The sequence below is a fragment of the Ruditapes philippinarum genome, unplaced genomic scaffold (genome assembly GCF_026571515.1).
Source record: "Ruditapes philippinarum isolate M1 unplaced genomic scaffold, ASM2657151v2 ctg3183_1_1_1_1, whole genome shotgun sequence".
In the NCBI taxonomy this organism is placed as follows: domain Eukaryota; kingdom Metazoa; phylum Mollusca; class Bivalvia; order Venerida; family Veneridae; genus Ruditapes; species Ruditapes philippinarum.
In genome coordinates, this window is record NW_026856612.1 from 20,979 (window position 1) to 93,067 (window position 72,089).

The 72,089-nt window shown below is 33.9% G+C and overlaps 4 protein-coding genes across 4 annotated transcripts; all 4 read right to left on the bottom strand.

The window, feature by feature from the left end:
• Nucleotides 1-14,433: 14,433 nt before the first annotated feature.
• LOC132747123 (uncharacterized) lies at nucleotides 14,434-19,297 on the bottom strand. The gene has a single exon (XM_060736437.1). The coding sequence runs from the start codon at nucleotides 18,681-18,683 to the stop codon at nucleotides 14,646-14,648; it is 4,038 nt and encodes a 1,345-aa protein (XP_060592420.1). The 5' UTR covers nucleotides 18,684-19,297; the 3' UTR covers nucleotides 14,434-14,645.
• A 2,469-nt stretch (nucleotides 19,298-21,766) lies between these two features.
• On the bottom strand, nucleotides 21,767-28,111 carry LOC132747134 (betaine--homocysteine S-methyltransferase 1-like). Its single transcript, XM_060736454.1, has 8 exons — nucleotides 28,105-28,111; nucleotides 27,037-27,150; nucleotides 25,036-25,226; nucleotides 24,233-24,427; nucleotides 23,430-23,502; nucleotides 22,954-23,132; nucleotides 22,535-22,616; nucleotides 21,767-22,083 (listed from the first exon to the last, which is right to left on the bottom strand). The coding sequence occupies exons 1-8, from the start codon at nucleotides 28,109-28,111 to the stop codon at nucleotides 21,767-21,769; spliced, it is 1,158 nt and encodes a 385-aa protein (XP_060592437.1).
• A 5,732-nt stretch (nucleotides 28,112-33,843) lies between these two features.
• LOC132747125 (betaine--homocysteine S-methyltransferase 1-like) lies at nucleotides 33,844-41,666 on the bottom strand. The gene is made up of 7 exons (XM_060736439.1): nucleotides 41,412-41,666; nucleotides 40,062-40,252; nucleotides 36,970-37,164; nucleotides 36,611-36,716; nucleotides 36,223-36,401; nucleotides 35,570-35,651; nucleotides 33,844-34,767 (listed from the first exon to the last, which is right to left on the bottom strand). The coding sequence occupies exons 1-7, from the start codon at nucleotides 41,422-41,424 to the stop codon at nucleotides 34,412-34,414; spliced, it is 1,122 nt and encodes a 373-aa protein (XP_060592422.1). The 5' UTR covers nucleotides 41,425-41,666; the 3' UTR covers nucleotides 33,844-34,411.
• A 4,335-nt stretch (nucleotides 41,667-46,001) lies between these two features.
• Nucleotides 46,002-55,904, bottom strand: LOC132747124 (betaine--homocysteine S-methyltransferase 1-like). Its single transcript, XM_060736438.1, has 7 exons — nucleotides 55,794-55,904; nucleotides 53,819-54,009; nucleotides 49,967-50,161; nucleotides 49,576-49,687; nucleotides 48,383-48,561; nucleotides 47,364-47,445; nucleotides 46,002-47,157 (listed from the first exon to the last, which is right to left on the bottom strand). Exons 1-7 carry the CDS (start codon nucleotides 55,816-55,818, stop codon nucleotides 46,811-46,813), a joined length of 1,131 nt encoding a protein of 376 aa, XP_060592421.1. The 5' UTR covers nucleotides 55,819-55,904; the 3' UTR covers nucleotides 46,002-46,810.
• Nucleotides 55,905-72,089: the final 16,185 nt, after the last annotated feature.

Sequence of the window (72,089 nt, forward strand, 5' to 3'; positions counted from 1 at the left end):
GACATTGTCCCTTCACAAGAGGTAAACATTTTATTAATTATTGTTGCAAGGGATTTTAATATTTACGTATAATTTATGCCTACTTTTTACACAGTAATTTTAATAATTGAAAACTATTTCCTGTAACACACAAAAATTTACTATGGGAATGAACCAAAGAAATTAACAGAACAAAAGGGGTTAACATATAAGGGCAACCCGGTGAAACGCTCCGAGAGTCTTCTCATTTTTTTTAATTTTCTAATTTTATATTTAAAAAAAACTTTATAACAAATTACACCCACAATTTTTTCATTTTCTGTTTAAATGTTAATATTGTATACAATACCAAAAACTAAACATGAAATTTGAATTTTCAAGGTCAGTCGCAAACGTTATGGGCCGTTTTCCCTGTCGTTCGACGCCCCAAGAGGAGGCTTTGTTCTCAGGCAAGCGTTTGGCAAGAGGACGCAGACGATTCTCCCCAACCGGAAAGAGACTGCGCGAGGCGGAAGCCGGGATCAAAATGACGTTTCTTTACAGGTAAATATGGCTCATTTTTTGAAAATATCAAACTTTTTTATAACACAAAATATTAATTTAAAAGTTTAGTTTAAAAGAGCTATTTTTATCGGGTATGGTTCTCATTATTTCCTCAGAAAACAATGATAATTGCCCAACGACAAGACGAAAGGCGGGTTTTTTTTCATTTTTGAAATAGGGAAGGCTACATGTTAATAAAAGACAAAAAAAAAAGAATTGGCTGATAAGCTTTGCACCTATTTTTACTTTTTTTTTATTTGAACACATGTTGATTTTGAGCAAGAATAAAATAATGATATTTTTAGCTAAACTTCTACACTTATTTTTGACATGTCAATTCATATTCATCAAATTTCAGACACTTTCTCCGCGGTCAGAGAATGTCGACGTTAAAGATGTAGTTTCAACACGGTGGGTTGTGTCTACCCGAACGAAAGACGTTATTTGCCGACGGTTCACGTCCCTATCAATCCTGACACCGAGACACCATCGCCGGTAACATCAGTGACTTGCAGTACCAATCTCGTCCGAGAACAGTAAGTGAAAAAATTATTTGGAAGAGATGGATAACTCTTCCGGGGGAACTCCAAAAGGGATTATTGTCACTACATTAAATATATAATTCTAAATTACAAACATTTGCAATAGCGATAACAAATATACGGGGTTCATTATGAAAGAAGCACCCGAGCAAAATTAAAAAATACAGGAATTGACAGGTGCTTTTTAATGAACCGTACGCCTTTGCGTGTTACTGAATTTATATTTGACTTGCAATAAATGACAGTGTTTTGCGACATTGAATTTTTATTTAATGAAATAATGAAAAATTAGTAGGCAAAATTCATTTAGATTTAAAACGTGATAGTTCAATAGATGTTTTATAAAATTTCCCAAAAAGTCTGTTTTATTTAATAAATGTTGGGAAATTTTTATTTTTAATAAATTAAAAGAAATTTTTTCCTTTTCCTTCTTATTTTTTAATTTTTTTTAGTTTTTAGAATTTCCCGGTTTAAATTCCCTTTTACTTTTTTTAGACTAAATTTTAGACTTTTTTTTTAAAAATTTTCTGATTTAATGTTAAAGGGCTTTTTTATTAAAGTGTGAATAAGAAAAATTTTTAACCCCATTTTAGAAAGAATGACGTATTTCGGGGTTTCTAAAAGCCAAAAATTTTGATCACGTGACTGTCCCTCCGGGCTGCAGATACCCGTATGAAATTTGAAGGGGTCAACAAAGGGGTTTTTTTAACTTTTTAAAAACAATTTCATTTCAGTAACAGATTTAAAAAAATTTATTTCCGGGGGAATTTGCCGGGGAAAAAAACGGGGACCCCCGAAATTCCTTTTACGCCAAAACACAGTTGTGGGCACACTCTTTTCCCTTTCCCAAAAAAAAAATAACTGGAAAACAAGTTCTTTATTGTCAACTTCATTTTCGGCCACTAAAGATAACAAAAGAAATTATATATAAAGTTTGACTTTTGATGTAAATAAGACGTCTATTATATACATGTACAATAATAATTTTTATTGTTGTAATTTTTGATTAAAATAAATTTAAGTAATTTATATGTTAAAAATTTTTATGGTACCCTTTTTTTATTTCAATAAAACTAGTTTCCAAATTTTTGAATAAAACCCCAAAAAAATTTTAAATTTTTTTATTTGTTTTTTTAGGGTGCCCTCAACTTGTAAAACACAAGTGCCTAAGAAAAGTAAATTTTAGTCAAGTGGGCTCCCTTTTACTTTCCCCTAAAAGGGGCACGGGGCTCGTCTTCCATTGTAATTCTCATCGGAAAAAAGGCCCTAAAATGTAAGTGTTTTTTAAAAAAAATTTTAAAATAAAGTACTGGGGGTTTGGGATTCTTTTACTGGGAAAAAATACCCAAAAATTTAAAACAAATAGCTATTGGTTTTTCAATTTCTTAAACTTTTTTCCAAAACAAAAAGGGAAAATATATATTTTATTTTTTATGATATAAAGAATTTTCCCAAAATTTAAAAATGAACATCTTAAAAACGTAAAGGGGAAAACAACCCGTTCAAAAACAAGATATATCGTAATGAAAAAAATCTGAAAAAGGATGATTTTAAAAATTTTTGCTGTGGGCTTTTTTAAAAATTTGGCAAAATTAACTAAGTTTTGAAAAAAAAAAAGGGTCCTTTTATCAATTTCCTTTTTTTTCTATTTAATATTTAACCAAAAAAAATTTAAAAACCATACTTTCTGTTTTTTTTTTATTTTCAAAATCCCCGTTTCCGGGGAAAAAATATTTCAACATTTTTTTTTTACATTTTTTTAGGTACCGGGGTTTTTAACCCGTGAGGACCGCGCCATGAAAAAAAGACCAAATTTCCCACTTCCCCAATTTTTTCCCAAAATTTACCCTTCTTTGAGGGAGGTTACAAAAGGCCCTTCTTCTAAAAAGTTCATTGTAAGTTATGTTATTGCCTTTTTATAAATTTTTTTCGCATTTAGAACAAAGAAACCCCAAATGAAACCTAAGAAAAAGGAATATTCTTTTGGCATAGTAGGCCTTTCTTAGGGGGCTCCCAGGAAGAAAAACCCCAGTGTGGATAAAGGCCCAAAATTTTTTTTCAGTGTTCATTTTGGCCATCAGTATTTAAAAGGTAAACCCAAAATTTTTTATCATTTAAAATATCTCATTAAATAGATGAGACCTCAACCTTTAATAATATTACAAAAATTTAACATAAACTCAAGCTAAATATTTTTTTTCCTGAAAATTACTTTTATTAACAATTCCGTTACACCAAAGTAAAAAGAATAGTACTTTTTGTATCTTTAAATTTTTAGTCGTATTAAAAAAAAGAAAAGCTATAGTTAATATTTTCCTTAACTGAAAACTTGTTAAAAATTATAAATATAAAAACATAGTTAAAACATTTAAATTTTAATTTACAGGCCAGGTTTTGCCGCAGACGTACAAAGACCCAAATGTTGCCAAACTAAGGACCATGCTTCTGATCTACGTCACTTCCCGGGGGAAATCGAAATCATGGAACAGCCGGTGAAGAAGACCACAACTTATGCTAACTAACACTCCGTTTTTAGGTGGCTTTCATAACCCTTGATTCCGGTGAATAAAACAGTCTTCCGAATTCAAGACCTGGAAATAAAGGCTGTGATAAAACTGGTGCAATATTTGTGTTTTTGTGTTATTGATTTTGATGTTTTTATAAGAAAGTGTACATGTATTATATAAATTCCAGACCCGACTGACCTTTTGGGGTTTGTGTAAAATTCGATGGCGTGGATAATCTGTGTCAACCCTTTAGTTTCTGTCTTTTTCCGATAAATTATCTTCTCCTATTCCTCTTATTCCATTTTTTTGAAATAAATTTATGTGAATATGTTGTAAAATAGTTTTCTTTTTTTTCTTGTTTCCATGATGTGGTATAACCGTTTAAACAAATATTTGGTACATAGCTTGTGTTGGTATTGTGTCACTTTTTCATAGCAAGTAAATAATGGTTCTTATAACTTAAACAAGAGGGCCATGATGGCCCTGAAGTCGCTCACCTGTATATAGGCCCACAGAGCGAGGCCAGTTTAAACCCCAGGGCTATTATTTGAACAAAATTGGTAGACACCCATTAGAAGATGTTTCATGCTAAACAACTAAGGTCTAGCTCGTTGAGTTTTTTAAAAAAAGATTTTTTAAGTTTTTACTATACTCATATAGTTAAAAGCAATGACATCCCTAGGGCGGGGCCAGTTTTGATCCCAGGGCTTTTATTTGAACAAACTTTGAAGACACTCACTAGAAGGTGTTTCATGCTTAATATCTTAACTCTAGCTGTTTGTTTTTATTCAAAGAAGATTTTAAGTTTTTGCTATACACATATAAGGAAAACTAGAGGATGCTTTTGTAAAAAAGCGCATGTCTCCCCCACTGCACTGTGACCTTGACCTTTGACCTACTGACCCCAAAAACAATAGGGATCATCTGCTCTATAAGACCAATCATCCTATGAAGTTTGAGGGCTGTAGGTCAAAAGGAACTCTAGTTATCATCCGGAAACGAGAAATTGACCAACGGTCACTGTGACCTTGACCTTTTGAACTACTGACCCCAGAAAACAATAGGGATCATCTGCTCAATAAGACCAATCATTCTATGAAGTTTGATGATCCCAGCTCTATAAGACCAATCATCCTATGAAGTTTGAGGTCTGTAGGTCAAAAGGAACTCTAGTTATCATCCGGAAACGAGAAATTGACCAATGGTCACTGTGACCTTGACCTTTGAACTACTGACCCCAAAAACAATAGGGATCATCTGCTCAATAAGACCAATCATCCTATGAAGTTTGAGGTCTGTAGGTCTAAAGGAACTCTAGTTATCATCCGGAAACGAGAAATTGACCAACTGTCAGTGTGACCTTGACCTTTGACCTACTGACCCCAAAAACAATAGGGATCATCAGCTCTATAAGACCAATCATCCTATGAAGTTTGAGGGCTGTAGGTCAAAAGGAACTCTAGTTATCGTCCGGAAACGAAGAATGGACGGACGGACGGACTGACGGACGGACGGACTGACGGACGGACGGACGGACAGGGCAAAAACAATATGTCTCCCCCCGAGGTGGGGGAGACATAATTAATGTCCCCGGGGCAGGGCCAATTTTGACCCTAGGGCTTTTATTTGAACAAACTTTTAAGACACTAACTGGAAGATCACTAACTGGAAGATGTTTCATGCTTAATATCTAAACTCTAGCTATTTTTTTTTTTCAAAGAAGATTTTTTTTAAAAGCTTTTGCAATACACATATAAGGAAAATCAATGACCCCCGGGACAGGTCCAATTTTAACCCCAGGGCTCTTATTTGAACAAATTTGGTAGACACCCATTAGAACATCTTTCATGCTAAGTATCTTAGCTCTAGCTCTTTGGGTTCTCTAAAAGAATTTTTTTAAGTTTTTACTATATGCATATAGGGAAAATCAATGACCCCCTGGGGCGGGGCCAATTTTGACCCCAGGGCTTTTAACTTGATAGACACTCATTAGAAGATGTTTCATGCTTAATATCTAAACTCTAGCTATTTGGGTTTTTTCAAAGAAGATTTTTTTAAAAAGCTTTTGCAATACACATATAAGGAAAATCAATGACCCCCGGGACAGGGCCAATTTTGACCCCAGAGCTTTTATTTGAACAAACTTGATAGACACTCATTAGAAAATGTTTCATGCTAAATATCTTAGCTCTAGCTCTTTGGGTTCTTTAAAAGAAGATTTTATAAGTTTTTACTATATGCATATAGGGAAAATCAATGACCCCCTGGGGCGGGGCCAATTTTGACCCCATGGCTTTTATTTGAACAAACTTGGTAGACACCCATAAGAAGATGTTTCATGCTAAATATCTTAGCTCTAGCTCTTTGGGTTCTTTAAAAGAAGATTTTTAAGTTTTTACTATATGCATATAGGGAAAATCAATGACCCCCTGGGGCGGGGCCAATTTTGACCCCAGGCCCCGTGTTCACTAAGAAAAGATCAGGATCAGGATCAAGTGATCCTGATATTTTATTTTCATTGTTTAATGTTTACTAAAATTATTTGTGTTTTTGTTGAATTAATATTGTAAATATTCAAAAATGTAAAAATATGCTGATTTGCAAAGAAAACAAACTTTTTTGGGATATTGAAATCAACAAATAATAAAACAAATACAAAATATATTTGGATCAAAATAAGGATCAATTTTAGGATCAGGATCAATATTTGGATCAACTGTAAAATGCCCAATCTTTGCAAAATTAACAATTAATTTATTCTAGAAAAATTTCATATACATGCTTATTTTAAGTTCAGTTTTTTATCAAATTAATATTTAGATATTTAATCTATGAGGATAAAACAATGAAGAATATTTAGGGTTTTTAAATTTGATCCTGATCTTTGATCCTGCTCTTTAAAATCTTTGTGAACACGGGGGCCAGGGCTTTTATTTGAACAAACTTGCATAGACACTCACTAGAAGATGATTTCATGCCAAATATCTTAAGCTCTACCTCTTTGGGTTTTTTTAAAAGAAGATACTTTTAAGTTTTTCTTATCGGTTGTCATTGGCAACCAGAGTTCTGCATGGAATTAAATTCCTTTGAACAATTTTTAAGGTGAACCACATCAAGGAACATTCCTGTGAAGTTTGGATGAAATTGGCTCACGGTTTAATGAGGAGATGTCATTTAAAGTAAAAGTTTACGGACGACGGACGGACGCCGGACGGACGGACGCCGGACGAAAAGCGATCACAAAAGCTCACCCTGTCACTTTGTGACAGGTGAGCTAAAAATTGAATTATATGAAAGAATAAAACAAATTATGTTACTTTCTAATGAAAGCATCGCGCATTTGATTCAGGATCATGTGTTCCTATCAGTTTTTTTTGTTTTTTAAGCGAACAGCTGGTTTCAAATAATTTCACATTCAGTGCTACTTCCTTCAGGCGTTAAGCGCCTGACATATTCTAAAATCACAGTTTTAATGTAAACAAACTCTTGTTTTTGACCTTTTTTCTGTTTCTAAGAAAGAAAATACAGTTTTCATTTCTGGGGCATAATGTGTCTAACTCTTTAAAGATATCAGACATGAAGCAAAAATGAATTGGTGTTATGTAACAATAATATAAATATCTCACTGGTCACACTACAATAGTCTATAAATCTCCACCTCTCCTGACAACCGACACACCCACAAAATGTCCTCATACATTTCAATTGCAGTGATTAAAATTTTGTCTTTACATTCTCGACATTTCGGCGGGGTGTTTAATTTCTTACAACTGTCACAAATGTTTGTACCTTCTTTTATTTCCGGGAAGAGAGTCTGAATCAAATGCCCATCAGGAGATAGCCTGACTATGGAACCGTTAGTTTTATTAAAGACCAGAATGCACCCAGTATGATCAAAAATAACTTCTTGGTTAATGAATTCCTCCGAAACTTCACCAACATATTCGGAAACCTTTTGTCCTTTCCGGTTAAAAACAATGATTTTATTGCGAAATGTACTTATGCATATCAAATCAGATTTCTTGTCGACGGAAATGCTAAAAATATCTTTGTTCTCAGCATAAAACGTATCTACGACCGGAGACATAAACAAACTGGCCATCCAATTTCTCGGCCATTTCACTGAACATATTCCTTCGGAAAAATCTCCAAACAAAACCATCCTCCTTCCTGAAGACTCGATTAAATAAGCAAGTTTAGGTCAGACACTCATATTGATATTTCCATAGACTTACATTATAAGAAATGGTCCCTGATCCTACCTTAAAATTGAGTTTTCATGCTAAAGAGGTAATTTTTCTAGCAGAATGAAATGCCTGACACATAAAAATGTTCCTGTTATATAGGGGTAGCCAACCAAATTTTTTGCAAAATGACTTCAAAGAGGATTACCCCCCATTTCATTGAAATTTTCTGCTGATCACAGGACTGACATACACTTTTTATAAATGCAAATATCCAAGTCAAAATTATCACAGAGACTCATGAAATATTTCATTTTCTTCAGAAAACAATGTAGTGTTACTTTTTTAAATTAGTTTTTATACTTAAAAATAACCCCACATTCATCCAATCACCTCATGTATAAATTGACTCATACGGTTTTCCCTGCACTTTTTTTCAGCCAATCGCTGCCGTGTTACAATGCGTTACCCTGACCTAAAGGGAATATTAAATGTTTAGTATTCTAATATCTAATAATAAATGAAGTTGCATGTACAATTACCAATTATATGGATGCATTTTCACCACTCTTAAGTCATTTAAAACTTTGAAGGTCCCTTTTTCCTAACAGGCGCCACTATGTCGCATTCCGGATATTCTGAAAAAGAATGTTAGCATGTGATTTTCATAAATAATTCATTATTCTGAAAGTCAATTTTGTAACAACTTCCATAAAATCACTCAGAGATAGCAAAACTTACACTTGTTTTTCATTACAGAAGTGGCTTCCAAAATACTAATTTTCTAACCAACAAAAGGATGTAGCAAGGGAGCAATTTTATCACCCCACCCATAACAAAAATAAGTGATTTTTCACCCAAATTTCAACATTTTTATTACCAATAGACTTCCTGAATGAAAGATTTAGCTTAGCAAACATACTTAATAACTACTGTATAGTGACCTGACTATGGATGACATATTATTTGTACCACACATTAGCAAACATTTTGGGTTTAACTCTAGGTATTTTATTAAACTGCCCCTGCTGTATTTTTTTTACTCCAAATATTTTGCTTATATAGTCTTAAATACAAGCCAAAATGTCAATAAAATGCCAAAAATCTTTATATATATTTTGTCTCTCTCTCCACATGGATATTAAAAAATGCAATATATGGAAAAACCAAGTTCAAACTGGACTTAACAGCACAGTAATAGCCTAAAATCTGACTTTTACACCCATTTTTTTGGCCATTTTTTGCATTCATTTGGAGCCAAATATTGACAATTGAAACCTTCTTTCAGGTGTTTTTACCATGTAAATCACCTCTTCAGACCAAAATGTACTTGGAATGGATAGTATTGTGTATTTTCTTCTCAATTAGGTAGCCAGAAACTAGAATTTATGCACTTATCTAAGTTTCTCAATTAAATAAAGGGAGGTAATTCACTGAAGTTGTGCATAATAACACCCTTTGTTGTACATTTATCTACCAGAATTAGTGCTTTTTCTGTTTATAGACACATCAGAGACACTAAAGCTGTGTTATAATTGTGCCTAATATGATTTTGTGAAAAGTAGATCAAACTTTTACTTATCAATAAAACATTTCTACAAAATAATTCTACCTTGGCCATTATTGATGCTCATTCAATTATGCATTTAAATAGTTCAATAAAGTCTAAAAAACTATGGCATTATTACATTGTGAGTGTGTAAATATGTATTACCAAATAAGAAAACAATAAATTCTAATCACTATTTTGCATCTTAACCACATAATAAGAAGGCTATTCAGAGGCTACCTAATTTTTTTAATTATGCTACAGTTTTTCAATTGGATTTCAATTTCTTAAGTATGTATTGATATTCATTTGCCCTGAAACCAAGTAAATTTTAAGACAGAATCCTTAAAATGCTATTTATTTGAAGCTTTTATGCTAAAATCTATGCCTGTAAATGAAACACAAAACATTCTTATATGGGAAAAAGACATAGAAGCAATTTTTTTTGTACATTCTTACTTTTATTATATGAGCAAAATGGAAAATATTTAAGTGCCGAGCGAAGAAATGTCCGCCCCTAAAATTAGTCGAAAAGTTTAACCGAACCAGCACCCCTAGACTATTTCTAGTATTAATCTATTAGTTTTTGAACTTGACAATATGCATTTGTATTGATTTATACCTGCAACACCCATCAAAAGTGGCCAATGTGCTTACATCAGGTCCTGTCAAGTTATACATAAGTCTTCAAACCTGGCATGTGTATATCCAATGTACAGCATTTCTTTGAAATCTGAAAAATATTTTTAATGACCAAGGTCAACATTATTCATCATCAACATATCACCAATTAATTATCACTCAAATTCACTGTTTAAAGAAAACACAAACCATTATTAACTTTTAAGTAACAATAATACTCTTCTTCATATGTAAACAATGCTTGTAGATTGACCCCTTGACACATTATCTGCTGTAAACACAAACAGTTGCATTGAAATAATGAAATTTTATACCTAGACAGGCTGTATACATCCATTCTTCCAAAATATCAGCTTTTCGTGGCGTATCAATGAAGACAAAGTAAAACAAATGAATTATGACAGTTCCAATTTCCCTCTCTTTAGGTCAGACACTCATATTGATATTTCCATAGACTTACATTATAAGAAATGGTCCCTGATCCTACCTTAAAATTGAGTTTTCATGCTAAAGAGGTAATTTTTCTAGCAGAATGAAATGCCTGACACATAAAAATGTTCCTGTTATATAGGGGTAGCCAACCAAATTTTTTTGCAAAATGACTTCAAAGAGGATTACCCCCCATTTCATTGAAATTTTCTGCTGATCACAGGACTGACATACACTTTTTATAAATGCAAATATCCAAGTCAAAATTATCACAGAGACTCATGAAATATTTCATTTTCTTCAGAAAACAATGTAGTGTTACTTTTTAAATTAGTTTTTATACTTAAAAATACCCCACATTCATCCAATCACCTCATGTATAAATTGACTCATACGGTTTTCCCTGCACTTTTTTTCAGCCAATCGCTGGCCGTGTTACAATGCGTTACCCTGACCTCCAATAATATCATAAGACTTAGTACTACTTGGCGGAAATTGTAAAACCGTCGACACAGTCCCAGTTTTGTCGATGTGTTGTATACTTCTTTTCTCTCGTTCAGATGTTAAAATAAAGCAATTTCCGGAATCGTCGGCAGTAATCGTATGTCCCTCTAAACATCTTGCCTGCTTTGCTTCAACCATACTGATAAGTCCACTCTTTTCTCTAATTTTCTTCAGTTCCTTATAAGCATAGCCCGTTTGGTGGATATGACCGTCTGTATCTATGAGAACAACCACCGGCCAAGTTATTTCCATAGCCCATGCTCGGTTTTCACTTACTGGAGCGATTCCGAATGCTCGGACATTATCTGGCATAACAAACGATTTAAGTAAATTTGGTGTCACTGGTGCAAATACTCTACCAGTTGCCATTTCACTGCAGTGATTTTGTTTCCTTGGGTCGATAAAATTCTGTTGAAGCAACTTGTACGCTCATTCAGCAGTAACTATTTCAATACAATGATTTATATGTCTGATTATCCAATATTCATTAAGTCCACCAAATATTATAATAAGCTACATCCGTGTCATCGGTAAAAACCGATTTCTGATTCATAACACTGATTTTTCATAATCCGACGTACACATTTTTAACTGCATTATTATCTCTCAATTTCAACTTCGTATTATCCGTATCTCTCCCGGTTATATTCCCATTGATTTATAGATGCGTATCGATTACACGTGAACTAAATTGTATTTTACATAAGCAGCGTCTACACATATGCATATCAATAGTTTATGCATAATACACACTCATTGTCACATATTGCATATTAGAAAAGCACATTTAAACAAAATAGGTTAAGTAAATTGTTTTTTTTTTACACTTAGCAAAGGTTAAAACATACAGTTTGTAAAATATGTTATACCTGAGTGATCGGCATAAATGCGTAATAAAACGCAGCTGTACTAGTAGCTTTCATAAATGAAAAAAGTCAGGCACGTAGCGTTCCGGGTATTATACCGGCCTTGTTGCGGATCGTAAAATGCATGTAGATCTGTTTTAATTTGAAAATTTATTAATAATCCGCGTGTTGTCTTTATAGGCTCACGCAGATGATCTACATCTTTAATTATCAGAAATTCATAGACTAAATGACACTCTTCATGCAATGATACATATAAAGGGGGAGCACTCTGATGAACAAGTTATTTTCATTAGAATTGAGTATTTGACAATTCAATTATAGTTTATAATATGTTTATTTGATTGAGTATTATTTGTTACAAATAATAAGTTATTTTCATCATCTTTAAAAGGGCAAAACAAAAATTATACATTCATTTCGATTTAACTGCCGTTCAGTCGGGCAATTCTTACAACAACTTAGCGCGGAAACTTCGTCCATGAAATGACAGCTTTATTTCATTTTTTAGTAGATCTACATATGTAATCAATTCTCCAACATGTTGTACGAAGGTTTTGAAATTTGGTGAAAAAAAAACCAAAACAAAAACAACTAAAACGTCGGAGTTATGAAAAAAACAACAAGAATAGAGATCAACCACAGGCAATCGGTGCGTGGCTTGGATAGTATACATGTACATGACCACGCCCACTTACTTTTTTATAAATTTTTTTTTTTTTCACTAATAAAATATTTTTTTATTCAAAATATTTTTAAAAATATCTTATTTTCAATAAATCAACAAAGAAAATTTGTTTTTAAAAAATTTCATCCATATATACTATTAATATAGTAAAGGTAGAAAGGTTCGCCAGCGGACCTACCACCAGGCCTTATGTTACCTCCCAGATCTTTGTTAATTGTCAACCAATTTTCACCAAATAAAGTGCAATCTACGCAGAAATGATTTTTCTTTCGAAAAATGTACAATATTAGAACAGTTGGTACGACAAAAGATGGAATTTTAAAGCAAAAATGCACTTTTTGTCTAGGTCGGCCATCGCATGACCGAGCCGAAAGTAGACGATTTTGAACATAAATCGATCTTTTTCTTAATAACAAACTAATGTCAGTGCATGCAAACAGTTGAAATAGAAAAGGCAGCTATAAAACTATCGCTTACCGGTCCAAAGTTAATCCAAAACGTCTGCAGGTACGCACTTTCAGTAGTTATTTGCACTAACTTTTTAAATTTCCCGACATTGTACATGTATACAAATTCTGATCCGGATATTCAAGGTACGCATGCTCGGTTCCCGCTGGTACCCAGCTTCGCCCAATTTTTATTATGCGAAAAGGGTACGCATCAGATACATCCGGGTCAGCATTTGTATACATGTAATGTCAGGGAATTTAAAAAGTTAGTGCAAATAACTACCGAAAGTGCGTACCTACAGACGTTTTGGATTAACTTTGGACCGGTAAGCGATAGTATTATAGCTGCCCTTTCTGTTTCAACTGTTTGCATGCACTGACATTAGTTTGTTATTAAGAAAAAGATCGATTTATGTTCAAAATCGTCTACTTTCGGCTCGGTCATGCGATGGCCGACCTAGACAAAAAGTGCATTTTTGCTTTAAAATTCCATCTTTTGTCGTACCAACTGTTCTAATATTGTACATTTTTCGAAAGAAAAATCATTTCTGCGTAGATTGCACTTTATTTGGTGAAAATTGGTTGACAATTAACAAAGATCTGGGAGGTAACATAAGGCCTGGTGGTAGGTCCGCTGGCGAACCTTTCTACCTTTACTATATTAATAGTATATATGGATGAAATTTTTTAAAAACAAATTTTCTTTGTTGATTTATTGAAAATAAGATATTTTAAAAATATTTTGAATAAAAAAATATTTTATTAGTGAAAAAAAAAAAATTTATAAAAAAGTAAGTGGGCGTGGTCATGTACATGTATACTATCCAAGCCACGCACCGATTGCCTGTGAGATCAACAAGGTAAAGGCAACGTTCACAGGACGCGGCCCCCGACACACTCTACCTCGGATACAAGGGCGAAAGGAGTGGGACATGCAATGGGAAATAATATCAACTAAAACAGGCCCATAAGGCAATTAAAGGGATAAGGGCTGTAAGGGTGAAAAGGTGGGGGGGGGGGTTAAAATTGGGCGAGGGGGGGGGGTGAGAAAATACTTACCGTCAACGACAATCCAACAAGACAGACATCACAAAACATGTAAACATGAAGTTCATATTTTCATATTTTGATGAGTGGTGAAAAATGTGCGGCGAGTAGTGGTGGTGGTGTGTGTGGGCGGGGTGGGGGGGTGGGGTCGGGTCGACCAACAAATTACCACTGGACCAAGGGTATGATCCAAGAACGGACTACATTTTCATTCGATATGAAATAATGGCTATATGCAATGGCGTTGAACGAGCCTATTTATAGATGGTATTTGAACAAACATGTATTATATTCAGCTAAAATTTGCTAATAACTGGCCGATTGGAGTTGTACTTTCAGAAACCCACGGTAGATTCTTTCCAAACTGAATGATAATATCTAAATTGAAAAAACAAATACGATGGGAAATATGTCGTGTAGAAACTTATTCTCTTGTTTTTGAAAAGTAGTTGACGTTGGACCAAACACAGACCCTTAAAACAATGGAAACACAACCATAATTAAATAACTTTATTACAAAAGAAATAACGCAAATAAAATAACATATAAAATAATTTAAATGACATAAATAGATAAATTAGCAATGAAAGAATGTAAAATAAAATAACAGCATATCTTAACATGACAGCGCATCATTCATATTTAAATTCACAAAATAAATATTATGCATCATATACATGTAGCAAAGCAATAAGTATACATGTAGTAGCAACATCTTACTCGGACGATTTGTAACTTGGTCGTGTCGTTATCTGCGTCTCTGATGACCTTGAAAAATTCGTCTCATATTTTTCTCTAAATAAGTTCAACACTTTTCTAGTACACAGGAAACTTATCGCAATAAATAATCCTTGAAGAGTATTACAAATGATAAATAAATACCACAATATGGTATTGTTCGTGAAGTTGGCAAGAAAAGCAAAGGCCCACGTCAGACCCATCACAATCGACAATCTTAAGTTAATAATAAAAGTACTAGCCGATGTACCTTTGCGCGCAAACGTTCCTTGCGTTCTTGCTCGTGTAATGTGATAGGCCGTAAAACCAAATGAAATAAAATCAAACACTTTGAATATTGCTAAAGGCCCCGCGAAAAACAGTAGTAATGCGTTTCTTGAAGTTATCCAACATATCCCATTTCCATAATTAGGAACAAACGAATTTGTCGATTTTCCATCAAAATCCACGAAATTAAGAATATCCGCAACTGCTACTATTATTAAAGGCAAACACCAGGCGTAAAGACTGTAATAAATGAACCTTCTCGTTTTGGATGACTGATGCCGGACCGAGACAAACTTATGGGAAAATGTCACCCAAAGATCGAATGCAATGACGTTCATCCAGCAAAATGAGCTTAGGAAGAAATAGTGCATTAGAATTGCGAATGTCACACACAAATAGTGCAATGACACGACCTCTGACGCGACGAGGAATAACACTTGCGACACCGCTAATGTAATGGTTAGGCACATGACATTTTTCCCCGGCGTGTTGAGTAGTTGCTGCGGAAACATGATGTAAACAGCAAGTGTGACCAAAGACGCTGTTATTGACAATACTAATCCAATAAATGAAACATAGCTTTCTACTGGACTATACGGATACAAATTTCTAACTTTAGAAGCGTTATTTCTCGCGCTTATATTAAGTCTTTCCAAGCATACGAAAACATCTGTGCCATTTTTCCAGTATTCGGTGTCATTAAATGTGATATCGCGAAAAGTGATTACTTTTGTGTCGTTTGAAAATTTTAATTCACTGTCCTCTATAATAGTAAGTGTGCAATTTTCTGTAGTATTAAACATTGTCCTGTTGTTCATAATTCCAACAAGTTCCTGGGCAACTGGATCACATTTCCCATTAAGAGGTACAGTATAAGGCGGGCAAAATATTTCTCTGCACGACTTTGAAAATGGGTCATAAATTTCATTATCGTTGCATTCGTTAAACGGCGTTCTTTCTTCATTTTTTATTTCCCATTTTGAGTTAAAGTCAACAATCATCCGAAAGCTATAGACCAAGGTTGGTTGCATTCTTTCAATAGCAAAGAAACGTTGCGGTTGACAATACATGTTCAAAGTAATCTCGCCATTACACATGGCGCAGTATTTATTTTTATAAACATCTCCTTTGTCTGTGTATGTAGTTGAATAAAAACCATTCACACACTTTTCGTGAATCTTCTTATCATTAAATGATGGTTTACATGTTGATACTATATTCGTATTTGTTTCACAAGTCCGAATTGTTGCAGACGTGTTTGGCAATTGAAAAGATATTTCACAGTCCTTTAGGTCAGATATATCAACCAAACTACTATCTTCCACACATTTCACGTCCGCTTTGAGAAATTCATATTTAAAGACATTATTGCAATGTGCGCAGTGCCTGTTTTTGTACAAAATTCCCGCCATAGTTTGGTCAGAAACTGGAATTTGTGAATATATATCATCACTGTCAGGCTCGCTTTCACAAAGCCTTCTAGTAACGTCATCATTCCAAATTGGCAGACATTTTGAAACAATCACCAAACCGTCTCCGTAGCTAGAAATTCCTTTTACGTGCGTGCATGTTAATTGATCAGAATCTAATTTAAGATCTTGCAAAGCTTCCGCATCTTCACAACAATCTTTCAGGACACTGCATAACGAATCACAGTAGCATGATTTGGACGGTATAGTTGAGTTACATCTGCTTTTTATTTTACAAAATTCAGTACCGATACTATTGTATCTTTTTCTAAGATCAACTGTAGGTATACCGCTTATAGGTGGCACTTTTTCGTCATTAATTATCAATGGTGGTTGTACAGTAATATTAAAAGTCTTGTTATCTTGACCGACATCTTTACCATTATCTTCTAATACTTTCACATGAGTTATGTTACTTTCCACAGGTTTCAAAACGTTATTATCATTAGCTTGATTAATTGGCACGTTGTTATTTCCATTAATGATATTTTCTACATCGTTTATATGTGTAGCATTAGTTACGACAGGTGAGACGCCATCTATGTCTTTACTTTGATTGATCGGTTTTGTAGTATTTATAAAACTTACTGCAGCAATAATTGATCCATTTTCATTAGATTTATTAGCATTTACTGAATTTTCCGCATTAAATTTTGTTATTCTAGTAGGTGTAACATCATTACTATTGTCTTTTATCTGGTTAGCTTGTCCTATTGTATCTTGCGCTCTACTTATTGACATTTTAAGCGTGGTACCTTTGTTTATCATTGAACCATTATTCACATTTCTAGAACTATTTATATGAGCAGGTAAAATATCTTTTGTATCAACACTTTGATTCACCGGCGCTAAAAAGTTTGTTTCACTTACTAAAGTCTTTTGTTTTCCCTTTTCACTAGATTCACGTTCCCGCAAGACATCAACACTAGCACGATTTGTATCATTTATGAAGACAGGTAACAGTTTTCCTGCCGTTTCATCTTTGTTAACATGCTTGATTGTTTCATTTCTTACACTTATAGCGGACACTGGGTTTGTTTTATCACTGGATTTATTAGGTACATTTACATTTTCAGCTGCAACACTTACGCTATTGGGAATCACATGTTTAATTTCCTTTACATCTGTCATCTGGTTGAGAGGTTTTATAGCGTCTTGTATTTTGCTTATTGCTGATATAGGAGTAGGTCTATCATTAGATATACTATTACTGAAACCATGTTGACTTTCTAGTGTTATTTCATTTACTGCAATAGGTTTCAGCCTATTTATATCTTTACTTTGGTCAACTGGTTCCATTAAATCAGTCATTTTCCTAACACCTTCCCCTGATGACTTAACATTTGCAGTTTTGTTTTTAAAAGTCTCATTTCTAACCTCAACACGAGTTACTAAAACTGGTTTTATAGTATTATCGTCTTTCTTTTTAGTTAGTTGTTTTATTACACCTAGTGTATCATTATCAACTGGTAAAATATCGTTTGTGTCTCTGCTTTGGTTTACTGCCATTGAAGAATTTGCTTTACTAACAAGAGATTTGAGGGTATCCTTTCCTTGATTTGCATCAACACTGGCGTGAGTTGTATCATTTATTACAACAGGTAAGAAGCTTCCAGCTTTATCATCTTTGTTAACATGTTTGACTGTCTCTTGTCGTACACTTATTGCGGACACCGGTTTTGCGTTATCAGTAGATTCATTCGCAGTGTTCGCAGATTCAACATTTACACTTTTAGGAATCACAGGTTTAATATCTTTTACATCTGTGGCTTGGTTGAGATGTTTAATGGCGCCTTGTATTTTGCTTATTGCTGATAAAGGAGTGTCTCTTTCATTAGATATACCATTTCTAATACCATGTTGAGTTTGTACTGTTTTTTCATTTACCACAATAGGTCTTAGTCTATTTATATCTTTACTTTGGTTAGTTGGTTCCAATGAATCAATCGACCTCTTAAGCCCATCTTCTGTAATTGCACCTTCCCAAGAATTGTTCGAGTTAACATCAGTTCGTACATCAACGCTTTTACTATTTACTATTACTGGTCCAATATCACTTGTATCTTTTCTTTGGGCCACCGGTTTTATGGCCTCTACTGAATTAGTAACTGACACTGCCTGTGTGCGGTTTTCTGTGCTACTTTTCGGATTACTTGCACTTCCTGTTCCGGTTCCGTGTATGTCAAAGGTTAGTGTAATCTCTGCACAAGTTCGTATATCCACATGTATAATAAATAGAACTGTTAATAATGTCGTTAATTGCTTTATTGACGTCTGCATGTTGACGGAGTTTTTTTAGTTCAAATGTTGATTGTACTTATCTGTTCCTTATTTACATAATTAAACTTTGAAAGAAAACATTAAAAAAATAAACAAACTTTTAAAAACACGTATTCTATCCTTGGAAACGATGACGTTCCATGCCGAGTGTTCTGTGAAATAATCATTCCGCAAAATTAATCCGAAAACTGATTAAATTGTGTGACACACTTTGTTTACTCGTACACATTACGTCGTCCATCATCAAATCGAAAACACCCCTCTGGTAGAAATATAACAGATTCTAATGAAAGTCAATTAATAACTTGCGTTTTTCAGGATGATTAATGAAAATTAACCAGTCCTTATTAGTATTCTCTGTTTACTATTGGCTGATTGAAACAAAATCACCAACCTGCTTTACGTATGGTTTTAATTAGTCATTAGTTAATTACATTCTTTACTAAACTCTACTCATACCTATGTATACCGATCATCATTAAAAACGAGGTCAAATCTTCATGAATACCGCTGACAAGTACATATATGAAGTTGTCGGGGATATAAGCTCATATACCGATGTTTAGATCATAAGTTCTAGCAAACGGACAATACTAAGGAGCTTTGCAGCCTTTCATAGAGCCCTCAGTCTGAAATCAGTCTTAAGACTGAGACAATTTTGCGTTTCAAAGAAAAAGTCCTAACTTATGATCTTATAATGTCTGAATAGCAATGCTGATGGACATTTACACATTACGAATACAAGGGTGGTCTGTCATTGTACTTCTTTACTTTTCTCTGGAGGATACATTTATGTATAGTCTCAATAATTTGACTGATAATATACTAGTAAATGTTTCTTCAAACGGTCTTAAGTGTTAGTCCTAAAATTTGTTTTATCTCCAAAGACTTAAGGAAAAACTTAGGACTTTCTCTGAAACGCAGCCTAAATTTTAATTTCATGCATGTCCGACTTTTAGGGACAAGTCATGGACAATAAACACGTGTTTTCTTTATGTATCATGTAATCCGTAGGCATGATATGGTTAAATTGTAGATTTATAAATACTGAAAGCAATACTGAAGTCTTTTTGATACATCAAATTATGTTTTACACAACACTAATAATAATGAAAATAGGTAAAATAGCAAAATGTTGAATAAATCTCTTACAAACAAAAACGTAGAAATGGTAATCATATATAAAACAAGTTTTAAACGTTTTAATAACGTAAATATTAACGTAACGTAACGTTTGACGTACAGTATACATACGTTATATGTCACGACATGACAAATATCTTCTCCCCTTCCTACGTTAAAATGACAGGTAAATGACCAGACTTGATCTACACTGACGCGTTAACTTAGCAAATACTTCATCGGCTGATACTGCATTTACATGTACATTTTTTTTGTTACATTTTTATAAACATTTTTTTGTGGTTGTCTGTTTAATTGTTTGTTTGTTTGTTTGTTTGTTTGCCTCGTTGTATTCACCAGTGTTTTGCAAATAACTATTTCCTTTAAATATGATAATAATTTCTACATAAAATCTAAAAATAATAATTATAGTTTTTGTATAATAACCCGTTATGTTATGTTGCCTGCGTTTAAAATTTGATTTTTTGAAATTTTTTCTGTGATAGGCAAAACTGAACCTCGAACCTCTTACAAAATTCAATTTTAATTAGTTTCGCCCATTGTTTTCACGTTTCTAGGGGAAGGGCCCATGCACGCATTCTCTTACATACGCCGCTTTTAATGGAATGGTATGAACATACATATCACATTGAAGGTTCTATCATCACCGCGGTATTAACACATATTCAGTTTTTTTAAATTCAAAATTACACGATTTCAAGTTAAAATGTTGGATTCTGCTTCAACCGGTGGCTAGAGGGCATGGTCACAAGCTTGCACATATCACTACCGTCCATGAAACCGAGTCTGTAACATTTAGAAAATTGCCACTTTTTGCGTTCTTTAAGAAATTTCCTTTTTATGATTACCACCGTAATGAAGATATCCAGTATAATGAAGATAACCGGTATAATAAAGTTAACTGGTATAATGAGGTTAACCGATATAATGATGTTAACCGATTTAATGAAGTTAACCGATATAATGAAGTTAACCGATATAGTGAAGTTAACCGGTATAGTGAAGTTAACCGGTATAATAAAGTTAACTGGTATAATGAGGTTAACCGATATAATGATGTTAACCGATATAATGAAGTTAACCGATATAATGAAGTTAACCGATATAGTGAAGTTAAACCGGTATAGTGAAGTTAACCGATATAATAAAGTTAAGTGGCTATAATGAGGTTAACCGATATTAAGTGATGTTAACCGATATAATGAAGTTAAACCGATATAATGAAGTTAACCGATATAATGAGGTTAAACCGATATAATGAAGTTAACTGATATAATGAGGTTAACCGATATAATGAAGTTAACCGATATAATGAAGTTAACCGATATAATGAGGTTAACCGATATAATGAAGTTAACCGATATAATGAGGTTAACCGATATAAAGGTTCCGTAAAAATGGGGGTTTACCGATTTTAAAAATTCCGATTAAAGAAATTCCGATTAAAAGGGTTAAACCCGGTATTAAAAGGTTCCGGGTATAAGAAGTTCGGGTTGGGGAAAGTTTAAACGGATTGAAATTTTTGGAAAACCCCGGGGGCTGATTGGGGAAAATTTCTATGGCAGCCCCAGGGTAAAAACGTGAGAGGAAAATTTTTTCCCGGGTACAAGGTTCTACCCCTGGTCTAAAAGAAAACTTTTTTTTTAATTTTCCTTAATTTTTCTCAAATTGGGGTTTTCTTTAAAAATTTGGAAACCAAAAGTGGGTTTTTTTTCTGTTTATTTCCCAAACAAAAGTGAAATTTTTTTTTTTGGGATAAATACGGGGCCTTTCTAAACATTTGGGGGTTTTTAAAACACCCCTTTCTTTTAGAATTTTATAAAATTAAAATCACCGGGGCTTTTTTGTGAAGAACACAACTTTGATTATAACAATTAGATTTACAGAAAATACTAGTGTGCAAAACCATTCAGAGTAAACATTATGTGGAACCATAAACATTATGTAGAAACCATGGCCTCAAAAAATTTCAACCCAACAATTAATTTTATTTCGCCTTTCATGAATTTTGCCACTTTTCGCATTTCTTCGTCTACTTTATCTCCAAAAATGAAACTTTCCGTGGCGTTAGTTGTGTACTTTGACGCCGGTGGATTCTTTCCGTAAACTTCTGCAACTTCCCGCGTCAAGCTCGCGGAATTTCCGCAACACAGTCCAATGTACTGTATCCCGGCCGCCTTTGCGTCTTCAGCGAACTGGCGAATGTCCACTCGAGTACAACGAACACAGTCTAAGTTGTCAGGGTAAACTAATTTGCCTATATATAAATAGATATATACATTTGTAATATGTAAGTATTGTTAGTTTTTTAATAACAAATTTGTTTAAATATTAAAAACAATTCAACCATTCACCACCGTGGAAGAAGAAGAAGAAAAGAAGAAACAATACAGAAAGAAGAATAAACTAACGACGAAAACAACAACAACATCAGAATGACAACTTGAGAACAACAGCAATAACAGCATGAGAAGAAGGAGAAGAAGAAGAAGAAGAAGAAGAAGAAGAAGAAAAAGAAAAAGAACAACAACAACAATAATAAATCAAACCCAACAAAACGGCTACACAACTAAGCCTCGTATCACGTCGCTTCACATCTATCTGACCAAGAACACACAACTTTTCCAGAAATTGATATATTATTTAAAAAAAATTCAGGCAGATCTCCAACAAAAATTTAAATAATAATCCATAATCAATATACAGACCTGTTTTCGGATCTGTAACTGAGAAAAAAGTTTTCTGTTTTCCTGTAGTTCTGTATGGCACTGGCAATGCTGCTATGGGACCCTGAATATTAAATAACGTTTGTATGATAAAAAACGCCATTAAATCAACTTAGTTATACGTGGCGAATAGCATTACATGTGTGAAATTAAAGGGTATGCTTTTCGTTAAAAGTCGGAGGAGAAAGCTTAAGTGCCGTAAATGGATGCAAAGTTGATTTGATTTGAACTGACGTAACTGTGAACTTTTTTAGTAAAAACATTTGGCAATATTTAAGGTCCGAGCTGAAAAAATAAAGACATGTACTGCCAGCATTCGGAGCAAAAATGGTCTTTTAAAGACTCGCTGTATGTTATATTTATATCGTCATAAAAATGTTACAAATGTACATCATTCTCACCTTGCAAGCGTTTTTTACTTCTCGAATAAGCGGCATCATGACGTCAGGACCACGTGAGCAATTTAAGCCAACCACCGACGCCCCTTGATCTTCCAGACGCTTGCATGCTTCGGGAATGGGAACTTCGTCAGTTGTTCTGTCCGGAAAATGGGCTGCAATCGTAATGACCGCAGGCAATCCTAATCAAAAGTAAAACATAAAATCACCAACAAGCTGTACTATATGAATATCAATAAGCATATTGTACGATAGATCTATTTAAATTATTTATAAAACGGAATACGTGCCACATGACTGTGTGTGAAATATAATAACGTCTTCGATCTTTTGATATTTCGTTTAGGTTCGGCAAACTTCGGGTTAATTTTCGTAACTTAACAATTTTTGGGCACCAAGTATTTAGGTTGAAGCTTTCCAAAAAATTCACTTCCCTTTTCCCTGAATCAAAGGGTGTTTTTTAGGGGGGTATCTTTTGCCCCGCCATACGAAATCAAAAAGTCTCTCCAAAAGATTAATTGCCCCCTCCTCCACCGCCCATTCCACTTGCTCCTATACATACATTTATTACATGTCTTAAAATTCATTAAGAAATAAACAAATAAAAAAAAAACAAACAAAAACACAAAACAAAACAAAACAAAAAAAAACTGGTTATGACAAACGCACCTCCTATGTACAAATTTATGAAATCACATGTTTGTATATGTTTACCCAATCGTAACTACTCGGTCCTTTCCGTCAAACTTCGGATAAGAATTATTATGAGCAATAGCCGAGATCGATGTTTTATCTTATTCTACATATTTATGGTCTTAAGTCCTAGTGTATTAAACAATGATCGTTTATAATCGGAAAATGATTGAAATTCAGCCAGAACAGGGAACATAGAAAAATGATTAAAGTATCCAAAATGGGCTACTATATTTTTTATGGTTTCAAATACATGTACATGTATATTGATTTTATATGCATCAAAAGAAGCCTAAATGTGTTAGGTTACAGATGTTAACATTAGAATAAGCTATTCCCAGCATAGATCTATTCGTTATGAGCAGCTATTTTTCAATAATACATTTAACAGACAGTAATAAAAATAATGATATTAAAAATGACAACGCGGTATCAGAATCAATTAAAATATTGAAATTGGTTTTATCTTTAATTAATTCAAATAGTAACAAATAATGAGTCGAAAGACAGAGACCCTCGTGACTATATAGCGTAAAAGAAGATGCTAACTGATTGATAATGAAATACATATATTCGCCGACACACTTACTTTAAACATATCATATATCCTTTGATGGTTATCCTCATCGTGTTCTTTATATAACGGAGTGTTAGAAAGACCTCCTGCCATCAGCTTATCGTATTTATCGGCCACCTTTCTTGCCAGACTTAAAGCTGTCCTATTCAACCTTTCTACATCCTTCTCTCGTCCACGTAGCTTCATCATCTCTCTATGTGCGTAGTACTTAAATGGAAGAATACACTTAATATAAATTAAAAGTAGGAAAATACTTAAGATAATACTTAAACTATATACATGTAATGACACTTACACACACTGTTCCTGGGCAGGATGTCAAACGATTTACCAGTACTAGTTCCTTCATTTTCAAAAAGAATCTTAAAACTTCTGTGCTTGCCAGTAAAGTGCGAATGGCCGTATAATGGATTTCATGATCAATAAAAACGTGGGAATCGAACCCAGGTGGCCCAATTCACAGTAAAATGTTCTACATTTGTAATTATTGAGCTAACAGGACGGTTCTTAACAAAATATAAAACATGTTCTTAATGTAAACTAATTAAACATTAGAAAGTATATACCTAAATATAAGGTTAAGCCTAAGTAAAACACAAATTATATAGGTTTATTATTTCAATACTAGTATCAGGAAATATTTTTATATAGAAAATCATTTGGACACCAGTTTGTGCTTAAAGTCAGTTCCCTTCAGTCAATGGAAAATTGGAAATAATGATCAGAAAATACACTGGGCACGCATGTTTGTGCATTCAGCTTTTAAACATTTACAACATAAATCTCAAAGAAAGCATTTTGACAGCAAATATTACTGTAAAGGCTTCCATAACGTCACTTCCTGCGAGAGCAAATTCCTCGTGTAACATTTCTACGGCTTCCGGTTTTTCCAATACGACTTCCGGTAAGAAGTTGCCGAATTGTAGGAAACCTCGTCGTTCTAACTCCCATAAATAACCTTCAGCAATTACCACAGATCCTCCATCTTTTAGCCTATCAAGCAACCCTAGGTGTCAAAATAAACAACTCAATTTAAAGGCACATAATGCTTCAGAAATCCTTTTAAAAATCTTTAGAAATGTCAAGCATGTATTTAATAATGTTCTAATAATCAATCAAACATGTAAGCTGTTTTATAACTGAAAGAAGTAGTGCTCTGAATGCGCAGCAATATGTCGAAAAGGTAGCAAAAAGTAAACAAAGTAGTATTTACTACATGTATTTAGACATACAAAATACTTATTCACTGTAATTATACCTAATGCTTACAGACCAAAAGAAGCACAAGAAGCAAAAGATAATTATTTCATGTGTATGGCAAATGAGTACTTTTTATGAAACTGTTACAAGATACAAAAAGTTTATGAGAAATAAATATAACATTAATCAGACATAATGGGCCTTTAAGATGGTCCTTATAATTTTCAATGACTGCCTCTCGAGCGTTAAACAAGGTAAGTTGACACGTCATATGACGCTAGATATAGTAGACACCAATTAAACAAAATGACGTCAAAATGCATAATTGCACAGATTGTTTTATCTAAACACTAAGACCGTTGAATTTGCATTGAAGTAGTTTAAAATATGTATATGAAAACTAATATGCAAAAGTCCTAGCAAATGTTATTTTTTAATCGGACACACCTTACAATTTCAAAACCTCATATTTTCATTAGAAATTTTATAGATTTTATTAGCAGTCTCTTAATCAAAGCTTTTATAATATAGGGTTAACGCACGTTTTTCCGTGTTATAACGTCTGCAGATTCCCCGAGGAACGGTTGGTGCCCGAGCCCGGTAGGGCGAGGGCTCCAACAGTTCCGAGGGACTCTGCAGACTTTATAACACGAAATAAACGTGCGTTGACGCTATTATAGCATAAAATTTTCAAACAGATTCGTGATGTATAGTTTATACAAAACACAATTACATTAAAGTCTTGTGCTTGGACGGTATTTATCCAATTCTATGTTTTACGTATGCGTTTCATTTTTCCGGGGCCAAAACTTGGAAAATTCTCGGAACCGAACGAAATTTTGAATTTCAATTGATTTAACAAAGCTTGGCCTTTGGAGATTTATTATCTCAAGAAAAAAAACGTTACATTACTCTACCCTCTACCCAAGACAAAACATGACCCTCAGAAATTCTTAGAATGATTTCAGATTGACGGTAGAAAAAAGATCATCGACATCAGAATCGGTTTTTTTTTCAAGCAAACAATTTTATAAAAAAATCAGGCACTAAGCATTATTCTCTCAAAGAAATATAAAGAGCATTTATAAACATTAACATAAATAAAAAACATTTTCTCATATTAATTTTGTGTTATCTAGTTTTGTAAGTTAATCGGAGTGTTAAACTGAATGACAGGTAGATTCTACTGTATTTGTTTACATTGACAACTGTCCGTTTCTTAGAAAGGGCGACAACCAAGATTAGCACCGATGTCTATACGCCGTTTTTCCGGCATAGGTTCTTGAAAATGCGACTGAGGCCCTCGAATCAATAAATTTCAATATAACAAGAGCGCATGACTCTTCGGCAAACAGGCCAAATCGTCAGTTTTTGTTTGTTTGTTTACTGGGCCCTGTATGTATTGCGCATAGGTGAAACCGGGCTATAACAAGAGCGCGTGACTATGTTAACACATGGTTTTGGTCCCGTTATAACATGGGCAAAAGAGGGAAAAATAGCCGATTTTATGCTATAATACTTAATACCTAATACTTATACATTCATACATTGAAATATATCGTAAATGTTACTTTATATGATTAAATAAAACAAAAGGCGGTTTCTTATACTCTTACCCTGTTTTGCGGCCGGTATCACCGTGCTTGTACTGAAGCACCTACTCGACCATAACCACTTTGATACACCAAACAATCTTGTTAATGCTACAATTATATCAAAATAGTGAAGTACTTAAAAGGATATAAAAGCAGACATTTATTTTACAATATTGTAATAAAGAATTCAGATAATTTTAGATGCTTTATCTATACTGAGTACATGTAGAATAATGCATTAAATGTAAACAAAAGTAGTATTTTGACTTCCACACTCAGCTATAATATTATTGCAAATAAGTTACTTTTGGCACCAATAACTCAAAGCTTTTTTTTAAAATGAATATATACATTTTAAGGCTTAATGAACCTTTAAGAGTAGTTTTATCGGTCATTTCAAACTACATGTACTACATGATTTAAGCAACAATGTAACATCACGACTGTGATCTTATCATCGGGCCCATGAAATGCTATCTCATAAATTCCCCGTCATGGAAAATAAATCAACATTTTTGCAGCACTCAACCATTTTTAAATGTAATTAAAAACTTTTAACAAGAAAAGGCATGCGTATATGGTAAAAGTAGGGTTACAATGTGGCGGGTAGTAAAATGTCACGAAAGATAACAGGGTCAAAATTCATGACATTATCGCATTTGTCCCATAGTATAGCGATCAGAGATACTTCAATGTTTATTTAGAAAAAGTCCAGAATGACTAAATTAATATTTCATTATGTATACAGAAACCTCGCCTGGTGATGTTGAGGAAACCACATAAACATGTATATATATGTTCATGTATATGGAACGCCATGACTGTCTTATGTGATCAATGTTTTTGCTATCTTGAAATAAGGACATTCACAAGATAGCAAAAACATTGATCACATAAGACAGTCACGGCGTTCCATACATGTAAATCATCTCTATCAACATGAAATGCCTTTTGAGGTAAGATTTATCATGCACATGCATAATAAAGCATGTGTGCGTTCATGCACGTGCATTAAATATCAATTTACATCAAATTTGCAACTGTAATCTAAATATTGAAGTTAAAATGGGTAAAATATCAAATGTTTACCTTTCATTTTAGATGCACTCTTCCGTTATCTCTAAACACTACGGTAAACTGAAGTCTTTATAATATCAATTTCTATCAACGGCAGTTTATTATACACACAACGGCCGTTTATATGCAGTGAAATTAAAGCTGCATCTCGCCACATGAACAAAAAATCCGGAAAATCAACTTTGAGGAAAATTTAAATTTTAAATAAAAGGAAAACATTTACAGTAAAATGCTTACATGTATGATGCAAATAATTGACTGATTTTGCAGAATCATCACCATATTTTAACAGCGTGACTAACGCAGTAAGGGCTATTTTTGCATATTTTGACATTTATTTGGTAATTTGCTTGGACTGAACGTACCGTTTGCAATGTGTAAATAACTTTCTTTGTCACTTCACTTTTTAATACATTTTCAAAAGTTTCATGAAAATTGGCATAAATCTGTAGACGAGCTGAATCAAGGCGTAAATATTAGTTGCATTAATCCATTCTCTTTATAGTTGCATTTTTCAAGTTGAAGTGGCAGTTATTAAGTAAAATTGATTTTAGTGGTGTTTGAACCATACATTTTGAGGGAGTATACCGGTCAGATTCGAATGTATGAACCATAGAGCTAGCTCGGAAATCAGCTCTTCAATTTAAAGGGTCTACAAAAAACTTAAAATTGTGAAAAAAGAGGTACATATCTCCCAATTCGGTTTTCATTTACAGATTAAATGCCAAATGTCGAAGAATCTTCTGCAATCAGGTTTATTTTGAGTAAAAAATCCTAATTAAGCAGAAGTAACAATTTTTTTATCTGTCCTATTTAGGAGTATAAAAGTCATGATTTTAATACTCCTAAACGGAAAAAAACAAAGTTCTAATTTATATCTTAAAACTCTTTATTACGAGTAAACAGTTTTTAAGAAAATTAAGACTTTGTACCACAGAGATTTTCGACCATGCGACCACATACATGCATCGAGGACAAGAAAGGAAAGTGACCGTGCGACCACATACACGCATCACAGGATTCCCCTTCTCTTACGAGAAAGGGACAAAGAATTGTCCGCCTTTTTTTAATAAAAGGGCAGACTTTAAAAAACATGCCATTTCCTTATTGATAAGGAGGCTAATTTTCACAGATATGTCTTGAATTAGTTTATATACAAAAATAGTCACGCAAACCAAGCGGGGTCAGTTTTCGTCCTTTTAAGTTTGCTATGATATATTAAAGAAATCATATACAATTTTATGGAAAATTTTGAGTTTAAATTTTTTTCTACGTTTTATTCTATGTATATAGAAGAATCATTGAATTTTTGTAAAACATTAACGCTTCAAAAACGTTTTTAATGGGAGATAAATTTCACATTTTATTTTCAAATATTTCCCTAGGGGGATTTTGCCAAAGTACGTTTTTATTTTCTATATTCGACTTATCGTTCTTGTAATAGGTAATATGATTGACTGCAAGAAAAAAAAATAAACATGAGCAGCCGACAATTCTGGCACTGGTAAGGCTATACATGTTTCAAGATTTCATTTTTGTGGGTAATATCAATATAGAAATTTGTTAAGTTAGTCAGCTCTAACTTCAGAGCCGGACCAGTCAGCACGGATGTTCAGACTGGCTTACATGTATCTCTATTCCGGTAAATTCATTGAGCCGCGTCACGACAAAACCAACATAATGGGTTTGCGACCAGCATGGATCCAGACCAGCCTGCGCATACGCGCAGTCTGATCAGGATCCATGCTGTTCGCTTACAAACTCTATAACAAGTAGAGAAACTGATAGCGAACAGCATGGATCCTGATCAGACTGCGCGGATGCTCAGGCTGGTCTGGATCCATGCTGGTCGCAAACCCATAATGTTGGTTTTGTCATGACGCGGCTCAATTTTTGGTTCCAGCAGTGTAAAGGTAAACGTATACCACCAAAGAGATCAATTTAAGACACCGACTAGGATGACTTCAAATTCAACTAATTATTTTGTACATCTCAGCAAATCCTTTTCTATCTGATAGCTAGCTAATCCTTAGATCACTTACATAACGTAAATATTGACATAATAATGAATTTAGTTATTGCGACATTTTACGAAAGTACTGTGGCAGAAATTGGTGCGATATTTTAATTTATTTTACGTCATCATTGTGACATTTAACGCCAAAATATTTTGGGACATGTAGAGGCGGTTGCGACATTTAGCGGCAGGTGCAACATTTAGCGTCTTTGCGACATATAACGGCATCACACAGTCTTATCGCCAGGTTTCTACTGCGTTTCTAACATAAGAAGAGCTATTGTTTTTGCATATTCTAAGTTTATATTTCACGAATGCTGACTGTGGTTGTACTAGGTTTATATTTCACGAATGCTGACTGTGGTTGTATTAGGTTTATATTTCACGAATGCTGACCGTGGTTGTAGTAGGTTTATATTTCAAGAATGCTGACCGTGGTTGTAGTAGGTTTATATTTCAAGAATGCTGACCGTGGTTGTAGTAGGTTTATATTTCAAGAATGCTGACCGTGGTTGTAGTAGGTTTATATTTCACGAATGCTGACCGTGGTTGTAGTAGGTTTATTTTTCACGAATGCTGACCGTGGTTGCATTAGGTTTATATTTCAATAATGCTGACCGTGGTACCATTAGGTTTATATTTCAAGAATGCTGACCGTGGTTGTAGTAGGTTTATATTTCAAGAATGCTGACCGTGGTTGTAGTAGGTTTATATTTCAAGAATGCTGACCGTGGTTGTAGTAGGTTTATATTTCAAGAATGTTGACCGTGGTTGTAGTAGGTTTATATTTCAAGAATGCTGACCGTGGTTGTAGTAGGTTTATATTTCAAGAATGCTGACCGTGGTTGTAGTAGGTTTATATTTCAAGAATGCTGACCGTGGTTGCATTAGGTTTATATTTCACGAATGCTGACCGTGGTTGCATTAGTTTTAAATCTGAAGAAAGCTGACCGTGGTTGTGGTTGATTTGTATTTCACAAATGCTGACCATGGTTGTAGTTGGATTTAATTTCACGAATGTCCTCCGTGATATTAAAAGCTTTAAATTCCACGAATGTTGATGGGCGTAGTAGGTTTATATAATACGAAATCTGACCGTGGTTGTAATAGGTTTATAAATTATGTTGTTTTCACGAATGCTGACCGTGGTCGTATAATGTCCTTGATTTTCAACTTTTAAACTCATGAATCAAATATACCACAGATAAGCTGTCTATTTGTTTACAGAAACATTTGAATTTCGAAATAGATAAACAAAATAGATAAACTAAATAGATAAACTAAACAGAAACAATGGCAGAGATTAATTCCTTGAATGAAAATACAGGTAGTTTATCACTGGGAAAGACATTAGATACATAATCGGTGCGCAACATTTAATGTCTTCCTTCCTTTTATAATATACTTTATATAATGTATAAATTTTTGGTCAAAGCAATGCTTTGTCTTATAGATTGCATGGAAATTACGGGACTTTGAACCCCATATAGCCCCTAAAATGCTTTTATTATCATTTTTGAAAAAAGCTTTTTATTTTTGAGTCTAGTTATAGTTTCAACAACGTATTCATTGACCAATTACCATATTTTTCTTTGCTTTTATTATAGTTTTAGTAATTTAGTATTTTATATAGAAGTAAAAAAAAGACTTTGTTTTTATTTTGCTACCTTTATGTCAAATAATTTCACAATTTCACGGTTCAGTGCTACGTACATGAAATGGTTAGCATCATGTTCCAAAACCATTTTCATTATTATAGAACTTATGTTTCTCTTTCGGGGGGGGGGGGGGGGCAATGTGTCAAACATCCAGTCTTACCGGATATATATAGCTTTTATTTAAAAGAGAATGTAAATTAAACCCTAATTCCGATCGATGATTGTTCAAGGTACTTTACCGCAGTTAGACGGAATTAACCAAAATAGTCACTTCCAAAACTAATAGCTAGAAAGAACGAAAACTCACATGTTTCACTTTACTTTAAAACTAAAACTTTATCTAACCAAAAGAAAAAACGGGTCATTTCAAAATGAGAATGCATTGCGGCGACGTGAGATTTAGAATGTAGATTCCAAAATGTGACAAACCGACCATAACTTTCCACCAAAGTGATCACCTGCCCACCAAGGTGATTGTCAGCTGATAGCATAGAATGTTTTATTTAATATGGGTAATAATGAACATTTGTTGTACGGTATTTCTCGGAGAATTACAGAGTAAATAAATAACCAGGATTTTAAGATATGGATATGTGTTTTGAATAGTGAGCTAGTTAAATCGATGTAATAAAATCAAAAACACATCAACATTGCGACGGATTTCGGATTTTCTTCTTTTAAAACTGACCTGCTGCTTATGTTTCTACGGAAATGGGCGAGAACGACCGATTCAATAATTATTATCTATTTATAGTTAGTATACGGCAAAATCTCAGTTCGGAAGCTATTATAGGAAGTTGGCGCTTTTACGTATACTTTTTTATTTCGTTCAAGTCATGTGTCTTTTTGTATAGGCAGGTGTTTATAAGTAAGCATTTATGTTTATACCCCCGCACAACGAAGTTGTAAGGGGGTATACTGGAATCAGCTTGTCCGTCCGGCCGTCGCCCTCGTCCGGCCGTCCGTCGGTTTTTCCTTGTCCGCCCAATAACTTAAGATTCCTTTGACCCACAGTCTTCATATTTGGTATTTAGATTGGTCATGATTAGTAGATGATCCCTATTGATTTTGAGGTCACTGGGTCAAAGGTCAAGGTCACAGGGGCCTTGACTTCAAAAAGCTTGTCCGCCCAATAACTTAAGATTCCTTTGACCCACAGTCTTGATATTTGGTATTTAGATTGATCATGGTTAGTAGATGATGAGGTCACTGGGTTAAAGGTCAAGGTAACAGGGGCCTTGACTTCTAAAAGCTTGTCCGCCCAATAACTTAAGATTCCTTTGACCCACAGTCTTTATATTTGGTATCTAGATTGATCATGGTTAGTAGATGATCCCTATTAATTTTGCGGTCACTGGGTCAAAGGTCAAGGTCACAGGGGCCTTGACTTCGAAAAGCTTGTCCGCCCAATAACTTAAGATGCCTTTGACCCACAGTCTTTATATTTGGTATTAAGATTGATCATGGTTAGTAGATGATGAGGTCACTGGGTTAAAGGTCAAGGTAACAGGGGCCTTGACTAAAAAAAGCTTGTCCGCTCAATTGCTTAAGAATGCTTTGGTCAACAGTCTTCATATTTAGTATTTAGGTTATTTATGACTAGTAGATGACCCCTTTTGATTTTAAGGTGACTATGTCAAAAGTCAAGGTCACAGAGATTTTAATATAATAAGCTTGTCTGCTCAAATGCTTAAGAATGCCTGTCCGCAGTGTATTGATTTTGACATTTTCACATTTGAAGCATGTAGAATACATAACTTAGCAATGCAATGGCTTAGAAACCTCAGATTTGGCAGGGACATTGTCCTTGAGCTCTAAATGACCACTGCTGATTCTGACAAAGTGGTATGCGGGGGTATTCACGCCATGGCAGTGGCAGTTCTAGTTATAAGTAAGTTTTTTTTAAAGCATTTACTTTTATTAGTAAGCATTTACAAACCGTATTGCTATTAGAGTGAAATCGCGTGGAGTTGTGTTTTGCAAATGGCGTTTACCTTAGACATTGCATAAAATTCTTTGTTTTTTTTTTTGGTCAAAAATGAAAATAATAAAAATATTGTTATAACTAAGACGTCATCCGATAAATACTTTATTACAATATCTAAAAATAGAATCAGTGCAGATACATGTATAATATATACTATCACATAAATACAACTTCTGTAGAAGAAGTTTGTGCTTTTTGTGATTAATTTTATTTATGATAAACAGTGAAATATTGGGTTAAGTTCGTGAAATAAAATCAAAAAATCTATAGTATCACTCACAGTGTGGGTGATATAGCTTTGGGTGTGCGCTCGTGACAATTTTCTCACTTCTCAGTGTGATATGTGATATATAGCATATTCGCTCTAAAGAAACAAATATCCTCAATATACTGTGCAATTGTATCAAATGTCAAGAAATGTCCGTTCATGTGACGTAATTTTAAACGTCATTGATATTGACCATCAACTTAAATAGGACAAAATACGTCATTCGTGTATGAAGTTATATCCTTACTGATAGGGTAAATTAAACTTATAATACCATAATGTGAAATTTAGAACTGCATGTACAACAAAATGTCTGTCCTTTTGAGAAGTAAACCCCTCTACAGAAATCAGTTACATGAAAGGGGAAATATTATTGCTTTTTCTTTTGTTCAATTGTCAGTGTCTTTATGTTCCTCTTCTGTTTCATGGTGAGCTTGCAGGTTTAATTGCTTTAGTTCACTCAATGTAAAATCTCCTATAGAGAATTTTCTAACCTTTGAATGAGCTTTATTAATTTTCTCGCCTGTTTCACCGATTAGAATATTAAGAGAGATGTCCGGCGAGTATGCGCACGAGGGCGGCTCCCGGCCGTAAACCTGCGCCACCTCGCGTAACATGTTTGCAGCGTTCCCGCAGCACAGTCCGATATATTGGACGCCGATATCTTTCGCTTCCTCGGCGAATCGTTTGACGTCACTTCTATTGCACAAACAACATGTAAGGTCAAGTGGGTACAGATGGCGATCTGAAACATGAAATAAAGGTTTTAGATTTAAGAGTAGATTTAGCAACATTATTCTTTTATTTATCTCAACGGGCTTGTTTTGTTTGCAAGTTAGTTTTGAAGATTTAACAAAAACGCAATTCCTTCTAACATTAATCAATAGTAGGGTGTAACTCTTAGAATAACACCTTAGAATTTGTGATATGAACATTAAACAGTTGAGTAAATTTTCAAGAGGCTAAAAAGTGGTATAAAATGCGAAACTTTTCAAATCTATTCATGGTATTCAAGCTCTAACAACAACAAATAGATTTGACATATGTTAAATCCTTTACAGGGATAATTCTTTGACACTAGTATAAGCCCGGGTCAGCAGACATCGCTGTGCAGCCTGACTAGGACTCTGTACTGTTTGTACTTTGATACTGAAATTCCTTCATTTTTGAATGGATTGTGCCAAATGAAAAGCAGGGCAAATCCATTAGTCAAAGTCAGCAGGCTAGTGTTAGACTAAACAAAGTGTTGCAGCTACATTAAATACCGTATTCCGGTATATACCGGACAAGGTGCTTAAATGATTAAAAACTAAAATTCGCCTTTTCACCACCGAAATGCACTTTAAGACGTCTAAATCACCTCTTCACATCGATTTATATATGATCATGAATGAAAAACGTAAAAATAGTCGAAACAGCGACGTTTTTCTACTTTGTGATCATGACTTCTGCAAGGTCTGGAGGTACTGCTCCAACACTGTAGTGAGTACATGTACTTGTTCATGTACATTACAACTGTAATTTGTAATTACAGATCATGCACTTACCAGTGTCCGATTCTCGGAATGACATAAAAGTCGGATATTTCTCAGTGGTTCTAAATGGAACAGGCAGGGCAGCAATCGGTCCCTGAAATTAAAAATACAGGTTTAATATGATGCAATATTAAAACGTTATGCAGGTACGTATATATGCTTTTGTACTACATGTATCTAAAAAATAAAAAAGTAAATTTGCCATTTCAACTTATGGTGTTATCTTAAAACTAGCTAAATACTTTCTCTTATAACGCAGAAGAATAGAGCATATGTGGTAAACTAAAAGAACGTGCTATGTTACTGATTTTGGATACCATTTAACTGTAACCGCCTAGGTTTGAATCTCACAATGGACTTTGACTTATTTCACGGTGGGAAGCTGATTGAGGAATGCAAGTGGTTCTAAACAGAAGCATGCCCTAACAAAAATAATATTCAAGGGAACACCTGCTGTTTTTCATTTAGCAGTTAAGCTTTGAATTCACAATGACGTTAACAGTGTACGTGTAATCTAAAAGTTTTTTTTTCAGATTTACACCCCCCCCACTCAAAAAAAACAACAAAACAACAACAAAAAAATACAACAAAAACACAACAACAGGCAATGCTCTTTTTTGGGGGGAAATGTCTAAATTTAAACACGCATAATGTTAAGTCCATACCTTACAAGCTTTTCTTATCTTCCGTAATAAGGGCAACATGGTATCTGGTCCTCTGGAGCAATTTAAGCCTACTACCGCGGCACCTTCCTCTTCTAAAGTGCGGCAAGCTTTCGGGAATGGTATATCATCAAGGGTTATGTCGGGAACGTAAGGGGTCAAGGTCATGACGGCAGGGACGCCTGCAAATGTAATATGATATTTCATAATTGTTAAACTTATATGCTAAACGGAATATTTCTTTTTTTTTCATTAATTATTTAGGTTGTAGCCAGAGTTTGAGAAAATTCTTTTCATAAATATTACATGTATATCTGAACTGTTACAAGTTTTAAGCGGTCTAATGTATGGTTCTATTTTGACAGTCAAACAGATGACACCGTCTTAGTACCTGCTTTTTTGATGACGTCAAGAGCTATCAAAGCTTCACCAAGGTAACAGAACGTTTCTGCAATGATATAGTCACACCCACCGTCAATGGCCCATTGCACCTGTTCCTGTAGACAAACATACGAAATCATTCTTATTACTTTTAATTGCCTAATTATAGCATTCTTTAAATTTATAATTTCTAATGATATCAGAAAAAAGCTAATGAAGTCAATTGACTTCGCTGTCAACTTCACTCATTAAATCTTAGCAATGTTCGTTCAAGTGTTCGTTCACAAATGCTAATAGCATAAAGGGACACACATTCGTCGTTCGACTGTAAATAACGTTTCAAATTAGAAAACAAGTGTCTAAACTCACAGTGAACATGTCTCTTGCGTAAGTATGAGAATCTTTGTCATCGACGCTGTAAACACCAGTTCCGTTTATATTTCCCGCCATAAGTGTACCAGTTTCGTCTGCAACCTCACGTGCCATACGAAGAGCGGCCTTGTTCATTCTTTCAAGATCATCTTCTCTTCCAATGGATCGCAACTTCTCACGATGAGCATAATACTGTGAAAGAAAAATAAATAAATTTCAACCTCTTTAGAGCGGACCTCTGCAGAGCAATTACCTCTTTACAACAGCAATATCAAATTTTCTAAAAGCAAGACTTCAAAAAAGATTTCACCTTTGTAGTGCAACACCTTTCAAAAACAACCAAAGTTTTTGTCTATCAAAGAATGTTGCTCTGAAAAGTACTATATAATTTTACTAAGTTATGCAAGTCCTGACCACAATGGATAAGGTCTGAGCTACTTTTTGACCAACTTAATGATATTAGGTAAATAGGGCGTAGTTACCTTGCATGGACTTAATCCCTAAGTCACTTATGGTCAACAAGACAATCTTTTTTTTAAAATAAATTCTTAGAGTCCTAGAGTTGAATTTTATTCATTTTTTTTCTAACAAACGTGTATAAGAGCAAAATTCCGTATGAGGCATAATTGTGCATAGTTTTACATGCAAGCATGACGGCAATTTATTGATACGTAGGTTCACACAACTAATTAGTGCGACTCAGGTGAGCTATTTAGTTATGTTAGGACATTCTTATTTTCTTACAATGTTTTTCTTTTTTAAATTATGCTGAAAAAGCGATATGTGATATCATCTAATAGTGATCTGTGACATGACATCATCTTATACCGATCTGTGACATCATCATATACCGATCTGTGACATCATCTTATACCGATCTGTGACATCATCTTATACCGATCTGTGACATCATCTTATACCGATCTGTGACATCATCATATACTGGTATGTGACATCATCTATTAATGGTATGTTACATCATCTTATGACAATATGTGACATCATCTAATAGCAGTTTGTTACATAATCTTATAGCGATTTGTGATATCATCTTAAACCGGTATGTGACATCAACTTATAGCGGTATGTAATATCATCATATACCGGTATGTGACATCATCTTATTACAATATGTGACATCATCTAATAGCAGTTTGTTGCATAATCTTATAGCGATTTGTGATATCATCTGAAACCGGTATGTGACATCAACTTATAGCGGTTTGTGACATCATCTTATATAGCGGTTTGTGACATCATCTTACAGCGGATTGTGACATCATCTTATAGCGGTATGTGACATCATCTTAAACCGGTATGTGACATCAACTTATAGCGGTTTGTGACATCATCTTATATAGCCGTTTGTGACATCATCTTACAGCGGTTTGTGACATCATCTTAAAGCAATTTGTGACATCATCTTATAGCGGTATGTGACATCATCTTAAACCGGTATGTGACATCAACTTATAGCGGTTTGTGACATCATCTTATATAGCGGTTTGTGACATCATCTTACAGCGGTTTGTGACATCATCTTAAAGCTGTATGTGACATCATCTTATACCGATATCATATGTGACATCATCTTATAGCAGTTTGTGACATCATCTTATAGCGGTTTGTGACATCATCTTATACCGGTATCATATGTGACATCATCTAATACCGTATACCGGTGTGTGATATTATCTTACTGCGGTTTATGACATCATCTTATACCGGTATGTGACATCATTTTATAGCGGTTTGTGATATCATCTTATAGCGATTTGTGACATCATCTTAAACCGGTATGTGACATCAACTTATAGCGGTTTGTGACATCATCTTACATAGCGGTTTGTGACATCATCTTACAACGGTTTGTGACGTCATTTTATAGCGGTATGTGACATCATCTTATACCGGTATCACATGTGACATCATCTTATGGCAGTTTGTGACATCATCTAATAGCGGTTTGTGACATCATCTTAAGCCGGTGTGTGATATAAACTTACTGCAGTTTGTGACATCATCTTATACCGGTAATGACATCATCTTATACCGGTATGTGACATCATCTTATAGCGATATGTGACATAATCTTATAGCGGTTTGTGACATCGTCTTATAGCGGTATGTGACATCATCTTACACCGGTATCATACGTGACTTCATCTTAAAGCGGCTTGTGACATTATCTTATAGCGGTTTGTGACATCATCTTATACAGGTATGTGACATCATCTTATAGCGTTTGGTGACATCATCTTATAAAGGTATATGTCATCATCTCTTAACAGTATGTGACATCATCTTATAGCGGTTTGTGACACCATTTATTATACCGGTATGTGACATCATTCTATAGCGGTTTGAACTTGTATAATATAATTAATTTATAATTTTTATATGAAGATGTAAGAGTAGTTTCCCCTAGATTAATCTGGATCTTTACCCACTTTATACGGGTTGAAAATCCAGGTAGTTAAAAACTGCCAAAGTCCGGTTTTTTCAGGTTGTTTATTGCTCAAGGTCGGTGTGTGCGCACTGTTGTTATCAGCCGTGGTTAAACAAATGACACACTGCATTTATTTAGGCCATCATGATAATAGTAAGCAACAAACCTTAGATTTATCTTATAATGCTGCACATTTCATTGCATAATCGAGACATTTTTACATGTATATACACGGCTTCTGGCAATTTATGACGAAATTTCATTGTAGCATTAAAAGGAAGTTTGCTGTATTATAAATTCGTTATAGATATTCGTCACAGGTTATATGACCGTATATAAACGTTTGAAATATAACCCTCGTCTAGTGGCTCGGGTTATGTAGGTAAACAACTGTTTTTAAAGGGCTATATAAACTGTCAAAAACCTGTATAGCATATAATATCAAGGTTATTTCAATTGCTGATAATGTCGTTGTAGTTTATGCTGACAAGTGCCAAAATGAATAAATGGTGCAAAACAACCCTCCTTAACATTTTTTCTTCATATCTTGCAAAGGCGTTTGCAGCTTAAAAAACAACCAGCTTTTTAAAATTTAACTCGTCAGGCATGTATTTTTAATGAACTGGAACTGTTTCATTACCGTAAATGCTTCTACAACGTCACTTCCTGCGTGGACATATTCGCGATGCATTGCTTTGACCATTTCTGGGTTTTCTAAGACGACTTCCGGTACAAAACCGCCGCTCTTCAAATAACCTCTACGCTCGAATTCCCACATATATCCCTCTGCGATGATGATGTTTTCACCATCTTTAAGGCGTTCGGCTAGTCCTGCAAACAATAAAGCTTTAGTGTTACTTTACAAAAATAAAAACAAATAAAAAATAAATATAATGCAAAGGCAAATGCCAACCTACTGCGAGTAAAACAATACCCGATTTTCGTTTTATACTTTTTTTTATCTTATTTAATCTTCTTTCACATTATATCAGGTCCCTTATGGCTGAGGGGTTGCCTTTAAGGGCTGGGGCATCAGAATGTCAGCCACCGTTGAACCCTGCGTGATTTTAAGAGGCGACTTAATGGATTCGAATAATTGGAGTCTATGGATTCCTGCAGGTGAATTGGTTTTGACCCCGGGCTTGCTTTGAAGTTTGTAACCCCCGAGGTTAGCCATCACCATCTGTCCTGTTTTGGCACCATATGACCTAAATTGTGTTGGTAAGCCGTTAACCAAACAAACATAGCAAGCAGTGTTGAACATAATTTATTTACTTCACTCCGCCTTCCAGCCTGTCCCCTGGGATGGGTCAATGGTTTCAAATGATTGGTGCATTATAACGATGCCCTTTTTCGAATGAACCAACATTCATTATACAAATTTGAATTTGTTTTTATCACATTTTAATGTTTTGGAAAATAACAATAATTAAGGTATAATATTGTACAAGTATGAAACAGGAAAAAAACTACTTCATAATTATGCACTGATGCGTTTTAACGCGCATCAAAAAGGAAATAAAAACTACTTCATAATTATGCACTGATGCGTTTTAACGCGCATCGCAGATCGACAGGTTACGCTCTCTGGGGCCCAAAAACATCGGGATGTATGAAACAGGAAGTAATGAGACTCATTTCTCTTCTAACCCGTCCTCTCACTAGACAGGTGCCTTTGATGTATCCATAAATATTGTTTTCTTAAAGATATTGCAGTCGTACACTGATACCTTTTAGTATAAACAGAGATGTAGATAACATCTATGTCTCTGGTATAAATACTTTTATCTTAACTGATCACTTAATCACCACCATTTAATCACCACCTTTATAAAAGCAAAATACCACCACCACTTCCAACAACAAAAACAACAATATCATCAACAACAACAACAATATCAGCAGCAGCAACAAAAAACATAGAAAAAAAGAGATATGTGTTTTTAGAGGATGACAGTTTAATTCCTTGTCAGAAAATGAAAAAAGTTACCTTTTGTCGTCATGCTCCTTTAGATTCCCTTCAAAATGCTCCTCTAGATTCCCTTCAAAATCCAAGACGGAGTGATGTCTTTCAAAACCTTACAATGTATAAATTAGAGATTGTAAGCGAGAAAAATCAGGGGCATCTACATGAATGTTTACCATACAAAGTGTGTTATTTACACATCGGGTTGATAACATCCATGATTATGTGAAATTATGGAACACCGTTTATATGATAGAGCAATTACACAGTATGTAGCCTAAGAGGCGTACGTACATGAATTGGCTTGTATAATTGCACTAGTCAAGTGTAATCCCGGCCTCAAACCCCGAGACAGCACGGGAAGTGAACCGAGTTTTAAAACCGTCTCCGCCTGTCCCCGCATTGCCGAATGTCTATATATGCTGTGTGGGGATATATCCAAGACGCATCACGGGTGCAGCAGGAGGGGAGGGGGAGTGATATAGACCTTTTTACAACGCGGTCCGTTGCTATGAAAAAAATGACCGGAAGTAGTATTTTTGCGCATGCGCAATTTGTGTAGGGCAAAAAATAGACATGCCCTACATAGAAATGAAGTAGAAATTCATAGACAGTTCCGAGTTTGTTTAAGGTAAAAATTAGAAAATCATATAAAATAGCCTTTAACAGAAACACAAAAGCTGCCTTTATAGCTTTGTGGCCAAGATTGCCCAAAAAAGGCATGGAAAAGACGATTGTTTAAGAATTCTCCTTACGATCACTGACCTGACATTGAGATTATTGTTGTAAAAATATGTGGAAATATATATATTAGCAAATAAAAAAGTCAATTTAATTGTTGTTGAAAACGTCCATATTAAAAAAATATTTTTATTACATATAATATGTAACATTTTTATATAAATTTTATTGACATTTAAACTCAAGGTAAAATATCATTCTGAAAAATGTCGGAGCACGTGATATAATGTATTTTTAGTTTTCAGTTCCTTTATCCAACTTGACAGAAATGCCAAACAGAAATTTTTTAAGTCACATAATTTATTTAAATAATTTTTCAAACTCTTGTGAAGTTAAGATGGGTGGTGGAATAACACACATTTTGTCCGGTTCCTTGTAACACATGGAAATGCACGTCACGTACACTATTAATTTTGTCAATTCACAAAATCAATAAACATTAATGAGGTTAGTATAAATAAAAATTACTTTAATTACAATTCAGCATTTTAAGCAATTAACTATGTCATGGTACTTAAACGACCCGGTTGAATGATATTGTTAAAGCCTCAGTCTCACTTACTCCCGGCAGAGCCCAGGATCATCCCGGTAAGTTACCGGGATGATCCGGGACGATCCGGGGTGAAATTATTGTTGGGGTCACACTTACCCCGGCAGCACTACGGTAGTTCTCAACTAACCACCCAGGATACGCTCCGGATCATCCCGGATGACGCCGGAAGAGCCCCGGTTGACCCAGGCAGAGCCCCGGTCGATGCAGGCAGAGCCCCGGTAGAGCCCAGGACGATCCAGGCAGAGCCCCGGTAGAACCCCTGATTGATTGAAAACGCCCGAAAATGATAATATTCATACATAATTTTTATTTCATATAATATCTATTGTTCCAGAATAGTATTTCATGACGATTTTCTGAAAAATCCTTATGCCATACAGGATAGAAGGGAATTGGGAGGGGTTTTTATACCAGCAAGTGCAATCATCGCAAATTGTCGTTATTCTTTTGAAATGATCCGGGCTTTGCCGGGGCTCTACCGGGATCAACCGTAGCTCTACCTTTATCATCCGGGGCTCTGCCTGTAGTTTCCGGGGCTCTGCCGGCATTTTCCGGGGCTCTACCGTAGGTCTACCGGCTATATCATACCCCGGATCATCCCCGGTTTGTGCAGGCAGAGCTACGGTGCTTCCCCGGTATAACCCCGGTCGTTCCCGGCAGAGCTAAGGATGAAGCCGGCAATGCTATACCTTCCCGGATCATCCCGGACCACCCCGGTGATATTAAATATTTTATTCCATCCGGGGTCGAATGCCGGATGTTCCCGGATCATCCAGGATCATCCAGGACGTTGCCGGCAGAGTTACGGATGTACTCCGGTTGTTCCCGGTCGTACCCCGGTCGTTCCCGGATCACCCCGGACGTCTACCGGGGCTCTGCCGGGATGTAAGTGAGACTGTAGCTTTAGTAGCTGGCAAATAACAACCGGTCACGTGTCAATCTTTTTGACACTTACCGCCTTGTCAATCCACTTTCAAAGGAATATCAATTGTTTAATATTATGTAATACATATGTAATAAAATGTGATCTTTAACACTCTGCTGTTTTAATTTAAATTACCGATGAAAAAGTCACCTAATGATACCTTGAACAGAGGACTTTTGGTCGTTGAATTATAAGTCCCGCTAATTTTGTATATCTGTTATAAATATCAATTCACGTTTTAAGTACTTACCGCTTTAATTCATCCTAAAATATCTTTTTTCTGGGTGACATAACTTGAAAATCACGCCCTTTAAAGACTTTAAGTGCGCTAAATGTATGCTATCGTTATTGCGCTTTTGCCCTACGCAGAATGCGCATGCGCGAAATGCAACATCGGTTGCTATGGAAAAATCGTACTGTAAAAAGGTCTATTTATTCCAAACGTCAAAGTCCGGACCCATGTTCCACTAGCGAGTTTGAAGTTGACTTAGACATTTCTAGATAGTCTTGTAATAGACATTTTCTTACGATATTTGAAGAAACTTTGCTTCTCAAAGGCCCTTATACGAACTCATTCTTTAAGTGATCATTATTTTATAAAGGCTATTATCCATTATTCATAAAGCCTCATAAAGCGATTATATACAAAATTCTTCATGAAAATGTTTGATATAATTTAGGGTAAAACGTTCAATTTGAATACTTTATTTTGCTTTTTAACTTGTAAAACCCCTGGTTTTTATCAAATGAAATAATTGCCGTATAGCCATGCATAATATAAATTAAAAATAAATAATTAATTATTGCTTTAAACTGGGAATGGTGTAAGGCATGATGATGATTAGCATGCTCTGTTACATTTGGACGTAATTGGAAAATATAGTCATCCAATACCGTTTTGGACAGAATTTAGCAGCGAATCATTAGAGGGGTCATCAGACCTCTCCACAGTGTTGAGAATGATTGCTGGCGGCATCCATTTTTGCGTGTCAAATTGAAACTAATGCATCGCATTTTAAGCCTTAAATCATAAGAATCAGTCTACAAAATTGATATGCGCATGGTCCGCTTCAAAATACGACTTGTCTTTAACGAAAAATAATTATCGAAGTGAACAAATCGGTACAAGGAAAAATCGGAAAATATTATTTACGTTACTTAACACCAAGATCAATGGTTCATTCCGTTTTTAATCATTTAACTTGTATAAATCGATTATTGTTTTCTAGATAGAGTGTTACTATTTAATGTTCCAAAAATAGTAACAGTGAACATTATAGCTACAATACCATCATGCACTATTATATGACCGAGTGAACCGTGTACCAAAAAATTTGCTGCTCCTTTAACTTTTGAACCGGTATGACTAAATTACGCAACGGAGATTTTTTTTGCGTAAATGGCGCAAATGGCACACATTTTTCTCAAGTTTGATTTTCTTGAAATTTTGTGGTTGGAGGCACGCAGTTGTAAATATCGTTTATTCCAATCAAATGATATATACATTTTTAATGTTAATCTGGAACAAAAAATGTTTGATTGGCATACTGTATGCCCGTTTTGGAAAATCTCTGGTGTTTATATAAGAGTATCTCCAAATATTTTCGAAATAAATAAATCTTCAACAGCTGCAAAAAGACCTTTCGCATGCTTCTTTTTAAAGAAGCAAATTATTAATGCATCATTCTGATTGGCTAAGACACGCGGTGTAAGGGCTTAATTGGTCAAATCTTGGTAATTGTATCTGTTGTCATTGAAGCACCGCGGCATAGCGGTGATGTGTGCGTTTTGACCAGGCCGTTGGCTTTCTGCGGAACTATCTTATCCTGAAGTCATTTCCATATCACTTGCTCTTATAACTTCGACAATTTCCGTAAATTTCCGTAACGGTGTTGCTCTATGACTATGTAGAAATGTACCGAATTTTCACGAGCTCGTATTGTAAAACAAATTCGGATGTCGGACACATAGTTCATAAATCGTCTTGTATCTGATTTCATTTGTAGGTCAATACCCAATTAAAGTTCATGTGTGTTTTAAAAAAATCAAAACCTAAAGTTTAAAGTTTGATTACAATCCAGATTACAATATATTGGCACACACATTTTCTTTATATTTACAAAAATATAGGTTGCACTGTATGTTATCAAATCAAACGTGTCTTCGGTTCACTTATCATAACATGTTTTGACATCATATGAAGAATACTTTTGAATATAGTATGCAAAATTATGAAATGGGGTTTCTTTTGTCACCAACAAAACAGATTTTAACTTTGCGCATGAATAACATGTTGCTGAAATGTTTTTGTGTGCTACATTTATTTCTATTATAAGTCGAACACGATAACGTTTACATTAATCGGTCGTACTATTATGACATAAAAGGTTGTGCATACATTTTGCATTTTTATTTCAATACAGAAAATAAAAGTTTACATAGACACGTAAATCCGAGTAGCGTAGTGGTAAGAGAGTTCAGATTAAGAAGAGTTCATGTGAAGAAAATCATTTATTTTTCGAGATCAAATCTGCAATTGTGCAATATTTTTTGTTTTGTGTCTGTATGGTTTTTACTTTCAGAAAACATTTTCATATTCTCTTTAATAAACTTGTGATTTATTTAATTTTTTTATACAATTTAAAGTTAAACTTGTAACGATTTAGAAAAAAAGAATGTATTTGATGTTAACAGTCATTTAATTAACAGATTGAATAGTATTCTCTCTGAATTCAATTTTCAACATTTGTTTGACAATTTCGGCTCATTTGTATATTTATATATTTAATTTTCTTCCATTTCTCATTTATCACTCTAATCACGAATGTGTTGCTGCTGAAAGCGAATGTGTGTAAAACTATAAAATTTTCTCTAATAGTAGTGGGTGAAAGAAATTCACGAGGAACTTAAAATACCTAAAAACACAAAAATATAAGAAAAGAAAAATGCCTTTTCCAGGAATCGAACTAGGGTATCTACCACTACGCTATTACGCTGAACAGATAAAATATGAATAACTGTTTGGGTGATTAAAATTTAGGCGATAATAGTATCCTTTTATATAAGAATTATCGACACCCCTTTTGTCAATATAAATATTCCAGCGTTATAAATGCATAACGTGAAAAGTCTTCGATTTTTCGTCGTTTCCGCCGAGTCAGATATTGCTAAATTCCGTGTGATTCCGTTCGTCTATCCGTACCATTAATCATGCTCATGGTGAATGTCCAGCTTCTTGGCTTCTTTATGCAACGCTTCAAGTTCATCCTGAGTAAATTCCCCTAGGGAGTACCTCCGCACCATCCGGCCCTCTTTACTTACTTTTTCGCCTGCTTCTCCGATCATTATATTATTTGACATGTCCGGTGCGTACGCAGATGCTGGTGGTTTTCTCCCGTATTCTTCCGCTATCTCACGAAGCAGATTGGCCGCATTACCGCAACATAGTCCAATATATTGTACTCCGACTTCTTTAGCTTCTCTTGCGAACTGACGGACTTCTTTTCGGTTGCAAATGAATCCGTTGATATTTTCTGGATACATCAACTCGCCTGAAAAAATTAAAGTTGACATTTCACACTGAAATAGAATCTTTGAAAAAATATTCTTAGTCGACTGTCTATTAGCCCTATCTATCAGATTTATCTTTTATTAACTACAGGGGAAAACCTGAGTTACTTTATTGAAGCGATAATTATATAGAAAACTTAAAAACAGTAACAAAATAGTTTTATCTGAAATTTAAATGCATTCTAACCTGTTTGCGGGTCCTTTAAGGAATACATTGTCCGACACTTCTCGTCTGTATTCATGGGTACTGGTAATGCAGCAATAGGTCCCTAAACAAGATACAAGTAAGACACTTTTATATTTTATGCTTCAGAACAAATAACTCTAATATTGCAACAAAGTACATTAATAATTTTGGGTATATTTGACACATTAAGCGGAAAATACCAATATTTTCATGATTATATTAAGCGGAAAGTATCGAGTTTGCATGATTATATTTAGCGGATTTTTTATGCTAATATTAGTTCCTTTGCCTTGAATGAATAAATAAAACAATTCTGTTTTTAAAAGAAGTGTGCGAAACATTTAAAGCAAAGAATTGAAAAAGTAAAGAATTGAAAAAAGTAAAGAAGTGATAGAGCTATTGAAAAGTAGAGAAAGAAGAAGAGTACATGTGTAATTGGAAAAGTATTAAAAGAGTACAAGAGAACAAAATGAAAAGAGATATTTGAATGTATTTTAAAAGAAATATGTTATCCAGAGCTATGTTTTGTTTTACATTAAAGTTAAAACATTTTAACTTTACTTCTGTTTCAATTTATGAGTTTTTTTTGGTGATAACCCTTGATACAGAACTTAAACTAGAACCATCTTAAGAACTTGACTAGCGTTCTACGTTTGTTTTGATTTTTGGTTTATCGCAAATGTGCTGAGCGCATTTATTTGACATTTCTAGTTATTATGCAAGTTAATGTTCACATAAAAAATAATGATACATGTTTCGTGATTTTTGTCAATAACAATGTCACTAAAATCCAGATTTTTGTATTGTTTAATACTTGATGCATATTATATTGCACGAATAGCTAGATAAAAATCTTAAAGTTAAGATGAATGCGGTGCAGGGGAGAAGCAATTGAAAACAGTTTTAATGAGAAATTCAAGCTTTCAAAATTTTCCCTTTTTTCAAATTATGTGGATTGTTTTTTCGATGTAATATTAAAATGTTTCTACAAATGTTAATTCAGCAGTAACTTTTCTTACTTGACAAACTTTTCTTATTTCTCTCAGCAGTGGGAGCATTGTTTTTGGTCCTCGGGTACAGTTCAGACCTACAGCTGAAGCGCCTGCTAACTCTAACTTCCGGCATGCGTCTGGAAATGGTATTTTGTCTAACGTCACATCCGGTACGAACGCCGTGAGCGTCACAACTGCCGGTATACCTATATGATAAAATAAATGTGGTTTTTAAAAACGTAGATAAAGTTTGAATCATAAGCTTAAGATCACATTATTTTTCGTGCAAAATTGAAATAAAATTACGTGTTTGTTTATTTAGTTAGTTAGTTTGAACATAGATATTTCATTAGGTATTTATGACGCGATTTTCGAGCCTTTACAACTATAGATACAACTTCCAAGTCCACTTCCTGCACCAACCGGACCTGGTTTCCTTTGTAACCGAACAACACTTGGAGCCATGATGCTAGAATTGTTAGGGAAAAATACTGTTTTTTTTCTGGTTTTGATATCTTACTCGAAAATATATTAACCATATATCGGAAATGTTCGGAAGTTTGTGAGACTATATATTAATTTAATAAAATTCAGTGAAATAGATGAGTGAAACACAAAATATGCACAAAATGAATTAATTGAACAAATATGAAAAAGTCTACAAATGGTATTTCAAAAACTAGTATGACTTCTGAAGTGAAAGTAACAAAAACCTCTTTTAGAGCCTCAACATAAGCGCTAAATTTAATCGTCTGCATTTTTGAAATTGTGAACTTTAAATTCAAGCTGTTTGTAAATTGTGACGTTGTTTTTGAATAAATATTTACATTTCACTATAGGCATTTATTTTAAAAACAAATGTGTTTCTGAATTATCAAATAATGTTTAATGTCAATAACTGTGTACATGGTACAAAGTCTGCGCTACATTTTGAACCTGTGCAATTTGGTTGTGTGTTATCTACGGTTTTAAAGATATTCCCACGAACATGGAAAAATACTTACGTAATCAAAATTAATTTTTTACGATTGATGAAAGTGTTCGTCTGCTTTTATAGCCATTTTACGAGGAGCATTCAGAATAAATCTGAATTGAGTCGCATGTTGTAAACAGAAATAATGAAATAATTATTATGAACAGAAATAATGTACTGTAAATATTATCGGATCTAAGCTCAATCTTATATCAGTTATACATGTAATTTGTTAATGAACACCCACCTTCCGCATGTTCTTTAATCACTTCAAGGGCGAGGAGTGCTTCACCCAAATAACCAAACGTTTCAGCAATGATATAGTCGCAACCACCCTCCACAGCCCATTTTACCTGCTCCTATATACAAGAATTACATCAGACGACAAATTGTACTGTTTTAACAAATTTAAACTTTTAAGAAACATCAAAAGTTAGTTTTACATGTATAGTAATGGTTCTTAAGAACAAAATAATAATTGAATAATAGCGCTGTTTTACTACCTATATAGTGTCGTCTGCTTTGTAGTGATTGAATGCAAAATGAAATGCCATTACAGATATACATGTATAAAAAATGAATATAGCAAGATTTGTATAAAAATTGTGTACGACATTTGTATGAACTGTATGGCTTACAGTGAACATCTGTTTTGTTGATTCGTGAGAATCTTTGTCGTCTGCACTATAGACGCCGGTCACGCAAAGGTTTCCCGCCATAAGCGTCCCCGTCTTGTCTGCTACCTCACGTGCAATACGAAGCGCATTCTTGTTGAGTATTTCAAGGTCATCTTCCCGACCAATGGATCGCAACTTTTCCCGATGACCATAATACTGACGACAAGAAAAGAAAGCAGTTTATCAGCAGCACACCCAATTTCAATACATGCAAATGAGTACGGAACGTCCTGATGTTCTATAGTACAGTAAACTTCTAACTAGGAGCTATAAAAGCCTAATTGGAGCATTGTAACTGCTACTTAGGAGTTAAAAAAGTCAAATTAGGACAAAACAAAGCGAAATTTGAAGTTAGAAATTAGAAATTAAAATCCTTGTTAGTACTTTGTATTAAAATCTTTTTCAGGAGTTACAAAATTCTGAGAAATTTTTTTATTTTTCTAAGGCTTTTCAAATTCCTATTCGGGATATTTTATTTCTTCTATTTAGGCTTTTTTCTCTTAACTTTTCCTTCATATAGACGTGTTTTGACGGCTTTTTGCCCCCCCCCCCCCTTTGAGGCCTCAAACAATGAAAAAATGCCCTATTTAGGTCCCAAACATTGTTTTTTCGTTTGAGAAATGTTGTTAAAAAAGTGACCACTTTTTCGGCGCGGCCCCCCATCAAAATGATACATCGCCAAGAAAATTTTGGACATGTGACAGGCTAAAAATGAAATCAGGTCGATCTTAAGGTGACGTGTAACGAACGCTGAAAAGCTTTTTACTCTATCTCATTGCATTGAGAAGTTGCAGCACTTTGAAATCAGTTTTGGTGGGAAAAAACAATGCAAAATAGAGATGTTTCGCAATTTGAGACGTCCCCCCGTTGTCACGGTAACAGGAAATTTAAGATTGAGCATGTTGTCAGTCAACATATGTGCCAAGTTTCATCAGTATTAAAGCATTTTTCATAGTTTTATAGCAGTTGGAACTTGTAACAGGAGGTTATTCAATGAAAATTGCCATTTTTCACAATATGCTCATGGGGTAAAACGTTAATTAGGAATTACAAAGTTCTTATTAGGATATCATCTTTCCTAATAAGGATTTTTAAACTCCTAATTTACAGCTACAGCTAAGTCATAATATTTCTTTAATTACTCCTAATTAGAAGTTACAAAGTCCTAATTAGGCTTTTAAAACTTCTAATTAGGAGTTATATAAGTTTTCTATAGGACATAGGAAACTTCTTAAACTGCAAAAATTGTAATGCGGCTCAAGCAAGCTATATCCGTGATGTAGGGTCAATGACCGTAGGAAGGTACGAATCTTTGGCATACTTAAAATGGTAAGAGGTCAATTTATTATCACCATGTAAGATATCACGGGGATCTAATCTAATTAAATTGTTGGGTTCAAAAATAACAAGTAGGTTTGTGTAACATTGCATGACTGGTAAAATTTGTAGAACGAAGTCAAGGTAAACCGCGAGATAGCGGACGGTAAACAAACATGAAGTTGAATGGGTGACGTAAGTCCATTTTGAACACTATGTTGTAAACATTGAACTTGAACTTTCTCATGATTCTTACATGACACGGTTATCATATACCATACTTTGACCATGATAAAATATTTCATATCTTCATAACCTATGATCCACTGTGAAAGTTCGAGTACAAGAGCTTCAGTAGATAGCCATCTCATGTTTAGTTCATGCTAAATAGGATTCAGGTCAGTTCACATGCATGAATGCAAAAAGCAGTTGAAAACAAACATTTTTAAAATATTAAAACTTTCACTCAAGATGATAATTTACAGCTTTAATTCCATAACAAGAGCACTTGCAAGCAGGGGTCATACTTGACTTTTTCTTTGTACAAGACAGAGGCCTTCTTGGTAAGAAGATATTCAAAGGTCAAGAGCAACTTTAAGTGACACAATACTAAAAGTGTTTTTGTCCAAGTATAAACCAAATCCATCTATAAAAAACAGAGTAATCGGAAATTTGATAAATCTACAGTAGAAAAGTATTCCCTTTACGGTCAAGGTCATAGAAAGGTTAAAATCTTTTCACCTTTGACAGTACGAATGTGTTATCCAACATGTCGCTGTGCCCAAAGGTCAATCAATTATGTGCATAAATTACAAAATTCTGCATAATTAAAATAATTTTTTGAATTTTAACTTGAGGGTCAAGGTCATGTCTTAATAATTTTTCTCAGTGGCGGCGTGGCCGAGTGGTTAACACGCCGGACTAGTAATCTAAGGATTGATACCCGCGTTGGTTCAAACACCATCAGGGGCTAGTCATTGTTTACGTGAGCGAGAAAAAATTACACTCATTGCTTAGTATTGGCTGGATCCAGGAACGGATTTGAGCTGTGTTGTTACGTTTAAGTGTAAATGAACCCTTAACGGGCTGAATTTATTATTTATTTGGAACTGTCCTTTATAAATGTTAGGAACATCAACATAAGAACTTAAAGTCAATAACCAAGAATAGTGAGCCTTCGTGGATTTGCAGGTTGAACTGGATCAACAACGACGACAGAAGTCAATCACTTCCGGTTCAAGGAGGTTTAGCATTAATAACAACAGTTTGACCAATTGTACTGAAATGCAATACTTAGACTTGAAGCTTACGGTTTTTAAAGGTCAAGGTTATACTTGATTTGCTTTATTTGATGATTTTGTCCTAGGTGTGGTTTAGTCAAGAAATGAATCGAATTAGGTCGTTATTTACAAAATTATGACAAAGGACAAACTTGAATATTTAACACGTCAGTTTTGTCATAAGTCCTTGTTTGTCCAAGTATGAATTAAACAGTCCACCAATAACAAAGTTTTTCCAATTAAATTAGTAAATTAAAAAAAATCGACCCTGTCCTTGTCAAAACAAGTTCAAGGTCAAGCTCAAGGTCATATCGGCATTTGAATTGCTCAACATAAGGGTTTCATGTATTTCCAAGTACGGATCATATTTGTCCATTGATAACAAAGTTATGCTCATTTTCAGGGAAATTCAATATATATACCAGGAAGAGCAAGGTCATATAAAGTTCAAGGTCAAATTCAGTTCAATCTTCTAAAAAGGTATTTTTAAGGGTTATTATACCCAAGAAGGAATAAAATAGATCCATCTACGTAGTAATAGTCAGTTAAAGCAAACTTCAAGGAATCTGCCTGTAAGGTCAAGGTCGTTTGTCGGTCAAGGGCTAAGTCCTTACACTATATGCAAGGAGGTTTCATTACAACTACTTTTGTGAAGTCTGATTTAGAGAAGAAGCGCACGTTAAATGCCAAACGGCCGTATAGACGAAAAGTCTCGCGCTAGTATATCCCTTTACAAAAATCTGGAAACAAAGTGATCCCTCGGAAGCATTAATCACAATAAAATTACAAGAGAATTGCAGACTCGGTTTGATTGAGTCTCTACATGAGGGATAATGAATACGTGCAACATCCCTCACGCCCCCTAGCTCCGGCTTGAGCGGTACTCAATTCTCAACACATCAATGATCCCGAAGGACCAGAAAAATATAACAACACTGAAGTGAAGTACGGGGCAACTTTTTATAGCTGCCACACAGCACTTGACACCTGCTGTTGTGAAGTATAAAAATCTGGAAACAAAGTGTTCCCTCGGAAGCATTAATCACAACAAAATTACAACAGAATTATGTTGGGGTATATCGGGATTTAATGAATTAACCACGTGTTTCATACGCCATCACCACTAATAAACCTCAATCGCAACTTTTCGGCCCTTTCCGTAAGTCTTCGGATAAGGTGATAATAGCCGAGAATGTTCCGATTGTAAAAAACCTACCGTGAAAGCCTCTACAACGTCACTTCCTGCATGAACGAATTCCTCGTGTAATGTACGCACCAATTCTGGATGTTCTATGACTACTTCCGGTACAAAACCTCCTGCCTTAAGATACCCACGTCTTTCGAATTCAAGCAAATATCCTTCCGCTATGACGATACTTCCGCCATCTTGTAACTGTTCACGTAGACCTGTAAAATGTTTATAGCTTATTGGTATGGTATATAGAAATGTTGTAAATGTTACGAAATCCTAAAAGTATAAAATAAAATAAAATTAAATAATGTAATGGTGTAATGGCGCGAATAAAACGTACTAACGCGAAACGAATGACGTAAAAACGCAAATCACGACTTTATTCGCGTTATTACGCCTTTTGTTTTGCGTATTTACTTCTTTTAAAATTCAAAAATGTAAAGGCGTTATAAAGGCGAATAAAGGCAATAATAATGCGAATCAAAAAGCATAATTACGCGAAACAAAAGGCGTGATAACGTAGATACAAAGTAACGCGAAACAAATGACGTTTTAACTTGAATTACGCCTTTATTCGCGTAACCATGCCTTTCTGATTCGCGTTATAGTGCCTTTTATTTCATTTGACACTATTATGCTTTCGTAGTCTTATACATGTAATATATTTTTTTTCAACATTTAATATGCATGTTTTACATGCATAAATACGACTGGAAACTCAATCGTGATCTAGAATGACACTACTGGCGTTTTGCCAATTATGATATGGTTGAATATATAGTTTAAATTCGTTAAAGAGTGTAATAAAAGTGTAAATCGTGGGGTATCTTCGTCTGTTACTCATTAAATTCGGCAGAATGGATCACAATAGGCGCTACAGAGCATGAGATCCTATCCAAGTTACCTTCTATCGTGTCAAATAAAAGTTCAAAATAAAAATATTCCTATAACCCTTTTATATTTTGTTATAAAGAAAACAATGACCTTGACTTATATATGTCCCAAAATGTTGGACCGGGAAATGTTTCGACATTTTCTAAATGTTAAACGCTTGTGCATGGGAACGGTATTCTAAAGGTCCAGGTTGACTCACCGGTTTTGCTGTAATGACAGAATGACGTCAAACATTGGGCAGATACGGCATTTATAAATAAGACAATATCTTTTGTCGTCTTGCTGTCATGGGAAATTCTATAACGATCGTCGGTAAAGCACAAGCCAGTGTCACGGTAAAGAGTAAAACTAAAGGCGACCGAAAAACCTACTAAAATACGGTAAAAGGAATGGTTTGCTAGTTTAGACGTCCATATGACGTCCAGGTGATGTTAGATTCTTTCAACTTCAATGGCAATAATTGTGATGGCAAATTAATATAGAAAGAACCACAAACCGCGGCCATAATTGCATGTATTTTGTAAAATAATGTACATGTATATGCACTCATGTCGATAACATAATCTAAGATGTTTCTAAAGTGTTGATTTTTTTACCGGAAGACGTGTCAAATTATTTGTTACACGGAAATAGACGGAAATACAAGAAAAGAGTCGAAATATCTCGGAAGTTAATTATTATCTGCTTGACTTATGTGGACAAATTGACGATAACCCTGTGCAATTACAACAGCTACTTTCTAGTCCATTTGTACCTATCAAGGTACAAAATGTACATGTATATGGAACATCACACTAGATGTAAGAACTGGTTTTATACATGTATTAAAAATCAGTTAACTGACTAAAAACCAATAAATATATAAAATGGAAAGTTTTTGCTAACTGTAAAATCATAATAAACAATTACGGTGCGTGCTTCAAATGCTGACATAAAAACATGCATGCTAACTGTAAAATATCGTAAAACTTATTTCGTTTGCTATATTATGAACCTAAGTAAAGCTTGTTTTAATCAAAATGATATAACATATTTAGAATTATATTTAAAATAGATATTTGATAATTAAATCATTTTAGATAAAATACTCAAAAAAATAAGAAACCTTTTACTGTCTTTTTCGTATCCATTTTTCTTTCGACGCGTCTAGTAGATAGGGGAGTTTACTCAAGATAGGATGATAACAAAAAAGATATAGCAAAAATAGTCTCCCTTAGTTATCATTATCGTAAATAAACTTTAAACAATCAGTAAACTATTATTGTTTGATTTTATTAACCTGTCAATTCCATACTAATTATACGGTCAATGCACAGCATATATTAATATTCGATAAATGCTCGGTAAATTCCGTGAGAATGTCCAACGTGTTGTAGATCGAGACATAGTATGTCCAGGTTTTTTTCTTATTCATAACTATTTTCAACATTTTTGAAGTTATGGTTGTTCCGTTTTTAATATGTTTTTGCACTTTTTTTGTAAATACTATACTTTTGTATATAACATTGTTATATTATAACTGTTTGTTATAATAGAATTAATTCTGAAAATTCATTCGGATTAAAATCAATAAAATGTAATTTCAGTACACAAAATGTGACAATTCAGTGTTTCTTAGGTGTTTCATATCCGTGTAGAAAATTTTGCAGGCGCTTGACCATTTTATTAAAAAATTCTTAAAAATAAAGAAAGAATAAGTCTAAAAAGAAAGCCGAAAGAAGGGATCGAACCTCGAACCTCTCATGCAGTAGGTAATCATTTAACCGGCTGCGCTATTGCGGATGTTACGAGAATTTTTATTAAGCTAGTGGGAGTTTTCCAAACGTTAGTTATATACTCCATATTAATTCTCGTAAAATAAACGGACACAACCGAAGTGGGATCGAATATTTAAATGAGTGCTATAATGTATTCATAATTGACAGGTCAATAAAATCAGACTATACTGGCCAGGCAAATTACATTTCATAGCGTATTTTTTCCCATTTCATATTGAAATCCCTAAATTTTCAATTGGACTTTTCCAAAATCTAAGTTGGGCATCTTAACAAATTCAAAATGGTTTAGAAATGTTTTGTATCGTATTGCATAACTGCTACAAAGGAGTAAAAAAGGTCAATGTTCAAACTTCTCAGTTGTTAAATTTTGAGTCAGTTAAAAGATCGACGGTCAAATCTACCTCGAGCTTAAGTTGAATTTTGAGACAGCATATGGAGACAGAATGTCACATTTTTATTGTTATGATCGTAGAAGTTTATGAACTTCATTCAGATTGCCCCTCCCCATAGCTGCTGCCCTACGCACTGTCACAAGACCACTATTTGATTACATTTGTAAATCTGCATTTCAATAAAACTCAAATGGCTGCGAGTTGTGAACTAAAGGGGAGTTACTCAATGCATACTGTTTATTAAACTCCCATCGCGGTCATTTCCCCTGATCAGTACGGACATTACAAGTAAGCTTGTTTATTAAAATGCTCTTTTGAAAAGCAGTTTTTTAGCACATTATATTTCGAACCGAAGTGAGATTCGATGATAAAACGACAAAAGTTAGCGGACTTTACACGATTTGCGATTATGACATGAAGGGACACTTATCCATGCCTTGGCCTGCGCAAAAGTTACAATCAATGGGAGATAATTGCGATATGCGTGATGGAAACCTTCAACTTGCAAGGTTCATTTAGTTCCCTTTGTTAGCTGTAAATTCAGAATAAAAAATATGTAATGAGACATATAGCTAGATTCAGATTAAGGACAAAGACCTCTGGTATAAAACTGACAAACACCTCCCATTTACCACGTCATCAGATACATACGCCTGACTTTTCCACTCCTTACATTTGGAGAGCACCCAGTTATTAGAAGATATTTGTTTGATTTGGTTTTACGTCACACCGACTCAGTATAGGTCATATGGCGACATTTCATGTTTACTGATGGTGGAGGAAGACCTCAGGTACCCCTCTGTGCATTATTTCTGGCACGAACGGGCACCTGAGTAGAACCACCGACGTTCCGTAGGCTAGCTGGATAGCTTCCTCACATGAAAGAATCTAAAGTCCCTGTCGGGATTCGCACCCACAGCGGTGAGGGGCAAGGGATTTGAAGTAAACGACCTTAACCACTTGGCCACGGATGGCCTTAATTATATATAGGATATCGCAGCTTTACTGTAGCAGACGATATGGCGCCGTTATATGTCGTAATGTCGCTAAATGTCGCACTTGCCACTAAATGTCGCACCATTTCCGCTAAATGTCGCAACCACCGCTAAATGTTGCAAAATCTGCTGTCGTTCAATGTCGCAATGGTAATATTAAATGTCGCACGATTTTCCCTTGTCATTAAATGTCGCAGCACTACCGTTTGATTACAAAATCAAGTTAGCTGGTTGTATTAAATTACAATAAACATTGAGTAAATGTCTGTACATATTTAGTAACTTTTCGATAAATCTGCCAACTAAAAGGATGACAAATGCTTCTTAAAGTAGATTGAACTATAAATGGCATATTTTCAAGAAATACAAGTTATTCAAAAATTGGCAAAACTAATATAAATTATACATAACATTTGGATATTCCTTATACAATTATATAAATCTAGTTGTACATGGCATTTATATAATAATTTAGTAATATATTGTTTGTTCAAAAACATTTTGAGAAATTAAAATCTTACTTTGTTCTTTGTATAAAAACGTAATTAGAAAGTAGAAAGTTCAAATTAGGTTTTTATTTAGTCTGTTTATGGTCTTTTGAGGATCCTTGTAATTAAGATTTGATTTCTCATAATTAGGCGTACATGTATTTCTTATCAATAATTACAAAGTTGTTATTAGGTTTATTTCTCCTAATTATTAGTAAAAATTCCTATTTAGTTGAAACTGGTAGTACCAAATTGAAGTAAGGTTTTTTATTTCTCCTATTTAGGAAAATCAAAGTCCTAATAAGACTTTTATAGCTCTTAATTAAAAGTGAAAAATATTTATTAGACCTATAAAACTCTTAAAAAGAAAAAATAAAAAGTCGTAAATAGCCTTTTGAAACTCCTTATTACGATTTCAATTGTTTTAAGAGCATTAAGATTTTGCACCAGATTATTCTTTGAAAAGTGATTTTCGACCATGCGACCACATACATGCATCGATGACATGTTGTTAGGAAGGTGACCGTGCGACCACATACACGCATCACAAGGTTCCCCTTCTCTTACGAGAAAGGGACAAGAGTTGTCCGCCCTTTATTAAAGGGCTGACCATTTCCTTATTGTTATTGATAAGGAGGCTAATTTTCATAGATATCTTTTGAATTGGTTTATATACAACAATAGTAACGCAAGCAAAGTGGGTATCAGTTTACATCATTTTAAGTCCGCTATGAAATTTTAAAAGTATCATAATTATATAATTTTTTGGAAAATTATGATTTTAAAGTTTTTTTTTCTACTTTCCATTCTATGTATATAACAGTATTATTGTATTTTTTGCAAAACATGAACGTTTCAAAAACGTTTTATATGCATTGACTATGACAGATATATTTCACACTTTGTTTATCAAATGTTAACCTAGAGGCATTTTTGCCAAAGTACGCATATAATTTCTATATTCGACTTATTCTACTTATAATAGAAAAGGTTATGTGATGGACTGCAAGAAAAAAAAGATATATTAAACTTAAGCAGCTGACAATTTTGACACTGGTTAGACTAAACATATTTGTTAGTTTTATCCAAGCTTGATTGGGTATTACATCACACCGACACAGTAAAGGTCATATGGCGACGTTCCAGCTTTACTGGTGGAGGAAGATCTCAGGTGCCCTTCTGTGAATTATTTCAGGCACGAACGTGTACCTGAGTAGAACCACCGACGTTCCGTAAACTAACTGGATAGCTTCATCACATGAAAGAATCCAAAAGTCCCGGTCGGGATTCGCACCCACAGCGGTGAGGGACAAGTGATTTGAAGTCAACGACCTTAACCACTCGGCCACGGACGCCTCCAAGTTTGCAGGTAAAAAGCCGACACAAAATATAAAAAAGCTCTGATCTGAGATTGAATTTTCATTGAATTTTTATGGAATAGATTTCTCGTTGTATTAGATCCATTTCAAACTGATGTCGTAGCTGGAACCCACGATATCTGTATTGCAAAATCTAAAACGTATACAAATGTGTTTTATCACCAAGGAGATCTTTGGCATAAATTAGTGTTATTAATCTATAATACCATATAAGATTGCTTCATTTTCAACCAATATTACTTATTAATATTACTATCTGATAGATAGGTAGTCCCAAGATCAAAAACATCAAGTTGATATTGTCATAATATCACCAGTTGTTTAACATGAATAATAATTGCGACATTTATCGGCAGTGTTGTGACATTGATCGGTAAGGGAAAATGGTGCAACATTTAACGGCAAAATATTTTGCGACATTTAGCAGCGGTAGTGACATTTAGCGGCAATAGTGCGACCATTGTGACCAGCGCGACATAGAACGGCGCCACAGACGATAAATACATCCACGCATTAATTTCTTAGGGTCAGCGTCTTAGTGCGTGCTGACGACTGGCATACAATTTGGTTAAGTAACTTCAATTAATATCTAACAAGTCAATAATAGTGAATTAAAGTTAGAACATACGACCCGACCCGTACATACGTAAATCAAACTTTTAATAAAGCAGATCGTATACGGGGTCGAAACCTGATCACTTTGCAAACGATATAAATCAAGAATACATCTTAAAGCAGTATGCCCCTAGATTTGTCTAAAATAAATTTTATTAAACGTATACCTATGTCCGAGTTTATAAAGATGTTTGAGCTGAAACTCAGATCTCCGATATTTGGTTGGCCAGAAACCGGCCAATGAAACTAAAAAAGATTTGATACAAAGTTCTGCAAAAAGTTTTATAACCATGAGGTTAGTTTTGTTAACACAGTGTATCATTTAACCTACCTATAACTTTTTAATAAATGGGTAGCAGAAATATTTCTTGGGGATAGAATTTTAATATGAAATGCATAATGCATTCAAAATTTCTTCTGAACTGGAAATGTTAATTATACATACATTTTTTTCTTTCAAAAAAGTTTTATTGTCTTTTCCCCAAAAGTCGTGCCCGTTTTTAAATGCAATTTTTTTTGATCGAAAACAGGTTCTTTGTCGAAAAACTAAAAAATCAATACCCAAATTAAATTTGGTTCCAACGTTTTTAATCAATCAGGGATAAGGGGTCCAATCATTTTTAAAAAATGAGTTTTTTCCTGTAAAAATTTGCTAACTGCATAAAACTATATTGACAGATCGAGGGGAAAGCGAAATATTTGTTTTAAGCAACTTTGAATTAAAACCCATTTTTTTTGCAAAAAATTTTCGATTTTTTAAAAAATTAACCCAGCATCCCCTTTAGGGAAAAATTTTTCAAATATCCCGTTTTTTTAAAATTTTTATGGTTTTTTTTTTCCTTTATTTTTTGTCTAAAAACCAATTAAATTTTGCAAATCTTTTTTAATTTATAATAAATTAGGGGGAAAAATAAAGGGACTGTTTTTTAAACCCCAGTGGAAATTTTCATCCACCTTCTTTTACTCCAAGAGAGGATATCTTTTTTTTTTATTTTGTTTGTGCTTTTTTTTTTTTGTTTTTTTTGGCCCAGCCGTTTTATTCCAGTACGCCCAAAAAATGGGCCCGGTCGTATCATGAGGGGAAGTATTACAAAAAAACTTCGGGCCCCAAAAATTGTAGACCCCTAGCGCTTTTCGGGTTGACCCCCATTTTTTAAAACCCGTAAAGCTTTTTCCTTTTTGGGAAACATTAGAAATACGAAAAAAAGGGCCAATGAAACTTTAAATTTTTTCGAAAAAACCCCAAACATTGTTTAAAACAGCCCAAAGAAATGAAAAAACCCTTGCAAAACCCCAAAAAGCACCCATGCCTCCAGATTAAATGAAAATTCCCAAAAAAAATTGAATGTTTTTAAAATATTGGGAATGAACAAAGAATTAACCCCGGCCCAACTTCCCGCCCCCAACCAAATTTCCCCATTTTATTTGTCAAAAAATGAAAAAAATACCCTTTCCCGGGAAATTAGAAAAACCCCCAGAAACAAAAAATGATAAACAAATACCCCAAAATGGGCCCCTTAAATCACATATCATTTAAAAAATTACTTAAATCTTTCCCCTTTTTCCTTAAAAAGGTCTTTAAAAAAACATTTTTTTTTAATTTTTTTTTTTTAAATTTTTTGGGTTTTATCTGGAAACATGCGGGCCTTTAAAAAGCTTGAAAAAAAAATTTATAAAAAAACTTTTTCCATTACCTAAAAATTTTTCCCACCAGTGGGGGAGGGGTTAAATAAAGCAAAAAAGTCATCAAAAACCCCCCACCCCGCGAAACAGGGAAATTTATGGTTTTTTTAATGTTTTATTAATTCCTCTAGTTTTCGTGCCAAAACTGTTATTTCTTAATGATTACTTTATAAGGATCTCGAAATAGGATACAAAAAAATTTTTGATTTAATGGGTCACCCTGTCAAATTTTTTTTGGGCCTTTAAATGAAAATGAAAATTTAAACAACCTTTTTCCCCCCCCTTTAATTTTTTTCCCGCACTAAATTTTGGCGCAAAAAGAAAAAAATTTTTTTTGGAGGGTTTGCGCATGTTTTCGTTTTTAAACAAAACCCAAAAAACATATTTCTGATTTTTTTTTACTTTTTTTTTTCATGTCATTTTAGAAAATTTTTTCTCCTTTTTTAAAACATGTTTTTTCAAATGAAAAAACCTTTTTAAAAAAAAAAAGACTTTCATTGTTTTTTGTTGTCTTAAAAAAGTTGGCAAATTGCCCATTACCCTTTTTGGCGGTTTGATTTAAAAAGATAAAAATTTTGGGTTCGAAAAAATTTTGGGGCCCTTTCCCCCCCGGGGGCTCAGGCAAAAAAACACATAATACAAAACAGTTTTTTTCCCCATTTTCTTTTTCCCCCCTTTTTGCGCCCGGGGAGAAAATTTTCCCGACAAAATATTATTTTTGTCGTATATTCGCGTTTTTTCGCCGGGGAGTCCCCCCGGAGAAAAAAATACAAAAGGGTTACGAAAATTACTCGAAATTTTTCCATAGTTTTTTTTTGGGAATTAAGTTTTTTTTAGAAATGATAAAGTTTTGTAGAAATAAACTGACAAAAATTTATAATATTCCCTTTTTAAGTGTGAAAAATTTTTTTTTAAACACGTAGCCCCGGGTTGGGAAAAAATTTCAAAAAAGGGCCCAGTATTTTTTTCCCCCAAATAAAGAGTTTGTCACAGCCTGAAATTTTTGAGAAATTTACCAGCCCCTTTTTTTTACAATTATTTAAGTCAAGTTTTTTTTTTTTGGGAAAAATCTAAACCCCTTTAAAAAATTTTAGAATGGACTTTTTGGAAAAAAATTTAAAGGGTACAATAAGTCAAAAAATTATTATGAAACATTGTTTTGAAAAAAACCCCACTCCCCAACAAAATAAAAAAAGACAAGATATTTTGGGCAAAAAAGCAAAAGGGCTTATTAAAATTTCATGCCCTTCTTTATTGCAAAAAAATTTATACCCCGCGTACTTTATTCCGTTTCTTTTTAAACCAAAAATTTTTAAAAAAGGGGCAGTTTGAAAAAAAGACTGTTTTGGGGTAGAGGGAAAAAAATTTATGACTAAATTTTTTTAAAATTATCAATTTTGTTAAATGTAATTAAACTCCCCCTTTTCAAAAATTAAACTAAAAAATTTACTCCCCTAACCCGGGAATTTAGTTATTAAAAAAAATTTCATCCCATTTTTGGTTTTTTCTTCCATATAACCCTATATAAGTATTTTTTTTCCCGGGGTGACCTTTTTTATTTCCCCCAAATTTGAAAAAAAAAAAAGGTCTGAAATCCCCCCCGTGATTTAGGATAGTTTTAAAAGTTACATAAAAAGTGGCTTTTTATAAAATTTCGTTTAAACCAGGGTTTTTCTTTTTTTTTAAAATTCCCCAAAACATTTTTAATCCCCAAAAAAATGAAAATCCCGAAAACTTTTTTTGAAAAAAAAATGTACCATTCAAAACCAAAAACCGGCGGGGGGTTTTAAGCATATTAAAAGAAATCAGCTGTAAAAATTAAATTTGGTTCTTGGGGGTTTTTTTTTTCCCCCTTTTCCCGGATTTTTTTTTTTTCCTTTTTAAAATTTTTCAATATATTTTGTAATTTTTAAAATTGGCCCCCACTTTTTTTGTTAAAAAAATTAAGGGCCGGGAAAGCTTTTAAGTGGGCCAAAACCAAAAACGTAGATAATATTTTTCCCCTTATCCGTTAAAGCATCATTTCCCTTGTTTTTTTTATCTAAAATTTTTAATTGTTGAAAAAATTTCTTTTAAATAAATTTATAACTAATCAACCCTTGTAAACCCGTTTACTGCGTTGTTCAGGGGACTTTTGGGGGTTGGGTAAATTTAAATGTTCAGCATCCCAACCACTCCCCTTTTTGGGGGTTTTCCTTTACCCCAAAAAAAATTAAAAAAGATTAATCAAACGTTACATTTAAAAAAATTTGGGTTTTTTTTTTCAAAAAATTTTTTCTGAATGTAATGCCCCCCCTTTTAAATTCAGTAGTTATATGTATACACATGTTACTTTTTAAAATTTCCCAAATGATCAGGGGTTTAAAAAATTTTAATCAACGTGCCCCAAAATTATCTTTTTTTTTTAATCAAAACTTGAAAAAAATTTTATAAAAATTGTAAAAAAATTTTTTAAAAAAATTAAAGATTTGGGAATAATTTAAAATTTTTTTATGCAATTCAAAACTTTTTTTGCAGTTTTTTCCCTTTATTTACCCGATAAAATTTTTTTATTTCTAAAGCTTTTTTTTGAAATTTTTATTTTTTTTTGGAAATTTTTACGGGGATTTTTTAATTTGCCTTTTTAAAATTGGGGAAAAATTAACTATTTTTTTTCCCTTTTTCCAAATTTTTTTACTTTTTAAAAAATTTTTTTCATGAAATTAGCATGATTTTTGGAGACAAGGGCCAAATTGGGGTTTTAAAATTTTTTACCATTCTTTGTTTTTCCCCCCGCGACCCCGAAAAGCAAAAAAGGCCCGAAAATTTAAAAAAATTTAAAATGGCGGGGGCCCCCGGAAAGCGAAAATTTCCCCTTATTACCCGAGGGCGCGGGGGGGGGGAATTTTAAATTTATAAAAAACCCTTTTTTTCCCGGGCGGGGCCCCCGGGAGAAGTTTTTTAAAAAAAATAAAAGGGCGGGGTCCCCGGTTTTTAAAAATTTTGCAAATTTTAAAGCGAGGGGGGGGGCCCCGAAGTTTAATAAATTTAAAAACTTCCCCGCGCCCCCCCGGGCTAAAAAAGCGGTTTTTCGTCCCCCCCCGCCCCCGCCAAGCAAAAAAGTCAAAAAAATAAAAATTTTAAAATGGGGGGGCCCGGCCGGGGGAAAAACACCCCTTTTTTTGCAGGGCCCGGGGGCCCCAAAATTTTTAATAGATAAAATTTTCGCCCCCCGGGGGGGCCGGGGAAACGAGTTTTAAAAGAAAAAAAAAACGGGGGGGTCGCGGGACGAAAACACGCAAATAGGGGGGGGGCGGGGGGGGGCGAATTTTAAAATTAAAAAAAACCTTCGCCCCCCCTCCCCCCCCCCCCCCGTTTATTAGTGTTTGTTTCCCCTCCCGCGACCTTTGGGCCCAAGCGAAAAAGTCGATAATTAACAATTAAAATGGCGGGGGTGCGGAGCGAAAACACGCTAATTAGCGCCCAAATAACTTCGCCGCGCCCCCCCGCTAATTAGTGTGTTTTCGTCCCGCGACCTCGCCAAGCGAAAAGTCGATAATTAACAAGTTAAAATGGCGGGGGTGCCCTCGCCGTTTTATTTCTTAAATCTCGTCCCGCCGCCCCGGCGGCGGCCCGAAGTTTTTATTATTAAATTTCGCCCCGCGCCCCCGTTAATTAGCGTTTTTTCGTCCCCTCGACCCCGCCGTTTTAAACTTGTTAATCTCCGACTTTTTTGCTTGCGGGGTCGCGGGGCGAAAACACGAATGGAAAACAAATCAAGCCACCATAACATTGCCTTTTTTTAGAGACTAAAATTTGCCATATAAAATATCTTTTTTTCAATTTCTTTTGCTTTAATTTTTTTAAACATGAACCTTTTTTTTATGTATGTTGACTTTTTTTAAACGATTTCTCAGATTTAAAATTTGGGTTATATACTTATTGTTTTAGACGATCCCCAAACTGTGAAACCCCTTTGTTAACTTTTTCACCTGCTAAATGTGTGGAGTTTGGTTTTTTGTTTCCGTTTTTCCACCCCGGGAACAGTCAAATAAATTTTTTCGGGCCCTTTTAAAATTTTAAAAACCCAAAAAAAAAATGAGCTGGAAACAGTATAAACCCCTTTTTCAAACAACAGGGGATTCCCAAAGTTTTGCCGGGCTCTATATAAGCGGAAAGGGCCGAAAAAAGAATTCCAAAAATTTTAAGGAGGGGCCCTTTTTTTTACAAGGGGGAAAAAAAAAAATTTAAGGGGTTTATGGGTTTAAAATTTAACCCGTTTTTTTTTATTTTTTTTTTATATTTTTGTTAAAAAAAAAGGGAAATAAATTTAATAATGAATGAATAAAAAAAATTAATAATGAATTGAAAATGAATAAAAATAAATTTAAATAAAATAAATAATTTAAATAAAAAAATTTAAATAAAAAAAATAAAGAAGGGAATGAAATAAAAGGAAGGGAAGGGAAAAAAAGGAAAGGAAAAGGAAAAGGAAAGGGGAAGGGAAAACCGAACAAACAAAACGAAGAACGAACAAACCCAAAACGAACAAAAATGAAAAAAAAGGGAATAAAAAATATTTTCTAAAATAATTTGAATTGTAAAAAAATAAAAAAATCGGGAAATACCCAAATGAAAAAATTTTCCCCATTGCCCCAAAAAAAATTTAATAAATGGGGGATTTTTATTATCGTTTTTGGGGGTTAAACAATTTAACCCCACCAGAAAGTCACCTTTGACGGTTGTAATTGCATACAGTGAATTAACTTCATTGCTACAAAATTGACTTGTAATTTTAGCGGTGACGTAGTTTTACGGTTCTACAAGGGTTAAATCAGAGTGATTTATGACAGTGAAAGAAATCGAACACGTTTCAAAATAAGCTTTAATCAACACATAGCTAAATTAACTCCGTAACGGTATCAAAACGTATACGGGGTTTTAGATCGTCGGGATATACGTAAAAGTTTTCTTGGAGGAAAAAATATAAATTTTTGTCTATTTGTTTGTTGTGGATATAAAATTTGTTATTGCCGTAAAAAAGAGAGATTTATGTTTTTTTCCTTTTAAATAGTTACAAGGAACAAAAGGTTGTTTAGAATACGGACCAGAAATAGATTTGAACGGGGAAAAAGATTTGGATCAAGTATTAGATTAAAATAAATTTTGGGTTTTTTTGGTTTTCTTGCCCCTTTGTAAAAAAAACCTTTAAAACCCATATTCCCCGGGTGGAAAAAGGATATTTTTTTCTTTTGATTTTGACAAGTTTTTTTAAAAATTTTTCCCCTTTTTTTAATTTCAATTTTATTTGAAACAAACCTTTTTTACATGTTTTGGGGGCCAAAAAAAATCAGCATTTGGGTTTTGTGCAAGACAAAGGGGCCCTTAAAAAACAATAATTTTTTAAAATTTTTCGGGGGTTTAACTTTGAACGGTATTGGGAAAATTGTTTGGGGGAAAATAAAAAACGGAAAAATAAATTGTGATTGAAAAACAAATTTTTCTTAAAAAAGGAGTCTCTTTAAAGTAATTTCCAACGGAAAAAAGCTTTTTTTTTCTTAACGAAAAATGTAAGGGGGTTTTTTTATGTCCAAAAAAAAAAACAAACTGTGAAAATTTATTTTTAAACCAGGGGTTTCCCGCTGTCTTCTTTCCCTCCGGAAAAATGTCTGCATATTTTATCAAAAACATAAAAATTTTGGAAAAAATTTTTTTAACCCTCAATTTTTAATTAAAAAAAGTGGAAATTTTAGATTAGATTTTAACATTTTTTTTTAAAAAATTTAAAACTTGTTTAAAATTTAAATAATCTCCAAAATTGAAGATTTTAAAAATGAAATTCCCCCCAAAAAATTAAAGCCTTTAATATAATTGGGATTAAACGCCCGGGTTTGGGCGGGCCCGTGGCAAAAAATCCCCCAAATTTCCCTCCCTTTTTAAGGTTTTAAATTTTTTTTATTTTTTCTATAAAATTTTTCAAAAATCCCTCAACAGTATTACCCCTTTGGGAAATGAAAGATGAAAGTCACATGAACCCTTTCGTACGTTGAAATTTTAAAAAGAAAAAATCATCGTTACATTTTGAAAAACTAACCCTCCCTTTTTTTTTTTTTCTTATTATTTTTAACTTTTTTGTTTGTTCGTCCTTTTTACTAAAATTTTTTTCGAAAAATTACCAAAAAATATAAAACAAGAAACTAATGAAAAAAAAATCAAAAAAACTTAAAAAAAATAAAAAAAAACAAAAAAATGAAAATTTTAAAAGTTTGTGAAAGGGGAGAGAATTTTTCTGTACTGATAAGGGGAGATCCCCTGCGTAGGAAGGGTTGGATAGAATCTTTTGCAAAAATATTCCCGGGATATTTTGCATTTTCCCCTTTTGAAAAATTAAAATGAAAAGTGGGTAAAAATTACAAGAAAAAATTGGTAATATCAAACCGCTTTAAATTTCCATCTGTTTTGGGTATACATGGAAATTTTCGGAAAATTTTTAACCCATTTGGGGGGCCTTTATAACCAATAAATCCATGTATCCGAAGTTTGACGGAATTGACCAAAAAGTTGACACGAGAAAGTGCCCGAAATATGCCGAGTGTGTACAGTTATGTATTGGAATAAAACTTTAAAAAAAGGTAAACACTATATCTTGAACACATCAGCATTCATATTACCTTAATGATTTGATAATCATTTGTTTTTAAATATTATTTAAGCCTAAAAGATACTAATGAATTTGAATCTGTCCTGTTAAATGAAAACAGGATGTGAATAATTCTTAGAGGAAATTTTTAAAACCAGACAAAATTTAGCGTCTTGGGACCGGACCCCAAATTTAAATACAACAAACACCTGTGTCAACAAGAATGGTGTAGAATGATTTTAATTGATAAAATTTCCGGTTTTTCAAAAAAGACCAAAAATTTTGGGAATTTAATGGGTTTTTTTTCTTTAAAAAAAAACAAGATAAAAAACAAGCTTTTATGAAAAATAAAAAAAGTATGGGGGCGAGTTGGACATTTAATTAAACGTTGGTGTCCCCTGTTTTTTTTTGGGCCCCCGGGGTTTTCCAACTTTTCACAAAAAGTAACAAAAATGCCCCAAACCAAAACCCAAAATGAAACGTATGAGGGGAAAAACCCGTGTTTTTAAAAACTACCTTTTTTCACCATTTGGGTTTTTTATAAGACTTACCCCGACTTTTACCCCTTTACCCCTTCTGTTTTTTCTTTTTCCAGGGGGGGACTTCGGGGAAAAAATTATTTTTTTTAAATTGGGGATTAAAATACAAAAATTAAATTTTTTGGGAAAAACCCTAAAAGTACAATCACATTTTGGAAAATCTTTTTTTCCTTTTTTTGTTTTCTGATATTGATTAAAAGCATTTTTGCTTTTGTCGATTAATTCTTAAGAGTTTGTAATAATTTCAGTAGACACGGGGACATTTAAAAACTTGACCAAAGGGTCAAGTGTCCCTAGTCAGATTCTACTTTAATTATCATAAATTGAAAAATAATTGCTAAGTATTTGGGGTTTTGCGATGGTTTCTAAAAATTAATGTAAACACACTTAAAGATAACCCACTGGAAAAATTGAGGAGGCTGAAAACTTGAACTAACGATGATTACAAGTAAAAAAAATGTTACCTTTTTCTGTTTGTTTTTAATACCCCAAGCAGATTTCTTTAAAAATGTTGAATTATTCCATGGAGTGTTAAGTCCTTTTCCCCAAGACATATTTATAACTTTTCGTAAATGTTAACTTTTTGTACCCCAATTTTAAATATATATTGGTATACTTAAAGAACCCCCCCTTTTTCTTCCTTTCCCTTTCAAATTATAATTTAAAACAAAATGAAAAAACTGTGCTATTGCCCCTTTTCTGGCCCAAAAAAGGTCAAGGTCGATTTGTAATAATGACTGTTCTAATACATGTACTTCAAGTTTTGTGAAATAACACTAACATACATGTTTCAGTGTTATATTAAATGTTTCATTACAATCACATCAGCATTTTGATTAAATATCATATTCTTGAAATTATTAAAATTTATTCTTAAAATGTATTACCCTTTTTTAAATAACCGGGAACTAGGCCAAACAGGTTTGGAAAAATGTCGTCTGCAAGTTCTATTTTGCGGCCGGACGTGACCAATACGTACCACTTGTGTACTTGAAAGACAAAGAAGTCGTTTCGTCTCATTAGTTCTATATTGGCAGACGACAATTAAGAAGAAAGAAAATCAATTATTGTTTTTCTATAATGACGTTTTTAAGAGTCCATGTGAAATATAAGTACATCTGTATTGTATGTCGACAGACCAATACTATCTTTGTTCTAAACACGCGATTCAAAAACAAAAACATTTCAAATTCGTCTTTATCGCTTATTTACACTTTTGTAAACTTTCTGGCAGACAAAAACACGTGTCGCGTTTTTGTCAATTCATTTCGTTTGAATATGCACGTTCGCGTTTCTTTTGGTATAGCATTACCCATTACTCATTATATTTTTGCGTTTTAAACAAAGATAAAAAAAATGTTTTAGAATTGTTATGACAGAAATGAAACAAAATGTTTTGTTCAATATTTGTAACCGGGCCTGAAAATTCAGCCTGAATGCCACGAAGAGACTTACATGAAAATCCACTCAAATCTAAATTGTCGGCACTTTAATTTTACAGATCATTTTGCTGTCTTTGAAGTTGATACAATTACGCCATATCTTAACATACAATTCACATAAACTTTTTCAGTCAATAGCTTATCTTGAATACCAATTGACATTTTTATCAATTTTGAAACTCTTATAAAAAACATAGTAACACTGCATCAAAATCATTGAAAAGCAGCCATGTTATGTCAACACTCATATTGTCCAAAGCCTTCCAAATAATCAGTGTCAAAGGTCATACAGAAGGTTTCGACATGTGTCTGTTTGATTGGCTTATTTTAGATATATTTTCAGAATACACTAATCAGATAATGACATTTATGGCCCTTTTCGCACGTGAGTTTGAAAAATATACTTCTTGTACTAAAGAGCGTTTTTGTGACAGAGACTACGGTGCCGTTAACATGACGGTGCAAAATATGCTCATGCAAAATTATTTTAACATATGCATTAAAGTGAATTGGTCTATCATAGAAGATCTGTAATAACATACCTGATTATTTTGACAGTATTCAGTATCATACATGAAAACAAAACCCAAAAGAAATACATATGGTGTTGGATTCATTATCCGGCACAGCTTAAAAATATTTACAGACCTTTTCCTTACTATTTTGGGAAAAAAGTACCGTGGCCAGTTTGGGATATTTTGCGTCGTAAAATTGCTTAATTGGGAAAAATATCTGAAACCTTTTGAAACCTCCTTCATGCCTTTTTGGCATAGCATTTTGATCTGCGCAAAATTGTTTATTCCAGCCAATGCAAATATCATTCAAAGCATAAAAAATACTTTAAATTTTGACGATGAAATGTGTGGAAACATCTGTCTGATATCTTACTGGAATGAACTTAGTTTTGATATCGAAAATTTTAGTTCAATTGTAATTCAATTGGGATTTTCTTTAAAGATTTGGAAAAAAATAAGCATATTTGCCATTGGGAATGGATTTGGTAATCTGACTAGTGGTGCCACTGGGAAAAGTCATGATTTAACAGAAAATAAAGTGTTCTCAAATAAATATAATTTTATATATATTTCGTCATACATGTGAGCTCACTAAATCACTTTAGAACTCTATCAAAAACTGTTTTCCAGAAATATGTCATAAGAATATCCAAATGATATATTTCTATTGTTTTCATGTTTTTGAAATACGTATGAAAAATATGCCTATAATTATAGACCAATCCACTTTAACTATAATTAAATGGAGATTCTGAAAGCCTAGATTGTTTTGATTAACGAATATAGATAAATCAGTTCCTTAGAAAGATGCAGGTGCTTTTGATTTATGTTGCTTCTACATGCAAATGTATTGAATAATAATAATTCTTTATATACATTTTTTTCTACATAAACGGTATGGTAAAACAGTGCAGAACTTTTGAGAATTTTATTAATTTCATATATTCCAAATCTTT

What these genes read in the sequence shown, in the direction of transcription:
- LOC132747123 (XM_060736437.1), bottom strand. Translation starts at nt 18,683, where the DNA reads ATGCAGACGTCAATAAAGCAATTAACGACATTATTAACAGTTCTATTT.
- LOC132747134 (XM_060736454.1), bottom strand. An exon ending in TTTTGATTTCGTATGGCGGG is followed by an intron (nt 23,133 to 23,429) that starts GCAAAAGATACC and finishes ACTTTTGATTAG; the next exon opens with GATTGCCTGCGGTCATTACG. An exon ending in AAGTAAAAAACGCTTGCAAG is followed by an intron (nt 22,617 to 22,953) that starts GTGAGAATGATG and finishes TTTAATATTCAG; the next exon opens with GGTCCCATAGCAGCATTGCC.
- LOC132747125 (XM_060736439.1), bottom strand. An exon ending in ACGCAAGAGACATGTTCACT is followed by an intron (nt 36,717 to 36,969) that starts GTGAGTTTAGAC and finishes GTTTGTCTACAG; the next exon opens with GAACAGGTGCAATGGGCCAT. An exon ending in AGATAAGAAAAGCTTGTAAG is followed by an intron (nt 35,652 to 36,222) that starts GTATGGACTTAA and finishes TTTTAATTTCAG; the next exon opens with GGACCGATTGCTGCCCTGCC.
- LOC132747124 (XM_060736438.1), bottom strand. Translation starts at nt 55,818, where the DNA reads ATGGATACGAAAAAGACAGTAAAAG. An exon ending in AAATAAGAAAAGTTTGTCAA is followed by an intron (nt 47,446 to 48,382) that starts GTAAGAAAAGTT and finishes TATCTTGTTTAG; the next exon opens with GGACCTATTGCTGCATTACC. An exon ending in CTTAAAGGACCCGCAAACAG is followed by an intron (nt 47,158 to 47,363) that starts GTTAGAATGCAT and finishes TAATTTTTTCAG; the next exon opens with GCGAGTTGATGTATCCAGAA.